At 40.5% G+C, this 72,089-nt stretch overlaps 2 protein-coding genes across 8 annotated transcripts; one reads left to right on the forward strand and one right to left on the reverse strand.

Moving 5' to 3' along the window:
* Window positions 1-3,058: 3,058 nt before the first annotated feature.
* Window positions 3,059-29,522, forward strand: LOC147903116 (uncharacterized). 6 transcript variants are annotated; one of them, XM_087374199.1, is made up of 10 exons: window positions 3,059-3,364; window positions 3,467-5,152; window positions 5,461-5,736; window positions 26,413-26,676; window positions 26,824-26,963; window positions 27,173-27,458; window positions 27,701-27,814; window positions 27,908-28,393; window positions 28,496-28,609; window positions 28,730-29,522. In XM_087374199.1, exons 1-10 carry the CDS (start codon window positions 3,266-3,268, stop codon window positions 29,435-29,437), a joined length of 4,173 nt encoding a protein of 1,390 aa, XP_087230325.1. In that variant the 5' UTR covers window positions 3,059-3,265; the 3' UTR covers window positions 29,438-29,522. The 6 variants fall into 6 exon arrangements, with proteins under 6 accessions (XP_087230325.1, XP_087230324.1, XP_087230329.1 ...); XM_087374200.1 differs by lacking the exon at window positions 3,059-3,364 and having other exon boundaries at window positions 3,476-3,676; window positions 3,760-5,152; XM_087374201.1 differs by lacking the exon at window positions 3,059-3,364 and having other exon boundaries at window positions 3,476-3,676; window positions 3,769-5,152.
* Window positions 29,523-62,662: 33,140 nt separating this feature from the next.
* Window positions 62,663-65,507, reverse strand: LOC147903117 (uncharacterized). Of its 2 annotated transcripts, XM_087373128.1 has the most exons (7): window positions 65,376-65,507; window positions 64,427-65,264; window positions 64,161-64,328; window positions 63,774-64,039; window positions 63,372-63,468; window positions 63,203-63,281; window positions 62,663-63,022 (listed from the first exon to the last, which is right to left on the reverse strand). In XM_087373128.1, the coding sequence occupies exons 1-7, from the start codon at window positions 65,475-65,477 to the stop codon at window positions 62,932-62,934; spliced, it is 1,641 nt and encodes a 546-aa protein (XP_087229254.1). In that variant the 5' UTR covers window positions 65,478-65,507; the 3' UTR covers window positions 62,663-62,931. The 2 variants fall into 2 exon arrangements, 1 of the variants encoding a protein (XP_087229254.1); XR_015540838.1 differs by lacking the exon at window positions 62,663-63,022 and having other exon boundaries at window positions 63,372-63,466.
* Between the last annotated feature and the right edge of the window lie 6,582 nt (window positions 65,508-72,089).

The following is a 72,089-nucleotide window of genomic DNA, read 5'->3' on the forward strand; positions in this document are numbered from 1 at the left end:
TGCATCCTTCTCATTGCATGCCTAGAACACATTTAGAGAGGTGGTCCTTTGTGTGGTATCCAACTCAACCGCAAACACATTATGGGTCATTGGGTGGGCCTTTCATGTTTGAATGTTGACCCTCATGATTTGTTCATTCTTGTGCAAATAGATTCTATTTGAGGATTAGCCATGACTAAACCTACAATGCACATAAATGCACATAAAGGGTCTTCCTAAAATGGCATCTTATCCATCTAGCTATCCATGGAAAGCCATTACAACAAACTAGACAGGGTAGCTCAGGCCAAAGGTTTGATCTTAATGTCCCTCAAAACTCCTACCAGTTGGGTTGTCGCTCCATTGGCTAGCTTGACAACCACATTGGTGCTTTCAATTTTAGGCCTTTCCCATTTGGCCCAGCACTATTTGGTGCTCCTCCATACAAGATGGTTGTGGCTTTCTGGTTTTGATAGGTTATTGGGAGTACGGCATTAGTGTCATCACTTTTAAAGTACTGACCCAATTTATTAACTGGTATCTTTAGTAAATTTGGCTCTTCTGCAGAGGCTTCAACTACCTTGGTGGCCACATCTTTAGGAGTGACCATATGTCCATTCATACAATTGGAGAGGTCTCGCAAAAGGACGGGGTTCCCTCTTAATGGGGCTACTATAGGCATTTTTAACCTCCATGGACAAGAATGCAAGTAGCCTTGCCACATCTCGAGGTTGGGTGATGGGTTCCCAACCTTTTGATTGTGGTTCTTCAAAACCATAAAAAGACATAGGGTCCTCTTCTGCAACCTGGTGCCACTTGGGGTCCTCTCCAAATATTTTGTGTCTTAAGAGCAACCGTCCCACCGATGTGCTGATCGATCCTTCTTCAACCACCTTTTCTACGGTGGGGGAGGCCTTAGGGGATATCTTTTGGGCTTGGTAGTTTGGATGTATGGTCTACATGCCCTTTCTAGTCCTGAGCCTTTCATCAAAATTTTCTTGGCATTCATAGACAAGCTATTGTGCCTCTATGAAGCATTGCTTCTCGATTGCAAGGTTGGGATATTCACTATGTCCTACTGAGTTTTAGTCATACTTGTGTGGCAATACCCCTCTTGCATTACCCTTTTCTATAGGACAAGGGTTGGTAGGGTCTAGTACCGACCAAGCATGCCCAAAAGTTGTGGAAGTAGATACATTGGCTATGTCTTCATCAAACCCGCTCTTTTATCTGATCCCCTCCCTACTTTAATTGCACCCGTATGGCCTTTGTCCTTAGACTGGGCCGAAGCTTCTTCATCCCTCTGAGCGTGCTTCCTGAGCTCCTTGATAGCCTAGCCTGGGCCCTAGTGATCACATTCAACGATACCGAAGAGACTTGGCCCCTATCAATGCTCAATAAGTTAATGCTAGTCATAGGATCTGGGATGTTCTTAGGGCTTGCCTCATGGGACAATCCTTGAAGAGGCGATCGACCCCACAACCCAAGCACAATGGGGCATTCGTGTTGGGAGTGGTTGCTGGGAGCAAGGGTTGGTCCTCCTTATAGGGGCAGCCCCTTAGGAAATGAGGCCTTTGACACTTAAAGCATGAAGTCTGATTATTCAAAAAACAATTGAATTCTCAAAAGGCATAGCCTTTTCATTATATGTGTCAATGTACCATCCCTACTTTGGATTTGTTGGCATTGTTTTTTAAAACCACTCTACTTTTATTTGTATCCTTATTTTGCTAAAAGTAACAAATTTTGGAAATCGAAGGCATTATTCAGTATTGTTTTATACTAGTTGTGTATGGAAAAATCATATGATGAGATTGTTTTTTAAAACCAAATCAAATTGGATAACAACAATTATGGTAACATACAGTTCATGGAATACAAATAGGGAGAAAGAAAAGCAAGAAAATATCCAACAATACCATTGATAGTAGATCAACATAAGGAACTCTAAGAAAATCAGAGTGATTGGGATGAAAAGAGGATGCATAATACTAAATCTCATGAGCTCCGATGTCAAAGACATCATGATCTCAATTATGAAACACAAGAAGCTAGTTGATTTCAATGCTAATCACTATGCAGGAGTATGATGGATGCAGAGGAGCAACGTATGTGGATGATTGAGTAAGAAAGAACAGAAGAACAAAGAACCGTCGTCAAAGGGAATGCAAAGTGTGGATGCTAGATGGATGCACAGGAGCAAGGTATGCAGATTAGTGAATCAATGAAGAATTTCGAGACACATATAGAGAACAAAAGCATAAGGAAGTCGACAGTGTAAAGAAGGTAGAGAAGAAAGGCAAGAGACCTCAGTAGACCTCCAAACTATGCGATCACATAGCGGCACAAGTACATGAACGTAGAAGTGAATCCACTTGGAAGGATTTGACTATATAGCGAAGGCAAGATCAACACAAATGTTGAATGAGCCTGTGAGCTGCATTGAATGAAACGACAAGAGATGAATGAAGAGCAAGTGCAACATGCATAACGGCGCGTATGCCATGAACAACCAATCAAATGTAAGGAATTTCCAATTTCTTCAAACAAGGGGTTTTCCCCCCTTTCAAACTACAACCTCCCCTTAAGCCTACCACGTCGGGGAGGCCAAAAACATTTGAAGACCTTTAGCAAGTTTAGAAATAAGTGAGTACAAGTACTCGTGAGCACCGCCCTTAGAGGGACGAGTTGATTTGGGAAGAGCAGGAGAGAGAGAGAGAGAGATCACGCACGAGATTAGAAAGGAGTATGAGTGACACGGTCCGGCAACAACTTGTCATAGAAGTACTACTCGAGGGGCACGTTTATGAAAAAGTGTAAGGAGAGTGAGCACTACATGCACAAAGTCCATTTGAAATTATCTATGTGGTATGGAAAGGAGGTTGAGAGGCGATGCAATCAAGGCTCCTCATGTATAGTCCCCCCCCCCCCCCAAAAAAAAAAAAAAGATGCCACTTGTCGGGTGCCACCCTAAGCTTGCATTTTTCCTCCACAAATAAACTAGCTTATAATAATATGCTTGCCGGTGACCAAGTAATAAATTATAAAAGAAGATAAAAGTAGCCTGCTTTCCGGGCCCAGAGGACTTCTTCAGTAAATCGGCTTTGAGCTCTTAAGACATCACCAGCACGACTTCTTTTTCTGGAAGGAAGAACGTCTCGGATTTCTAGTGGAGGAGGATGGTGTTTGTTAAAATCGCGTCAACGAAAGAACCACCGGACGATTTAGGAGAAATTGAGGCGAGGTGAACTGTGCAGCTGCTGCGCTAGGAGACCCTCACGGCGTGATGCCTTTCAAGAAAGACTTGGGTAGAGTGCTGCGAAGCGGCCACAAATCTCGGAATTTGAGTTCTACAGTGGAAGCTGCACGGAGGCGAAGGCACACGGTATGCACTCCTTTGGTTTCGCTAGGATTCAAAATAGTGACGCTGCGGCCAGAAAGGGGTTATGCAAAGAGTGACGAAGCTTTTAATGCTGGTCCTCCGCAGCCGGAGGACACCGCTAAAAGAAGGATGCTTTGTAAGCGTAGCGAAAGTAAGGCGGACAGTGGAAATTTCAGAAAGCGAACGGAAAGAGACATCGTTTGTAGACGGTTGACAAGGGCTATGGACGGAAATTCGACTAGTTTGACGAATGAAAAAACAACAGGAATACACAGTGGAGCGAAACGCAAAAGTCACCCCTTTGCTACACAACAGGTACACGCCCTTTGCTACAGAGCAGGGACAAATATTGACGTTTCCTCAGCTTCAATTGCGAATGATGGCTTGGCTAACTGCAGAGTAAACAGGTTGAAAATGGCGAAAAAGGTCATCAGGAGGACCTCTGCTGAGAAGTGGGTTCAAAATATTAAGCACGCAACGGAGAGGAACGTAGATAAAACTGTGGATTACTTGGGCAGGAGTGCCGCGAATAATCAAGAAATGGCAGTTGTAAGTGTAGAGCCGCATCTTGCGCAGTGTGCGGCGTCGGGCCCAATGACCAGGGCTCGACAAGTCGGAAATAAAATCCCACGTACAGTGGGTCAGGTGGGAGTTGTAAATTCAGAGCCTTCGCCTGTGCAGGCTGCGCAAGGCTCTTTATTAGTTCCACTTTCTAGGGGAACGAGGAAGGGGAAAGATTTATTGAATGCTTTAGATGACCCTGCTGAAAGCACAAAAGATGATCGTAAAGAAGCCCTTCTTGGATTGGGTCATAATACTAATAAAACAGAATGGCCCAACAATGCAGAGGTTACACCAACCCTGAGCAATGCTGAGGGGTGGCGGGATAAACTGGAAATAACTACACGTAGTGGAAAATCTCTGCAGTTAAAGGGCAAAAGGTCAAGTGAACTAGGCCCTGATCCAGATCACGTAAACGATGCCATGTCAAGCAAAGAATTGAAGAATATATTTGATTTTTCTACCGTGTCCTCAAATCGTACCAAAAAAAGGAAGCTGATTGTTGAAGTTTCACCAGTCGGCATCCCCCAAGGAGAAACGAAAGGTCCATTGACGAGGGGGAAAATCTCTAAAGGCTTCTTAGCAGAGGAACACGTTAGGTTAACTGGGAGTGTGGGCAAGGCTGAAACTTCTCATGCACGCACAGACCAGCGCTTTCATCAGGGCTCAGCTACAATTGAGTCGGCACAGACTATAGCACTTGGTGAAGATGTCGCTTGTACAGTCACCAGCAATAGAGGGGATAAGAAAGAAAAGGCGCACACAGAACTGGGGCAAGCTGTTGCCATGATGCTTCGAAGAAGTAAACGTAAGAAGATAACGAATAGTGCGGATGGTGCCGAGGGCTTTGGTGTTATCTCAACAGAGAATAGCACACCTGACCATCCTAAGGATGATAAAATGCCTATTGTGGATAAGGGAAAGCAGAATATACAAGAGAGAGTCCAAATTGGAGCGCCTTTACAAGAACAGGAGGCTCATGCCCTCAAAAGAAAAATTATTGATCTAGGCAGTGAGCATATGGTGAGTAATGCTGAGATAAAAGATTTTGCATCAGTAGCAGAAGCTCAGGATGGGTTGGGATCAAACGACGCACCTTGCAAGATTGATTCAAGGAGAAACTGCTTCTTGGTGGCAACAAATCCTACAGAAACAGGTGGAAGGCAGATGCGGCCTCGCCCCCTTGATCTGGAGCAACCTTTGCTCATTTTGATTGAGGGCCATCATCAGGTTTTTGACGTTCCATCACGGCATGCTGCTTTCTATCTTTTCTTTGTCTGATCTCCATGTTTTGGGATGTTCTGGACAATATTTATTCAGCGTAGAATTGATTTTTGGTCATCTGATCTGATTTGGAAAAATCGACCAATACTTTTTAGTTGCTCTGCTAGTCTTGGTAGAGAAATCATGTATCAACTGCAATTCTCCTTTCCATCTTGTCACAGTTTTGATGCTTTAACGGTCAGCGATGTGAAAACTGATTTCTGATGGAGGTCATTTCTATGATTCGTTGATTTTGTCTTTCATAACAATGATAGGATTATTACAATTTCGATGGAGGCTCCTTCTACCGGATGCTGCAGCAGCAGTTGGAAATTTTTAAAGTTTCATCTGATCGGATGGGTTCCACTAGTGTCTGTCGAGGGACCTCAGAAACCTTGGAAAAACAAGATGGAAGGAGGCAACAGATAGTTATTCCTTCTTTTCGGCTTTTACCAGACTTTTTTGAGAAACAGCGATTGAGGCCAACATACACTATGCCCCAATCATATATAAGAGCAGCTACAAGGACTGCTGATGGTTTCAGCGACCAGGTAAGCATGTGTGCTGCAGCCTTTGTATCTGAAATGAAGTTCAGAGCAGAAATTGGTGTGTGTTTTTGCACGAGTCAGGCAGAAAAAGTTGTATTCCACGATCCATATGTGTGTGTGTGTGTGTGTGCATAATTCCACAAAAAAAAAGTGTGCGCGCGCATGTACACGTACATGTATGTATATGTACACATACATTTGTATATGTATGTATACATACATACATATATGTATATGTGTGTGTGTGTATGTTGGATACATACATACGTACATATGTGTGTGTAAAAACATACATTATCCAACACACACACACACACATTTTTTGTGGGAAGAAATCTTTTATTGCTGGAAAATAATTACATTCATAGTTACTTCAAAAGCGAAGTAGCTACTACTCAACTAAAGATCTCATTATAAGCTGTATACACATCCTGATCAATCAAATGAAGACTCTATGATTTCTGTCCATCCATAAAGTCCATAGGGTCCAATAGTGCACCCAAACAAAAAATAAATCAAAACCTTGTCTCTATGGATGAAAACCAAACAACCAGAAAAATCTGCCAAAAATAACAGTAGGAAATTGCGCTCGAAGCCTCTGTCGGATGAGAGCAATGAGATCAGAAGTATGTGGACAGAACCAAAAAATGTGAAGCACCGATTCAGTAGAGTGCTGGCATCTGTGACAAACAGCTGAAGCAATATGTCTATGTGCCAGTAACTGTCCGAATGGAAAAATGCCAAGGAGAACTCGCCATAGGAAAAGCTGTTGTCGAAGAGGGATTTTGTAATGCCAAAGGAGACGCAGCCTTTTTCTCCACCACTTCATTGAACGATCCATATGCCAAACAGTATTTGCCCAGTGAGAAATCCAAGGTGGAGGTAATAACACTTTATACAGAGATGACACTGTGATATGTAAGAGCTTCAAAGGACGGGCGTATAAGGAAGGAGAGCGTAAAATCCAATCCTCAAGCCGATTCTGAAGTTCCAAATGAGGTACCGGCAAGTACGGTTGGAGCATTGCTGAAATTTTATGCCATAAAGGACGATAGTGAGCTCCCAAGCCATACTTGCGAGCAGCCATAGAAAAAGATAAAATTGTGCCATCATCCTGAAGTACATCCGCCACATATGAAATGCCTTTGAAGGAGAGAAAATAAGAACGTCTGGGTTCTTGTATGGCCAATGGAGGGTGGAATACTTTAGACAAAAAAATATTCTCTACCCTCAAACAGAGAGTCCCTGCCATGCCATTCCAAGTGGGATAAGATGTGTTTCCAATCAAGAAGCAGACGAGAGACAAAAGGGCAGCCTCTGATCTTGCCTTGGATAGAGCCAAATAAAAAATCCCACTGAGTAGGCTGCCAATTCCCAAAGGCAGATGTATGAAGATGCAATAAGAGAGAGCGGATGATGAAAGCCCAGGGCTGATCTCCTTGCATAAACTGTATCATCATTTTCCCTCTGTGAGCAAGTAAATGCATTTGAATATTGAGAATGTTCAGACCCCCGTGCATCTTTGGAGAACAGAGACGATGCATAGAGAGTAATCTGAGACTTTTCTTGCCATGTTTTGAACACGAGAAAATTTCCATGATAGCTGACATAAATGAAACCATAAATGAAACCAGATCTGTCTTAGTGAACATAGTGAGAGGCAGATAAAATTGTATGTAGGCTATCAAAATGGATTGTGTGATTCGCAAACGAACATGTAATGGCCAAGTTGCAAGCTTCCAATATTCAAGTTTTGCCCTTAACTTTACTAGCACCCAATCAGTTTGTTGTGAACGGGTGAGTCCCTAGCCTAGAGGATAACCGAGATGTCGAATGAATTGAGAAGCGGGGACAATTTTCCCAGGCCACAGAAGGTTGTGCCATTCCTGTGCATGTAACGGCAGCAATTTTGATTTCTAAAAATTTACCCGAAGGCCAGCAGCCAATCCATATGTAGAAAGAGCGTGCATAATCATGGACCGATCAACCCGAGTATTTTTTGGAGTAAAGCCAATCAACAAAGCTCCATATAGACTTTCTAGAGCTGAAAGGGAAGAGGTGGCAAGGCAAATAAAGGAACTTTTTGACAAGGAATTTATTACACATAGTCAGTCACCCTTTGCCTCTCATGTGTTATTGGTCAAGAAGAAGGATGGCTCATTTAGAATGTGTATTGATTACAACAAAATGACAGTTAAGAATAGGTTTCCTATCCCTAGAATTGATGATCTACTGGATGAGCTTAGAGGGGCAAAGTACTTCACAAAGATTGACTGAAGGTCAGGCTATCATCAAATAAGGATGAAGGAGGGAGATGAACGTAAAACTGCCTTCAGGACAGAACGTGGGCTTTATCAATTCAAAGTGATGGCATTTGGTCTAATTAATGCACTTGCAACTTTCCAGGCCCTAATGAACAAGGTATTGCAGCCTTTCCTCTATAAATTTGTGTTGGTATTCTTTGATGATATATTGATCTACAGCAAAATGAAAGCAGAGCATTTATTGCATGTCCAACAAGTATTGGAAGTATTGAGGACACACCAGTTGTATGCCAAATCAAGTAAATGCACTTTCATGGCTGAAGAAGTGGAATATTTGGGCCATATTGTCAGCAGTATTGGCATTAAGGTGAATCCCAGCAAGGTGAAGTGTGTAAAGGATTGGCCTATACCTCAGAATATCACCCAGCTGAGAGGGTTCCTTGGTCTAGCATCATTTTATAGAAGGTTTATAAGGCATTTTGCCAAATTGGCAGCTCCTCTCACTGATCTCCTAAAAAAGAATGCTTTCCAATGGTTTGACAGTGCAAATAAGAGCTTTGAAGCATTAAAGGAGGCATTAACTTCAGCGCCTATCTTGGTATGTCCTGATTTCTCTCAACCTTTTATAATTGAGGCTGATGCTAGTGGAAGGGGCATTGGAGCTGTCCTAAAGCAGAGTCATGGAGTTATTGCCTTTGAAAGTCGGAAATTGGATGACAAGGAGTCAAGTTTCCACATGTATGACCCAGAGATGTTGGCAATACTTCATGCAATAAAAAAGTGGCACCACTACATTTATGGTAGCCATTTCAAGGTCAAGACTGATCATAAGACTCTCAGATATTTTCTATCTCAGTCTTCTCTATCACCCAAGCAAAGGAGATGGCTATCCATTGTGCAAAACTATGACTTTGACATAGATTACAAGATGGGCAAAGAAAATATTGTGGCAGATTCTCTTTCCAGGATATGGGCTTGTACTTCATCATCTATTAGTGAGGTTTATAAAGATTGGATCCATGGCATTCAAGAAGAGTATCTCAATGATCCTCAAGCAGCTGCTATTTTCCAAGACTTGTAAGATCCTGACTGTCAGCAATATCCCAATTTCAAGTTGCACAATGGGCTCTTGTGGTATAATGATAGAATATTTCTTACTGAACATTCCTCCTATAAGCTGCTAATCTTACAGGAATTTCACTCATCTCCTATCGCTGGGCATATAGGCCTCAACAAGACGTATGATAAGGTAAAACAGAGTTTTTACTGGAAGGGACTTTGGAAGGATGTTCTTGCTTATGTTCAAAGCTGTAAGCCCTGTCAACAAAACAGGGAGTTGAATTTGAGGCCAGCTGGTCTACTACAACCTCTACCTATACCTCAAGGTAAATGGACACATATCAGCATGGACTTAATTACAGGTCTACCAGTGACCTCTAAGGGTTGGAACAGTATCTTTGTGGTTGTTGATAGACTTACCAAAGCTGCCCACTTCATTCCTACTAAGACCCAATTTACAGCTTCCAAGGTGGCTAAGCAATTCATGGAGAATGTGTTTAAATTACATGGACTCCCTCAGGAAATTGTGAGTGATCGTGATGCTAAGTTCATGGGGCATTTTTGGCAAGAGCTTTTCAGTTCTATGGGAACACTTCTTACCCCAAGTACAGCAGATCACCCTCAAACTGATGGGCAAACAGAGAGGGTTAACCGCTGGTTGGAAGAGTATCTAAGGCATTTTTGCTTTGATACCCAAGCATCGTGGGATCAATGGTTGCATCTAGCTGAATTTTGTTATAATACCACCAAGCATACTTCAATTGGTATGAGCCCTTTTGAAGCCATGTTTGGCTGTAAAGCTCATGTCCCATCAACCATTATTGATCAAGCATTGACAAGCCAGCAAGCCAAGGATGATTTGGCTCACATGACTGCTCTATTACAGCAATGTAAAGATAATATGGTAAGGGCCCAAGCAAGGATGAAGGATTATGCTGATGAGCATAGGAGAGAGCTTCATTTTAAAGAAGGGGATTATGTATTTCTTAGATTACATAAGTCTAGGCATGCTTTCTTGAAAGGTAATACCAATGTTAAACTTGCTTATAGGTATTATGGACCTTACAAGATTTTGAGGAAAGTTGGGGAAGCGGCTTATGAGTTGGACCTTCCACCATCCTCTAGAATACACAAAGTATTCCATGTATCACTACTCAAGAAGTATTTGGGACCCAAGGAGCAAGTTATGGAAGAGCTACCTCCTATAGATGAAGAGGGCCAAATTGAGTATATTCCTGAAAAGATCCTTGGATTTAGAGATCATGTGCTGAGGAACAAGTCCTACATGGAATATCTTATCAAATGGAGAGGTCTACCTGATGAGGAGTCTTCTTGGCAGCCATCTACAATTGTGGAGCAGTACCCTCAATTACTTAGCTGAATTCTATGGCCAAAATTGAGTCTTTATGAGCAGATTTGATTTTCTCTTGCTATATGGCGTATATGGACATGCTGCAGCCAGCATTCACTATCCTACAGATCAGCATGTCTCTCACTGGATCATATGATCAGATCTGTTATGTTGGACAGCATAACTCTTCCGCCCGATTGCTTGATTTTGATCCATTTACAGATCAACATGCCTACAAGAGGTATTTGACTAAGAAACTTCATTGTTCAGCTGATATGACCAGAATTGAGCTGTTCAGGTTTACAAGGAGCATTGTATGTCCAGGTTACATCCTTTTTAAATTTGAGGAGGAAGGATTGTAACAGATGGTTACTTTTTACTTAGGCTAAACTTAGGCTAAAAGTTAGTAGAAAGGCCTTTATTGGCTTGTAAGTGTTCTTTTCTTTTTTAGGGGATACCATAAGTTGCCACGTGGCATCCTAGGAGGTAATCCCATAAGCAATACTGCTTTGTGCTGCCTTGGGCCATACCTATATAAAGGCTCTAGTTGTACTTGGCAAGGCAATTCATGACTTGTACTTCATTACTGAAATAGAATACTCAGCAAGAGTTCCAACACTCAGCAGAATTCTAAAAGGATTGACTTTCTCCTGTCCTTGTGCAGCCCCTCACAAGTCTCTACTCTATTCTAACCTTCCTGCATATTCTACCAAATTTGGGTGTGTTTACTATCAGTTAGGAGCAGTCCTGTTGCATAGGGAGCCCCCTCCCCCCTCCCCTCCCAAAAAAACAAAAAAAAAGCAAGTCAAGAACTCAGAATTTTCCAGACTCTTTTAGGGGCTCTCCAGAGCCCTATTTTGGCTCATTCAAGTCTCTTTTCAAAGCTCTTCCGAGCCTCTCCATCGACATTTCTGTGTTTCCACGCACTATCTCAGGTGCTCATTACGCAGGGTTTTGCTATCCAGTTCTCCTTGCCTACATTCGAGCTCCTCTCTCCAGGGCCAGTCACCATGCCACCGAAGCGTGCCCCTCGTGATATATTGTATGACATTGATGAGGCTACTCAGTATGAGCAAGTGCCTGCCACAGTGGCTGCATCCACTGGTGGTACAAAGGGTCCTTCCACTTAGCCTCTCTCTCCTGCATCGCGGGAAGCACAGGCAGCGCAGAGACAGTTTCTGGATGCCCTTTCCTCTATGCTCCAGGGTGCTTTCTGCCAGATAGGACAGGAGTTCAGCCAACAGCTTACCACAACCATGGCTATGCAGGATACCGCTCTTGCCCAAATGGGACAGTAGATTGGTCAGAAGATCACATCTGCCATTGCTATGCAAGATAAGGATAAGCAGCCCGCACCCCAGCAAGGGGACCACTCAAACAATCAGGATGTTTTGTCTGCTACACGCAGGGGTTTTATGGCAGATGCCCATTGTGCCTATGAGCATCAGTCTTCTGGACCATTGCATGTATCCAACATGGGATTATCTAGACTTCGAGGATGCATTTTCTGTGCCATTGAGCACCTTCTTGTAGGATGTCGGGCCATCTTTTGGCTCACAGCTTTCTGCATCTATGCAGGCTGAGCCGTATCTTTTGGGCCGACCCGAGCGAGTATGCCTGGAGCTGGCTTTGTTTATATGGGCCCACACCCTGACAGAGAGGTGAGTCATCTTCTCAGCCCTTTGGAATGCCATCATTTCGGAGAGATGCATTTGGTAGAGAGTCCTAGCCCAGGGTTCATGCACCTATCGCTCCGCCAGCGAGCACATATAGCCAGACGCAGCCAGTGCATCAGATGGCAGCAACTACTAACGCAGCAGGGGGTTGGTGGTGGGCAGCATGACACTTTTGATGACATGTTGGTAGATTCTTTGCGTTCATATAAGGCCACCAAACTTGAGATGCCCTTCTCCGATTATGTGAACCTCAAGCGTGATAATGCCCGCACTTCTAGAGGTTACACACACAAGAATTATGCAGCCAAGGATATCAAGGACAAACTCACAGTGCATAAGTTTAAAGGGGACACTTGCACTCCCAATGAGTTGGAGGAGTGGCTCATGAAGCGGGAAGACTATTTCCGCTTCTGCCCCAAGTCTGAGGAGGAGCGCATCATTTTTGCAGGTATGCATATGCAGGATTATGCCCACACATGGAGGCGATACATGAGGGATACGCCTCAGAGACCAACCACTTGGAGGGGTTTCAAAGAATTATTCTAAATTTGTATGATTGGACTTATTCTAGTCTTACAAAGGTATATCAAAGAATTGATGGTCACTACATTTGTATCCCCATTTGTCTTGGATAACAGTGGTACTGCAAAAATCAGCATGATTATTGAGATATCGGATGATGAGGATTTGATGGATGCTTCTAAGACTTTGGATGCCACTCAGGATGATTCAGAGGGTGCACAAATCGTGGAAGAAGCTCTAGATGTTGGAGCCAAGAAGGGGGCTGATTTCCCCTTTGACCCCGGTGGTGCTAATGAACATAATATGCATGGTATACATTCCGATGACACTCAGCCCGTATGTAACATGCGAGGCCATTGGCCTAAAGTCTTTCATGTGGAGCATCAGGTTGCTATGCCTTTTCTTGTGCGAGAGGATGCAAATGGCAATGCTCCTATGGATGAAGAGGAGATCTATTGGGATGCGCAGCAAGCCATTTATGCTATCTCTTATCATGCCTCGATGGGTGCCAAAAGTGCTGAAACTATCAGATTGAAAGGACAAATTAATGGCAGGACTGCTCACATGCTTGTGGACAGCGGTAGCACTCTTAGTTTCATCAATTCTAAGGCCTTACAGAAGGTGGGACTGATTGCTGCTGAGATTGATCATGGGCTGAGAGTAGAAGTGGCAAATGGACAGCATTTGGTTAGTAAATTTTGTTGCCAAGATGCAAGGATCAAGCTCTTTGAGGATTATGAATTTGCTGGGGATCTCTTGGCACTGGATATGGGCCCAATAGATGCTGTCCTTGGCTGCAATTGGCTGAAATCTTTGGGTAAATTCAGCATAAATTTAAATGCACTATCACTCAGCTTTGTCCACAAGGGTAGTACGGTAACATTGCATGGCATTGCCACTCCTAAATTGCAGCTCATTTCAGCAAGGCAGTTAGTGAGAGAGCTCAGGAAGGAACATGCCCTCTACGCATAGAATGCGTCAGTATCTCAGGGGGGTAGCATTCCCCATGTTGAGGATTGTGATATGCAGCAATTGCTATCGGAGTTTGCTGATGTGTTTGCTGATATGCCATCCAAATTGCCTCCCAAGAGGGATGTGGATCATGCCATTGTTCTAGAGCCTGGCAGTAAGCCCATAAACAAAGCCCCATACCGTCTTTCTAAGGTTGAGCGGGAGGAAGTGGCAGGTAAGGTGCGGGAATTGCTTGAGAAGAACTTCATCTCTCGTAGTACTTCTCCTTTTGCCTCTCCTATGCATGTACCCTGTCGGTGTTTGAAAAGAGGCAATGTGACCGCTGCCTCCTCCCTCGTAGAGAGGATCCACGTTGCTTTCAGGAGGACAAATTTTCCTGAAGCATGCACTTGGGGCCACAAACGAGACATTCTATTCATAGCACGCAAGTCTTCTCGCACTCCGCTTAAGTCTTTGGAACCAACCAAGTGTGCCGAAATAGTAGCCCCCACATTCTTGAAGATATGCATGGGATCCAAGAGATGATTGATTTGTAAGTGACCCCAATAAGGAAGCTCGTGAAAGATCGATAGCCTCTTCATACCAGGAGGACGTTCCTCTCCATTCGCTCTCCAAGCTTGAATCTAGTCACTTGCCTTCAAATATGATGGTGGTGGATGAAGTTGACCTCCACGTGCGAGATGGTCTAGCGGAAGGTATCGAGCATGACCTTCATAAATATTTTTCCTCATATGTTTGGAGTAACATGCAAGTAATTTCAAACTCGGTCCACAAACAAGACAAGCATGGTATCCACTTGTAACAAGTCCTCCACGCCTGCATGAATGTGTTAGTGTAAGACATGCATGCAAAAGAGAGTCATAAAAGCATAATCCTATATTATACTTGTAGAGACACAACCACGTACCTGTGCACTCTCCATATCCTGGGTAGTCATGCATGGTCCACATCAAGATACCCCTAACCAAAATATCATTGGTATGTCTAGGAGCTCTGGAAATATCAAAGACATGCACTCCTCTCCATAATATCTGTAACTCCTCTATCAAAGGTGCCATGTACACGTCCATATTTTTTGCCTTGTACTTCCCTGGCACAAGTAGTGCAAGCATGAGGTGTCCCTTTTTTATTGTTAGCCATGGTGGGATATTGTAATTCACCATGACTATGGGCCATGTCGACCAAGATGTCGAGCGTAATCCGAAAGGATTCATGCCGTCCATGGGGAGCCCAAGATGTAAGTTGCGTGGCTCCCTCGCAAAGTCCGGCCACTGATTGTCTATGTGCTTTCAAGCTGCACAATCTGTGGGAATCCTCAATGTGTCATCAGTGGACCGATGAGATGCATGCCATGTCATCAACTCCACTATGGATTTGCATCGGAACATGTGTTGTATTCTTGCAATGATGGGAAAGTGTCTCAAGACCTTTACCGGTATCTGCTCACCCTACAAGTCATCTCTATCTCGTTGTTCCCCACACTTCGGACAACTAGCCAAATCTCCATGCTCACGATGAAAGATAATACAATCATTACGGCAAGCATGGATGGTATCATAATCCATACCCGCCATTGTTAGCATCTTGGTGAAGAAGAAGGATGGATCATACCGCATGTGCATTGATTACAGGGATCTAAATAAGGCCACTATCAAGAACATGTTTCCAATCCCCAGGATAGATGACCTGCTGGATGAACTCAAGGGTGCTCAGTTTTTCACGAAGATAGATTTGAGGTCTGGTTACCATCCAATCAGGGTGAAAGAAGGAGATGAGCACAAGACAGCCTTTTGCACAGAACGAGGCTTGTATGAATTCAAGGTGATGCCTTTTGGATTGACTAATGCACCGGCCACCTTTCAGGCATTGATGAACAAGATATTAACAGCCACTTCTTTTCAGATGCGTGTTGGTTTTCTTTGATGATATCCTCATTTACAGCAAGGATAGACAAGAGCACATTAAGCATGTGAAGCGAGTGCTGGAAATTTTGAGGATGCATCAGCTTTATGCAAAAGCCAGCAAATGCACTTTTATGGCAAAGGAGGTTGAGTACCTGGGGCATATTGTGAGTAGACGTGGCATTCGGGTGGATCTTGCAAAGGTGAAATGCATCAAAGATTGGCCACAGCCACAAAATCCCACCCAGTTGAGAGGATTTTTAGGTCTTGCTTCTTTCTATAGGCGCTTTATTCGCAAATTTGCCAAGAGGGCAGCTCCTCTTACTGACCTCTTGAAGAAGGATGCTTTTGGATGGTCAAGGGAAGCACAACGCAGCTTTGAAGACCTGAAATTTGCTCTCACTCATGCACTTGTCTTGGTATGCCCTGAATTTTCGCGTCCTTTCATTGTGGAGGCAGATGCCAGTGGCAAAGGCTTGGGGGCTGTTCTGAGGCAGGAACACAAGGTAATAGCCTTTGAAAGCAGGAAGTTTGATGCCAAAGAACTCAATTTCCATGTTTATGATGAAGAGATGCTGGCTATCTTGCATGCTTTCAAGAAATGGCACCACTATCTGTACGGAAGTAAAATTAAGGTGAAAACAGATCATAGGGCACTCAGATTCTTCCTCACCCAGGCAAATTTGTCATATAAGGAGAAGAGGTGGCTGGCTGCAGTCCAATCCTATGATTTTGACATTGAGTATAGGAAAGGAAAGGAAAATGTGGTTGCAGACGCCTTGTCCAGGATGTGGGCTTGCAATTTGTCTGCTATCTCTACCATATATCAGGAGTGGATTCATGGCATTCAGGAAGAGTATATGCAAAATTCTAAAGCAGCTCTCATATTTTCAGATTTATAGAAGCCTTCTAGTTTGTGTCATCCGGATTTCAAATTGCATAATGGGCTGTTGTGGTGCCAAGACACGATTTATTTAGTGCCAGACTCAAAATACCGCGCCAGCTGGTTTTGCAAGAAATGCACTCCTCTCCCATGGCTGGACATTCAGGTATCACTAAAACATATGAAAGAATCAAGCAGAGCTTTACCTAGGAAGGCATGTGGAGAGATGTGGTTAACTACATGGCTGAATGCTTGCCTTGCCAACAGAATAAAGTGGACAGCAAGTTACCCGCAAGACTCTTGCAGCCATTACCCATTACAGAGGGACAATGGACGCACATAGCAATGGATTTTATCACAGGATTGCCTTCTACAAAGAGGGGATGGGACAACATCTTTGTTGTGGTGGATAGAATGACAAAACAGGCCCATTTCATACCCACTAAGACCCGGTATTCAGCATTGCAGGTTGCTTGGCAATTCATTGAACATGCCTTTAAGCATCATGGTTTCCCTTAGGAAATTGTCAGTGACAGAGATGCAAAGTTTATGGGTCACTTTTGGCAGGAGATATTTACAGCAGTGGGTACTTTACTCACACCTAGCACTGCTTACCATCCTGAAACTGATGGGCAGTCAGAAAGGGTGAACAAATGGGTGGAGAAATATTTGAGGCATTTTTGTCATGATACTTAAAAGTCATGGGATAAATGGTTGTCACTTGCTGAATTTTGTTACAACACTACCAAGCATCTCTCCATTGGCATGAGCCCGTTTGAGGCAATGTACGGATGCAAGGTCAGGATGCTTTCTTCAATTGGTGACATGGGTGTGAAAAGTCAGCAAGCACGGAATGACTTAGAGAGGATGGATGCCCTTCTGCAGTTGGCAAAAAGGAATATGCAGGATGCCCAAGCCAAGTAGAAGAAATATGGGATGAACGCAGGAGATATTTGTCTTTCAATGAGGGAGATTATGTGCATATGCGTCTCCATAACCGTTATGCCTCGCTGAAAGGTAATACCAACACAAAGCTTGCTCATAGGTATTACGGTCCTTACAGGATCATCTGCAAGGTTGGAGAGTTAGCATAACAGTTGGAGCTACCCAGTACCTCCAAGATCCATGATGTTTTCCATGTATCTTTGCTGAAACCACATGTTGGACAGCATCTTCCAGAGTTGCCACCTATGGATGAAGAGGGCCACATCCTCTATGTCCTGGAGCGCATCGTGGGTTTCAGAGACCATGTACTCCGGAACAAGACCTACGTAGAGTATCTTATCAAGTGGCGGGGACTCCCTAAGGATGAAAATTCATGGCAGCCAGAGAGCATTGTCCAGGACCACCCCTATCTCCTACCGGATTGATTAGTAGTTGCTGTTTGCTGCACTTTTGGACAGCCATGCTGTGAAATTTTGAGTGCAAAATTCTATGGGAAGGGATGGCTGTAATGAAGGGGAAAAAGGGGCCAAGTTAGAGGTCCTTTAGGTGGAAAATGTGGAGGGACTATATAAGTCTCCATCCACTTCCTACTATGTACTTTTTAATGTGACATCTAATCCTATCTTCTCTCCCTTCCTCCTCGCCTACGCTCACTCACTCTCTCTCTCTCTCTCTCTTCCCTACTCCCTCTCATTCTCTCCCTCTCTTTCCTACCTCATTCTCTCTCTCCTACCCCTTCTCCTCCCTTCTTCTTCTATCTCTCTCCCCTTCTGCTAGTCTATCCCCCTTTTTCTAAATCTGCCCCTACCCCCTTTTCTACACTCTGTGTCTGGGTGACTGCCCACAGCCTGAATTGCCAAAAGAGAACAAACATCAAAAGAGCAAGGACAAGCTTGAAAAATGACAAATGGAAAACAAATGAAGGTCAGAATGACTGTATCCGCTGTCCTTGGAAGAGGTGCGAGCTTTGTCCTTGCACCTATCCCCAGCATCGCACAGTCAACCCTTAGTCACGAGCAAATGAAGAAATAGCAGCAAATGAGCTTGAACCTGCTCCGAATGGCATCCAAACTACTCCTAGGTCCTCTATTCCGGGTTAGAACATCCCTAGAGGGCAGTAGATCCATCAAGCAAGGCCTAGCAGGAGAATTTTGCAGCTTGGAGAGGGGGAGAGATAGAATGCTCTAGAATCAAAGTGAGCAGGAGAATTGTCATGTGCACGGATTGGTATCTGACGTGTACTAGGTACACAGAACTAGCTCAGGTTAGCCTGGGGAGGCTTAGAGCTAGGCAAGCTTGATTCTCGGGTTGAGTGGCAAGGGTACGAACTATTTATAGGTCTTCGCTATTTTTGGCGCCGAGGCCCGAGTCTATAAAAGAGGCCCAGGGGGTTCAGTTCTTTGTGTGCAGTTGGGAGCAAGACTCGTTCCCAGGTGCTAGGTCTGATCCTGGATTGTGTCGCGGACGCGCGCCTGCATCTTAGCGTAGCCCAAGGCCCAGTGACAGATCCAGGGCTTCACAGCGCCACCTGGTGGTATGGGACACCAGGCTGGTTTGGATCTGATTGGGAGTTCGTGCCAGTAGCTCAACTCGTGGCTCGGAGGGGACATCTTCTGATTCGGGATCACATCCCGTAGATGTCACGGTTGGGTGGTGAGCAGCCTGCTCAGTTCTGATGTTGTGTGTGGTTATTTTGCAGATCAGGGGTTTCAGGATTGCCGGGACGTGTCAGTTGGTATCAGAGCCAACTCTTGAAGTAGGAACTTCTGATGCGAGAATTTTGACGGATTTCTCTTCCAAGTATGCCCTAAAATTCGAAATTTCCTGCTGCGTTTTTGCTGGCTACCTGGGGTAGAAGGGGTGAACAGATATCTGGAAAAGCAAGAAGAAGAGGAGTAAGAGAGAATCGAAATCTCTGAAGGCTTCGGAGAGAAGTTTAGAGGGAGGAGAAATTGAGCAGAAAGGTAGGAGAGATGTGCAGGAAATAGACAGCAAGGGAGGAAGAGATGCAGAGCCTAGGAAGGGGCGGAGTAGACGAGGCAATAGAGGCTGGACAGCCTGTGTAATAGGCTGTCCACAGCCAGCGCAATAGGCTGTCCACAGCCTGCGCAACAGGCTGCGAACAGCCTGCGTCTAGGGCTGCGTGCAGCCTGCGCAGGAGGAGGGTGCTTTTTTCGAAAAAGCACCCCTCCAAAGCTGGAGGGGCTCAGCCTTTTTTGGAAGCCCAGCTTCCAAATAAGGCAGCCCTGCACCCTATATAGGTGGGGGCTGGGTGCTAGGCTACCCACAAGCAGCCTTGAGTATCGAGACCTCACCTCGAGTTTCGTGCCCAGCCAGCCTCGTCCGTACAGCCTGCGCCCTGTTTCGATCAGCTCCCCTGCATTTGCCCTTGCCTGCGTCAGCCCTGCACAGCTCCCGAAGCTTCTGTAACAGTCCGTACAGCTTCTGCAACAGCCGTACAGCCTGTACGGACTGTTCCGCCTGCTCCTGTACCTGCTGCTGCATCGAACAGCGACTGCGACTGTACTTGCAGCCACAGTACGGCCTGCGTCAGCAGCCGTACAGGCCACGTCAGCAGCCGTACCAGCCACGCCCGCAACAGTTTGGCCTGCGTCAGCAGACCGTACAGCTTCTACTGCAGCCTGCGCATCCGGTTTGCGGGTTCGGGGAGGCTCCAGGACTCGTGGTCTTCCGATTCGCCAGATTTCAGCATCTTCTTCCGTCAGCTTCATTCGGGACGGTTTTCTTCTGCTCCATCCGCCTCTGTGCTTCGTTTCAGTCAGTTATTTCTCTCCGTTTGTAATCAAAACAGATTTCAGCCATGTCTGATGCTCAAAATCCCGAGTTCACCATGGGAGAGCAGGACTTAGATTACACTCCAGTGGGAGAGGATGATCAGGGTCTCTACGACGACCTGATAACTAAGAAAGCCTTCAGTGAGTTTACGACTGCTCTTGATGGTAAATTTGAGCAGGTCAATGCTAATCAATCGGGGTTGACACAGCAACTCCAGGGGATACAAGCAACTTTGACTCTTCTGGCTAGTACGGTTCAGGCACTCACGCATGTGGATGCCATGGCTTCCGTGCTAGGCCCAAATATCACTCCGGATCCTTTTCCAGGTGACCAAAAATCAAGAACAAAGGAGGTAGTTGACACTTGGTTGCACAAGTGGCAAGTACACTTCCAATTTCACCCCTATCCAGATGAGAAAAAGATTCAGCTTGCAGCAGGGTTTATGTCAGGAAAAGCCTTGCTTTGGTGGAAAGAGCTCCAACCTAAGCCTGATACTTGGACAGATTTTGAGGGCATCTTCAGGAAGGAGTTCCTGAAGAAGGAAGATGACTACGATATCGTCGGCAAGCTCAAGGCCCTCGATATGTCAAAATTGAATTTGACCTTTGAAGTTTATCTTCAAAGATTTAGGGATCTGCAAACCAGGGCCACTAAAATGGATCCTGTAACCTTGTTAGGTTTTTTCGTGGATGGTTTGCCAGACTCCTATAAGTTACAGATTAAGAATAACAAGTGCACAACATTGCAGGAGGCCATGACATATGCGCGCATATATGATGATACCATGGCCGGTACCAAGGCAACCACAGTTACCGAGACGAGCGGAAAGAATAAACGCAAGTTCTTTCAGCATGCAACTGGTATTGGGGAGACGAAGTCTACGGACAACGCCTCCAGGAAAAGCTTAACTCCAGCTAAGAATGGTAAGGCCCGTTTCCTTCGCACTCTCAGGCTCAAGAAAGAAGGCCGATGTTTCTATTGCGAGGAGCGGGGCCACACAAAGAATGAGTGTCCTAAGCGGAAGAACCAAAAGTTGGTGCTAGGACCGAAGCTCCAGGCGGGTCCACGTAGCGCAGCCAAGGGAGCCAACCAAGTCACGATGACAGGTATTTCAGTAAATGTCATTACTTGCCCCCTTTCTTGTAATTGTACCTATAATACTTCGTTGTTTGGTTCCCATGATCTTTTCCGAGTTTATGGAGAAGCTAGGGACCAACAGGTTCACATTCTCTTTGATCCGGGCAGCTCTCACAATTTTGTTAATTACAAATTTGTGCAGAAGATGGGGCTGTCCACAGTATCTAGCGACCACACCTACGAGGTGCAGCTTCCAGCTGGAAAGCAGTTTTGGGATCGCAAGGTTGAAGCGCTTCCCATCCGGATTCAAGCCTACACAGGAGCTCTCACATGTTATGTTATGCATCTAGAGCATGTAGACTTGCTGATCGGGATAGAGTAGTTTAAAACCCACAATATCCAGATCGGATGAACGGAGCATACACTTTCTTTTGTAGACAAGGACACCCAATTTTGTATTCAGTGTGATAAGATTCCCCCTTCTCAGGGGCCTATTGTATCTGCGATGCAGCTTCGGAATATATTAAACAATTCTCATTATGATGTCTATCAGTGTGTTTTGATTCCACTTTCTTCATTTGTTGTTTCGGTCATTAACAAAAATGAATTAAGTGTGTTTGAACACCGAGAATTGAGAATGTTGTTAGATAATTTTAAAGACGTATTCCCAGCTCAACTGCCAGAAGGTTTACCTCCAGAACGGGCAGTAGATCATCGCATAGACTTAGTCCCAGGGGCTCAACCTATCAGTGTACCACCTTATAGGATGAGCCAGGTAGAGGAGGATGAGTTAGCTATCCAGCTTCAGGATTACCTGAATATGGGCTATATCCGCCTAAGTAAATCACCTTGGGGTGCACCTGTCCTCTTAAGAAAGAAGAAAGATTCTTCCTGGAGAATGTGTATAGATTATAAACGATTAAATAGAGTTACAATTAAGAACCGCTATCCTTTACCTCGTTCTGATGATTTGATAGACCGTTTGGCCGGAGCGAAGTATTTCACTAAGATTGATTTGCGTACGGGTTATCACCAAATCCGTATCTATGCTAAACACATAGATAGGACCGCATTCCGGACTAGGTATGGTCATTACGAGTTCCTCGTATTACCTTTTGGTTTGACCAATGCTCCTGCTACTTTTCAGCAGATGATGAACGATTTGTTCAGAGATTATCTGGGCAAATTTGTTGTCGTGTTCTTAGATGATATCTTGGTATATAGTAAAACGCTTGAGGATCATATAGGACACCTCCGGGTTGTCTTACTTGTTCTAAGACAGCATAAGCTTTATGCCAAGAATGTGACTTCTTTATGAAGGAGATCATTTACTTAGGACACCAGATTTCTTCTGAAGGTATTAGCATTGATCTGGATCGTATCCAGAAGGTTTTAGAATGGCCTATTCCTCAGACTGTGAAACAACTTCGTTCTTTCCTAGGATTTACGGTATTTCTTCGGAAGTCAGTGCGTGATTATTCACATATCACGGCACCCTTGACCAACATATTGAAAGGTCGTGGATGCAGGTCTACCCAGCTGATCTCTTGGAATGATGCAATGAACAAGGCTTTTGAAACCTTGAAGTTTTCTATCAAGGAAGCACCCGTTCTTGCATTACCCGATCCTACCCGGCCTTATGTTTTAGAGGCCGATGCGAGTGATTATGCGATTGGGGCAGCTCTATTCCAAGAGGGCAGACCTGTAGCTTTTGAGAGTAAGAAGCTAGACGACACCCAGTATCGTTGGCCCACACTCGAGAAGGAACTTTATGCTGTAGTGTATGCTCTCAAGGTTTGGAGACACTACTTGTATGGTTCAAAGTTCCTTGTATTGACTGATCACCAGTCAATTAAGTATGTGTGTGATGGATCAGAATTGAGAGGAAGGAAAGCTAGATGGGCAGAGCTAATGAAGGATTTTGATTTCGAAATACGTTATCGTAAGGGTTCGTTGAATAGTGTGGCGGATGCCTTAAGTCGAGTTAAGTTTGTAAATGCTTTGTCATTTACGGAAATATCCTCAGACCTATTTCAATCCTTGAGAGGGCTATACGCAACTGATAGTCACTTCAGTTCTTATTGGCAGAGAGTCCAGGATGGGAGCTCCATGGTTGACCAGGACTCAGGGATTGTGCCACCTAGGATACAGGCGGCGGGAGGTCAGTGTATGATTAGGAACGGCTTGCTGTTCCGAAATGAAAAAATTTGTGTGCCTGATGTTCTGGACCTTAAATCCAAGATTCTCTGGGAGTGTCATGATGCTCCTAGTGCGGGACATCCAGGTATACATAGGACTCTGTCTCTTGTGAAGCATACCTTTTATTGGCCTAAGATGCGTGCATTTATAGAGAACTATGTAAAAGGTTGCCGGGTTTGTCAGGTTACTAAGGCTGAACGCCTTAGAAGCGCGGGCTTATTACAGCCATTACAGATTCCAGGTAATAAATGGGAAAGTATTTCCATGGATTTTATTACTGGTTTACCTCGAACGCGCAAGGGTCATGACTCTATTTGGGTCATAGTCGACCGTTTGACAAAAATGGCTAGATTCTTACCTACAAGAACAACTATTTCCGCTGTTCAGTTGGCTCACGAGTTTGTGGACCACTTGTTCAAGCTGTATGGTTTGCCATCTGACATAGTCAGTGACAGGGGCTCAAAGTTTACAAGTAACTTTTGGACACTTGTATTTGAGAAGTTAGAAACTACTCTAAGTATGAGTTCCTCGGATCATGCACAATCTGATGGCAGTACAGAAAAGGTCAACGAGTTGGTTGAAGACATGCTTCGGGCATATGTATCTAAGAGACAGTCTTCATGGGAAGATTATCTACCCATGATTGAATTTGCTTACAACAGTGCAAAGCATTCTAGTACAGGTTATAGTCCTTTTATGCTTATGTACGGGTTTCAACCTAAGTCACCACTTACGGTAGGATTAAAAGGGATTCAAAATGATGCTGCTAAGAACTTCTTGCAAGACATGCAGGAGATGTTGCAGTTTGCCAAGGAGTCTATTAGAAGTGCCCAAGATCGGGACAGATTTTATGCTAATAGACATCGTTCACCCAGAGAGTTCTCTGAAGGAACGATGGTATATTTGAGAATTCCTAAGGAATCCAAGAGCCTAAGTACTGGTTTGGTTCCGAAATTATCCCCCAGATACTGTGGCCCATTCAAGGTCATTAAAAGAATTGGATCAGTTGCATATCGACTAGAATTGCCTCCTGATGTTAAAGTACATCCAGTCTTTCATGTCAGTAGACTGAAAGAAGTCTTGGGTGCAGATGATCAACTTGTTTCTCCTCATGAGATTATAGAAGTTACAGATTTGACTTTTATTCCTCACGAACCTGAATCTATTCTTGAATTTCGTGAAAGACAGATTCGAAATCGTACTATCACGGAATACAAGATTAAGTGGAAGGATCGTGTTGAGGAGGATGCAACATGGGAGACATTGCAAAACCTCCAAAGAACATTTCCGGATTTCTTAACGAACTCAGGAGTGAGTTCTTAGAGGAGGGGGAGTATGTCATGTGCACGGATTGATATCTGACGTGTACTAGGTACACAGAACTAGCTCAGGTTAGCCTGGGGAGGCTTAGAGCTAGGCAGGCTTGATTCTCGGGTTGAGTGGCAAGGGTACGAACTATTTATAGGTCTTCGCTATTTTTGGCGCCGGGGCCCGAGTCTATAAAAGAGGCCCAGGGGGTTCAGTTCTCAGTGTGCAGTTGGGTGTGCAGTTGGAAGTAAGACTCGTTCCCAGGTGCTAGGTCTGATCTTGGATTGTGTCGCGGACGCGCGCCTGCATCTTAGCGTAGCCCAAGGCCCAGTGACAGATCCAGGGCTTCACAGCGCCACCTGGTGGTATGGGACACCAGGCTGGTTTGGATCTGATTGGGAGTTCGTGCCAGTAGCTCAGCTCGTGGCTCGGAGGGGACATCTTCTGATTCGGGATCACATCCCGTAGATGTCACGGTTGGGTGGTGAGCAGCTTGCTCAGTTCTGATGTTGTGTGTGGTTATTTTGCAGATCAGGGGTTTTAGGAGTGCTGGGACGTGTCAAGAATCACGGGCAGAAGAGAGAGTGGCAAATGATCACGGGCAGGGGAGAGAGAGTGAAGAATGGTCACAGGTGACCGTACAGCCAGCAAGTAACATTGGAGAGCATGCAAATGAGTTGTGCAGCCAGTAAATAACGGGTTTTCTTGCGCATAGAAAATCACATCCCCATGACACTTTTTCATAATCAATACGGATACTATCCACAAAAATGATGTGTCCAAGGTATGCGAGTTCTTGTTTCTAGAATCCACATTTGTTCTCTTATGCAAAACATTGCGTTTTTAAAAGTATCGACAACACTATCTGTAGATGGCATCCATGCTCTAAAGGAGTCTTACCATCAAGATGTTGTCCAAAAAGACCTACAAATCATCATTTCTAGTGAAGTGAGTCCAAATGAAAGCACCAAGAACTCAGAATGGCTGAATCAGCACGAAATGTGGTCTTACAAAAATCTTTTTCAAACATTCCTGAAATCAATCTTCATAAAATACTTGGCTCTGCAGAGCTGATGAATGAGATCGTCCATCCTTTGGTAAATGATAAGTTTGTTCAATTTCTTATATTCTACGCGTAAGCATATAGAAGTGTCTCTCTTCTTGACCAGATCTTGGAAGTATAGGGTCAATGCCCCACCTGTAATCCCTCAAATGAGGAGAGCTCAGAGGCTTGCAATTGTTTATTACTCTCCCTTTCTTTTTCACACCTTGTGAGTACACCATTTATATTAGTGGGGGACGTGTCCTTCAGGGCAATTCAACTTTAATCCCAGCCACTGAATAATACAAATATGCATACTTGATGCATTAATTAATCTACATTCCATAGAAATGAGATCATTCATGCAATATTGTGCTGTGTTTATAGCACCGATGAAACAAGTGAAGCATTTTCATGAATTAGAAAATGCTCTTATAAATGCTCAGCAATGTGCGTGAATTCTCTCTTAAGGTTCTTTAGTTAGTCATAATGTTTTCTCAACGAATAGCTATTGTTTTTGTGATTTGGGATCAGCTATACTCAGACGCATTCAGCCCAGTGGTTGGTCTCTTTAGCATTATTTGTGAGACACTTTTAGGTACCATTGGCAAAGATTTTTTGCAAAGTGCTACTATAATTGTATTGTATTGAGATTTATCTTGTTGTTTATTGTTGGACTCTCAGGCTGAGTATGATATGGATGAGGAGGACGAAGAGTGGCTAAATAATTTCAATCAAGCCATGTCTCATTTGGGTATGACATCAATATTATCTGAAGAGCAGTTTGAACAAATAATGGACATTCTGGAGAACAAGGCTGCTGACTTGGAGAACTTAAAGGCGTTACAAGGTGCACTTGGTCAAGATTCTGCACTTCAGGGCAGACTGCAGCAGACATCCGAGGATTGCTGCATTTGCAATGGGGGAGAAAATTCTTCACATAATATGGTTAGAATTTGAATTGGTTTTCTGCTTTGAGGCAATCAAGGATAAGGAATGAACTGCTAGTTAGTTTCTAAAGTTTGGTAAAGTTTGGTTAACTTTTCATGATTTTGCCATCTTCATTTTTACTGATGTATGTGTAAATATCTGCAGGTTTTTAAATGTGCTAGTTGTTACATTTATGTGCATCAGTCCTGTTATGGTGTTCAGGAACCAGAACAGTTTAAGAGCAAAATTTGGTATTGTAGAAAGTGTGAGGCTGTTGCAGCAGGCAAAGCGAATTTCGGAGTGAGGTATGAGGATGGCTGAGGTTTTTGTTTTAACCGGGCTCTTACGGAGTGGTTTGCTGTAGCTGGCTTAGAGTTCTTAGAGGTTATTAGTCTCTAAATCTAAGTGCTTAGCTTGAATGTATTTAGGTTTGATTTCACTTTGAAACACGCCTTTTTTTCTTCATAGAAGATTTCAATTATCATTTTGGTAATACACTTCACTTGCTCCATAGTTGCGCTCTCTGCTGTCAACAAGGTGGTGCCCTCAAGCTTGCCACAGAGCCCTTCAAATGGGTGCATGTTGTATGTGCATTGTATACAAATGAAACATTTTTTGTCAACACAGACACCATGGAACCCATAGATGGTCTCAGTGCTGCGGATGCACGTGCAAGAAAGCAACGGCGACGATGCTGGCTTTGTGGTTTGAGAGAAGGGTCTGTAGAAAGATGTTCAGTGACAACGTGCAAAGCAGTTTTTCATGTGTCATGTGGTGTCATGCAAGGAGCATCCTTTGAGGTAGACTTTCAAAGAAATTGATATACTTTTAAAAAAAATGTAAATTATGAGTATGATGTTCATACTTCATAGCTTTGTGTATATGCATCGATTGCCGTATTGCATGTTTGCTTGCTTGTAAGTTATCTGCAGAGGATGAATTGCTAAGGAAATTGTCAGTGACATTTCTTAGTAGTGTTGGATTTCAGAAAATTGTAGTTTAGAGAAGTTGTAATGAGCGGAGTATATCTACAACTGTGCAGTTACAACATTCCAATCAGCAAGTCGTGCATGTACGATCATATTGTGCGAAACATGCAAATGTTGCTCCTGTGTCAAGTGCAATAAAACAAAAGGGGTTCACAAGTATGAATGAGGTGAGATTTTTCAACAGTACAGAGTGTTTACTTGTGTTCTGCCTCCCTTTAATCATCTGACATGAGGTGGCAATGTTGGTAACATTAAATTAGGACGAGAAAGAGTACAGATATGAAGCTCGTCGGGAACTCTCCGATAAGTCTGCTGAGTTTGAAGAAAGATTTTCTCGCACAACAGGAGAGGGCGAAAAAAGAGGCGAGAGAAAATCAGGGAGAAAGATCAGAGCCCCCAGAAAAGACAGTTTGGTACATGAAAGATGCCACAGTGCCAAGAACATAACTGGATTCCTAGGTGATGATTGCAAATGCATTGCCTTAAGGCACAGAATGGTTGCTCCAGATTGTGCCAAGCAGAGATATCTAGATGGAAAATCACAAGAGTCAAATTTCGTGTCAGAGGTCTGCCTTGAAAACGAGTTGGCAGATGTGAAAACAAAAGAGGAACCAGGCCCAGTTTTGAACCTTGACGATGCACTGAAAATTGGCATTGCAGCTCCACAGCTTGTGGAGGCAGTGTACTTGTATTGGGTCTCTAAGCGAGCCAAGTCAGGAGGGACACTGCTACAGCGAATCCAGCAGGTTCAGTTTCATGTTACAAAAGTTAAGAGTGTTGCATGCTTTGTGCTTTTGTTTTCTCAAATATTTAGAGTGACTGATTTGTTTGTTGACTGAAACTGGCAGGAGCAAGCAGTAAAGAAATTTGACATTTTTAATCCAAATGCCACCGATGGTATTTCTTCTTCGTCTTCAATCCAGGGAAGCGCATTGGGGCATTGTGGGATGGATTTTGAAATGGTGAGTGTTGCATACCTTTGTATGACATTTTACTGTCGTCCCTTAAGTAAGATTTTATAACTTGTTTTTGCTCGTTTACTCAAAGCTATTTTTGGGTTTAATGTGCATGGGGGAGCACAGAAGGAAAAGTTAGTGGCTGCACGGCAACACCTAGAAAAATTGCTGGAGCTCACCAATTTAATTGTTCAACGAGAAAAGCTCAAACTTGACATTTTCTCTCTTTACCAAGATGTTAAAAAACTTAACCTTCATGCTCTTGGAACCAGAGCTACAGGTCATGCTTGTTTTTTCTGTAATGGAACCTGCCTTTTGCAACACTGTACCATGTGCAATAGGGATTTTTGTTTCCAGTGCTTCAAGAGTAAGAAAGGGTACGAAATTAGGAGCTGGTTGGCTGCTTTGGAGCTTCCACAGTTTGTCTGTGATGACTGTCAAAAGGAACAACACCGAGAGGAGATTGTCTCACATCTTATGGATAGAGATTGTAGAAACTGCCAGTCGGGACACAAACAGAAGTCATTGCGTAATAAGCACCCTGATTGTGAGGGTGGTTGTGTGGCTGGCTGTGATTTAAAGGGCATAGTAAGGCAGGAGGCACCTTTTCAGGGCAATCATGAAAAAGTTGTCAGCACTACTGGCTGTTCTACGACACATTCACCAAAGAAACCGAATATTATTTTTCCACCCTTGTATTTAAATTGTCTGGATAATTCAGCTACCGAGGCCTTCTGGGAGAGTGTTCACCACCAAAAGACGATGTTAGTTTCTGAGTTGCTCAAGAATATGCCAAAGATGTCTTTTCATGCTATAGGCTGCAACCAAGCATAGGAACTTTCTTGTAACCTAGACAACACCAGAGACTTTGTAAATTGTACAAGTTTTCTTTGAGATATAGAAATCTCATTTTTTTCCTGATGATTCCGAGAGACCCTTCAAGATGCTGAAGGTGATCTTAGTTTTTATGAAAGATTTCCTTGGGCCAAGACAAGGAAGCTTGTCTTTAAAGAACTTTTCGGCATTCTTATAATTATGTACATGCTTATAGCATTGGATAATCAATCCATTCTTCTAGTTTAAAGAGTAAATTAAAATTTTATGTATAGTTTGTTGAATAAATTTCAGGGAGTGCCTGTTTGCAAGAGACTGCAACTTAGATTGTCCACTAACTGTACTTGAAGACTCTCCTATTCTATAATTGTAAAAATTAAATGTGGCATGTTCAGTCGGTGTTCTTTTTGTTATTCTCGGGGCAAATGCTGAGTTTGTTTCTCAAGGGGGATAAGCCATGTAAGCTACTGTCTTTTTGGTAATAGAGCTCCGTGCAAGGGCTGTTTTGTACAAATTAGTAGTAGTCATCAATAGTTAGAATTCTTCCCTTAGATGTTTCATCAACGAATGACATAGCCTAATTTGTTCCATCAAGAAACCAAAAGCCACCACGCTGGGATAAACAGAGAGACCCTCACCAAAGTCTCCAAGGAACCTTAGTAACCAAGGCCTTTTGTTATCTTTGTGGTGATAGCTCCTTCCTTCATTTGTAGCAGGGCTTTCCTCTCAGCCTTTCAATTGTTCTATATGCCATGTTGGTTTACGTATGTATATTGATGGGAAAGAAATTACATTCCTGAGTACTTTGACAAGGGGGGAGGACTTCGACGAGCAACGGGACTGTGAGTGGCTGGAGATGGGACTGATAGTGGCAGAGAGAGAGACTTTGGGAGCTCGTCGACTGACGCGGCAGGCACTTCAGAGAGAAGATTTGGCCCACAGCAAGGAAATCGAGGCAGGGAACCAGCCTGTGTGCGACATACAGAGAAGACCCTCTTATGCCTGGGCAGTTCAAGGGGCCACGAGGAGCTTCTTCAGAGTGCCCTCGCAGCAAAAGACCTCAGCCAGAGAAGCCCTTGTCCCCGGAGCTAGAAAGCTCCGCCTAAAAGAGAGTTTTCTTTTGGGAGAACGTTAGAGAAAGAGAAGGATTACCAAGTAAGATCCCTTCGGTGAAAGTTTTCATGGGGTTATTGAACGATAGGAGGATATGCCCACGGTCTTAGGCCCCTCTTAGAGCGCGGCCACATGGGCCGCTAAACGCAGAGAAATTAGATCTACAGCGGGCAATTCCTGGCCACATGCAAACGAATGCTCTTCGATGTGCAGATCTTCAAACGGAGGTAAGTGCCAAAAAGCCCCCTCCATTCACCAGCGAAAGCTCTGATGAGACGACTTGGTGGACTCCAACGCTGCTGCTCAACGACTGTGCCTGCGCAGATGCTCAGAAGGTCTTCTTAGACACTAAGCGGCAAGTAGCTACACTAGCACGTGGACACAGTCCCACAGATCTGATTTCAGCGCATTCTGGAGCTTTGGAGGCAGGGCAGTGAATTTTAGATCTTTGGAGGGAGGCATGTGGCCGCGCTCTTACGGTTAGGAATTTGTGTGGGTTTTGCTTGTGTTGAACATTCAGTTTGTCCTCAATGGGTATCTCACAAAATGACTATTCCAATTGTCAAGAACGGTACATAGCCTCATACAAATGTCAACCTTTATATTGGTATAATCACAATATAGAGTATGGGTCCAAGATGAAGTCGCAAAGCAGGCTAGTCTCCATGACAGAGACTTGGCGGCTTCCCTATCAGCCACTAGAGTTGCCTACAAATATAGTTTTCGACTTTAAGTAGTTCGTGTACCAACCATAGTCTTATTATTTATGGGAGTCTTCAGTTAAACAAGCATAAAATTTAGTCCTGAAATACAATACATCAACATCCAATTAGTTGTACTTCCTATTTTTTGCAATGCCATGGTTATGTGAAGACAAAACAGCAAACTGTTCAGTGTCCAATTTTGGGATTTCCATCAAAGGCGGTGTGTCCTCTTTCTGTAGATTGAGATGTTGTGTGTGCCTTTAGGACAACAAGAGGCGATTCACAAGCATGTGTCTTGATGGACTTAGCGATTGACCCTGTGAATGTAGAGGATGGGGCAAGGAGGGACCTCATTCAAAATTTTTTCTTCAAGAATATTAAATTTTATGTGGCATGGGAGGTCACTTTATTAAATACTACGTAGAAGGGGCTAGTTATAGAAACTTTGGAAAGAAGAATGAGGAAAACCAATGGACAAAGGAATTGAAGGAACAAGGACAAGAAGGGAATGCCCCAACAAAGTGGAAGAAGATACTAGAGATTAAAGAGAAAAGTGGAAAAAAGGGGGCTCAAGCCCAACAAGAGGCAATGATTGAGAGTACAAATGGGTTTGAAGTTTTGAGGGATGAGGACATGGAGACAAATGAAGAAGAGGAGGAAGAGATTGTCCCCAACACACAAAGCTTCGAAGCACAGTTGCTAAGAGTAGACAAGGCTAATGTGGCCAAAGAGCATAGTTATTTAACCGGATAGGAGAGCATCTCAGATGGATAGGATGGGCTTAAAAGAGGTGACAAACCTAGAAGAAAGGGAGAAAAGAAGGCTTTTGAGGGGTTTGTTATGTCACCCGTGCAAATTCTAGTGGAACAAAAACATACTAAATCCATGACAGGTAACACTCAAGCCAATGTTTCCTTTTAAGGTTTAACAAATGATTTGAAAGCCATTGTTGTTAAAGAGACGACTAAGTTGAATGGATTTTTACACCATACTTTTTCTACAGGAATTGAAAGTAGAGGAAAGTTGAAGCAATAACTTTAGTCGATAGATAAAAATAGGAAATGGTTCTACACCATGATAGAGGGGGTGTGACGATTGAAATAGCCCCAAATCTTGAAAAGTGCATCGGTTGTAGTATCTCAATCTGACTTCTTCTAGGTTTCTTATGTCCAGGATAAGATCAATAAGATGTGGGCAATGCTTTTGGAGGTACATCCTCTGTTTATTGATAAGTGGATCGAGGCCATAGATAGGACCAAGATTTTCTTGTAAGCAATAAGAAAAAGAGCGGTTATGGCCAAAACCATGTGTTTTGTTAGAGCTATATTTAGCTTGCCCTAACTCCGCCTAGTCCTCAACTATATATATGCCTATATATGCCTATGATGAATAGAATCACTTCCTTGGGAGCAACTCTTGTGTCCGTCTCTCTCGTCTTTCTCTTGCTCTCAACACAAGAGTTGCTCCCAAGGAAGTGATTCTATTCATAGATCATAGGCATATATATAGTTGAGGACTAGGCTGAGTTAGGGCAAGCTAAATATAGCTCTAAACTTTTAGAAGAATAAATGCTCACACTCATTGGATTTTTAGAAGAGGGCTAGATTCAATTGAAAGGACTCAAAGAGCAATTGAAAGCAGAAGAACTCATGGCATCTCAATTACAACAGATTTCCACTAGGAATGGTGGGCAGGTAAAGTTGATAGAGCAAATGAGTATGTGTTTAGAAGAATCCGTAAGAACCATGCCCAAGAATTAATCACATGCCTTAGAGAAAAGGAATTGCGTGGTGATAGATAATCTAGAAATTTCACAAGTGGTGACATCCCATTATGAACGTTGATTTGGTGAGCCATAAATCATTTGATTGAGAAGCTAGTGGCAAGAGCTAAATGTAGTTAGGTTAGACCGAGAAGCTAGTGGCAAGAGCTAAGTGTAGTCAGATTAGACTGAGAGTCGTGAATTAGGGTTCTTAGAAAAATTTAGAAGAGTTCAAGGGAGCAGTTGAATGCATGGCTAAATGAAAGACCTCACGACAGGATTGACTCCTAGTGAAGTTCTATGTGGTGCTCTAGGACTAGATTGGGCCTCGTCTAATCAACTTGTGGAATGGATTGGTGGAGAGAGTTTCCTTGGACAGAAGGATCAATAGAGAGATGGTATAGTTGAACTGTTGTGTGTTCTTTTGTTTGAGGGGGATAAGAGGAGGAGAGAGAGAGAGAGAAAGAGAGAGGTAAGCTATGAATTTGTAGATAGAGGGAGAGATATCATATCATGATATGTGTATTTTATTTGTTTTTGTGAGGGGTAGGGAAAAGAGAGTAAGGAATAGATACATAAGGGGTTTTGTAATTCAAAAAGTGAAAATTTTCATACATAATGGATACTTTAATCATCTCAAAATTTACAGAAGGGGTGTATATAGGTTATAAAAATCCACAAGTAGGGTTTTTTTTAAAATACCCCGGTCCCAAGGAAGAGCTTTTGAATGGAGACTGCTAGCAATGTGCAACACTTGTTATAAGATTTTTGCCAAAGCACTAGCACTTCGATTTAAGGGACAAGGTTCATGTTTGGGTAAGAGAAGAGCAAAAGGGATTCATAAAAGGTCGAACTGTACTAACATTATGGGAAGGGTCAAAGTTGGCTGATGAGCAGGAGCAATATCGAAGGATGATTTTGACAAGGCATATGATAGGAGGGAGTGGGGGTTCATCATTGGATCACTAGAGGATATGGATATTGGCCCCAAACTTCTTTGCCATTTCCTGGCAAAGAGATCTATCCGCCAAGGGTGTCCCCTTTCCTGTTTACTTTTTGCTATAGTTGTAGATGCTTTGGGATGGCTCATTCAAGACAAAGTAGAACCAAATTTGATAAAAGGCATTTAGTAAGAGGATGTGAGACAGCTTATGAGTCAACAATTTGTAGATGACACAAACCTTACACCCCAACATGATTCAACGTCCGTATGAAACACAATGCGAGTGTTCTGTTTAGCCTTAGGATCTAGAGTCAATTACAACAAAACGCGATTTCAGGACAAAAAAGGATCCTCTGAAATATTGGTGATCAAGGAATGCCAGGTAATCAAAGATGGGGAAATTTTAAGGTTATTGGAAATACCCATGGGATTCCATTATACCATGAAGGCATGAAAGGAGTGGGCACTGCAAAGAATCAGCCAAAATTTTTCAAAATGGCAAGCCCTTCAACCCTCACTTGCTAGAAGGAAATTTGTTCTCAATCACTTCATTTTACCCATCAATCATTTACATCATTTCTTGCTATTATCCTTCCAACAAGAGAGTGGGAGAGAATAATTCACTTTTCAAAACATTTTTGTGGAGGGAAGGATGCAACAAAGGAAAGTTGCAATGGTAAGATGGGATTTCTGCACATTTCCAAAGAAAAGAGAGAGAGGATCAAGAATTGTAAACATGGAAAGATCCTTAACTAGGTTTATGGCTCAATGGATGCTTAAGCCTTACAATTTGCTACTAGGAGATAATGTAGGAAGATTGGGTGGTGCTCAAAAGTTATATCATTTGGAATATATGGTTGTAGAGAAATGCTAGCTTGTTTAAATATGACTTTTTGGACTCACTCTTTCATGGTGATTGAATACATGCATAAGGTGACAATCTGCTACAGCAACGTGATGCTCTTATCCAATAGCTTCAAGATAATCTCAGGAAGGACATACGATTTGCTACAAAGCATCTCGAGATGTCCAAAAATATTTGGAACCTTCTGGTTGATGTGGTCAATGCAACCAAAGTACCTCATGGAGACAAATTTACTTGGATACCATCTATTGTCTATACTTGGATACCAACTAATAAATTACTATACTTGTCTATGGTCAAGAATGCTTCCACCTGAATTTGTTTTGTACTTGGATACCGTTTGCTACATATACTTGGATACCGACTATTAAATCAATCATTGTAAAATTCTTACATATTTGTCTCTAGATATTGCCTCTATGCCTTGAATGATAGGACTAAGTAGGTCGTACTCAATAATCTTCATGGCTTTTATCACATGAAGAGGATATAGAAAGCATGTGAACTATATCTCTTGTAAACTTTGCAAGTGAACTATAGGTGGTGCACGATTGCTCCTTTGTTGCCATTCAAAGGTATTTTTCAACCTAGAGAAAACAATAATATATTGGCACACATTATTATCATAGTTTTTAAAGAGTGAAGAGTCTTTCCACCTTCTTGGAGAGATCAAACTTTAGCTTGATGTGGGTCTTGAAGAATTTGCATCAAAGGGTGGATTGAGAGCTCAAGTGATTGTTTTGCTAGACTTTTTGTTTTTGTACTTGTTAGAAGTTGCATTCTCCAAAGAAGTTCTAGACTTGAGATTTAAGAAACCACAAGTTAATCTATAAGGTCAATAGATTGGTTTTTAATGTTCTTGTTTTGAAATCAACAAGTGAATGACACAGAATAGCAAAAAGAAAAAAAGGAAAAAAAAGAGAGAAGTGCATACACATTTTAGTAGGCAACAATGAAACAATTTTTGGTTTGTTGTAATGTGTTAGATAAAAGACATGGATAGTAACAACATTCACATGAGCAACTTTGCATTATTGCAAGTATGCATATTCTTCCTTGTATATAACTGGAAGCTTGTGTGCTAAAGTAAAGTTTGTGTTAAAGTAAAGGTTTTCTTTGGTATTGGAAGGTGGATAAGAGAGATGCAATATACATATTTGATCTTGAACATTGAAGGAAACTGTTATGATCATATAAGCTCTTCTAAATTTTATGTGGGATAAAGTTGAAAGAGCCTTTTTTGTGGCACATGTTTGAAACTTTAAAGGATCCCTTCTTACTCCTATATTTCTTTTTTTAATATCCTTAAAGCAATTGCTTATCAGAAAGGCATGAGGCAATAGTATAGAGGGGATTTTTTCATGGTTGACATCTACCTAGGTCTACTAATGTTTCAAAGCAATTAATATGCCTTTGTTTATCCTTTATCTAGGATATACTTTGTCGTTGAATAGAGATTTGTGTGGGAAATTAGTAGAATAGATGCAATGTACTTGTTCCCTTAAAGGATCAAAAGCTGAACACTAGTATGATAAAGGAATTTTCTTAACTAGTATAGCTTGTTGAAATTTTGTTCCATGTATGGCAGCTTGGATTTCCAAATAGGAATTTATATGGCCATATATGTACGTCATAAGAATTTATTTAACTTTGAGTAAAAAGAAAAACCATGGGAATTTCGTTATATCCATATTAGGAAGATCTTGTGGCTATTTTCCATTGATTTTTTAAAAATTATTCTATAATTAGAATGGTCTTGAACAATCTCTAGAATATTATTACATAAAAGAAGAAGGACTTACTTTGCTTTGAAGTAATTTCTTGACAAGGAAGTAAGCCTTGCAATTTAGGGATTACTCCACAAAAGGGTCAAATGATTTAGTGCATTAATGAAAATGTTGTTTTGGTAGGAATTAAAAAAGGATTAATTCATTATTTCCATAGACCTTTAGTTAATTTAGAAAACTATAAGGACTAACTTTTGAATACTTATGGAATGTAAGAATGCCAAGCCTTTATTAATGCTAATCTAGATAGAGTGGCAAGGATAACAATTGTGTGCTAGCGTTGAACCCTGACTTCCACAACTTAAATGATTTATTCCAACATTCATTTGATTGTGATGGTGCCTAGTGAGTCAGCATATCTCTCCATCGAATTTGCATTATAGAATCTTTGGCATAATTTTTTGAATTGAAGTAAGGCATTGCCAACTTTGAGGATCATTGTTTGATGGATTATGTCCACAGTATATGATTGGAATGAGCCACTTACTGTAGACTAGTCTCTTTGTATTTGTTACGATTTACTAATATGAGCGTCATTATTTAGTTGACTCCCACCTTTTCACTGCTCAAAAAGAGGCTTAATAATAATGGATTAAGTACTTGTGATTACCATAAAGGGTAAGATTATGTGGTTGCATCTAGCTTACTTACATATTTTGTTTGAAATAAAAATTGATCCCTTATGAAAGTAGGCTAGATTCTTTGATAGATAAAAACACACACATGCAAGTGTATGCACAAATATATACATTGTCTCATGTGTAGATAATTGTGTGTGCATGCAAAACACACACACACACACATAGAGGTGCATTATGCACACATGGACATGCATATACACATGTGGACACAAATACATGTACATACATACATACACACTAGACACATACACATATACAAACATAGACACAACACACATACATGTGTATGCACACAACAACACACGCCTTCAATGATATAATGCTACAATAGCATGTAAGTTCTTCACTTGTATTATAGTATGGTATGTTTTACTTGTAACAATGCTCAAAGCATAGGTAAAAGGTGACCACAAGGTTTAGTCCTAGAAATTTTCTCTTAACTAAATAAGAACCATGAAAGATTCAAGGTTTTTGTCTTCTTGAAGAAACATTATAGGGCCAAACCCGATGGTTGCATTCTAGCCCATGCCCTGGGTGTAAGTTCTGGTAAATCATACTTATTGTCTTTCAAAGTAAATTAGGGAAGAATAACTTTGCAAAAATACTATTATAAGAAATGTTTTACCTGAATCAAAGCCAAGGACATCCATGCCACATGGGCTAGAAGGCACCGCTAGGTTCAGTGCTATAGAATTTCTCTCAAGAAAACAAAAAACCTGAAAGATGCAGCAATACTAGATTCAAGGTTTTTATTTTATTGAGAGAAACATTCTTTGTGCAAAGCCTAGTGTGTGCATTCTAGCTCACACACTAGGCTTTGGTTCAGATTATACATACTTATAGCTTTTCAAGGAAAAACTAGGCCAAAAAGACATTCTATGTGCAAAGCCTAGTGGATGCATTCTAGCTCACACACTAGGCTTTGGTTTAGATTATACATACTTGTAGCTTTTCAAGGAAAAACTAGGCCGAAAAAACCTTTTCAAAATCTCGTTACCTTACCATATTCTCTATCACATTCATTGGCTTGCAGTTGTGGTTGGCCCTTATCCCAATATGCTATAATCTCTATTACAGTCATTGGCCCTATAATCTCTATTACGTTCATTGGCTTGCAGTTATGGTTAGCCCTTACCCCAATATGCTAGATATTGGAGCAATTGACCACTTCCACACCAAAAATCAACACTCTCTCCCTCACCCTCTTCCTCTCATGACTTGATTAAGGTCCACCTTACCCACCAGGCTAGGTACAGGAGCTATGGACCACAATCTTATTGAAAGAAGAGCACTTGGAGCTTGCAAAAAAAAAATGAAAACCTAGTAAGTGTTATTGTCGATAAATGCAATTATACCACCACTACTAATAACACTAGAGGTATTTGTATATTACTAAATGACTCGATAATGTTAGTTTCACACTATTTTGGACCAAAAATGGCAATTGTGAATGACACATTAATGCGAAACATGAAAACATCAACAAAATCCATGATGGTATCATGAAATTATGGCATTACCATGTGGGATTTGATGTTCTAGCCTACTTTGAGGTGTACTAGAAATACCCAATGAATAGTGTAGTTTGTTGTCGTTTCGGTGGTATTGCATCTAGTGTCTCCTTTGTGGGGGTTTTGAAACCTTGTCAAGATTATTCTTCGAGTAAGTCAAGGGAGTAAATGCACTTCCTCCTTAATGAGAAGCACAAGGCAAATGCAATTCCAACCCCCTCTATGTTTAAAGGGGCCAAACAATATGCAACTAGAAAATTGTGTAGCAATAGTCATACAAAATTTCCCATTTGTTTGTCGAAATGACTAGCCTGGTCAGCATAAATGGCTGTTCATGCAACCTACCCTAAAGCTATGGTAACAACTCAACACCATGTCAATATGGCTCCACCCATTTCCTAGAAAAGAGATGGAATCAAGGAAGCTAATATGGGAACGACACCCCTATCAAAGCAGACATTACAACCTTCAACACTAACACTAGAAGAGGCTTTAGGTATTGGACCTTCGATTATACACTAAAGTGCTAATTCATTGCCACACCATTGTAATCATCTTATTTTGCCAATGTGAATTGGGTGCCTAACGTTGCCTATATGATCTATTTCATTGTTGTTTATTATGATTTGTACAGGCTAAGCTCCATTGCACATAAGGGTTCCAAAGACATTTGGATACCACTAGTCAATCTTATTGTTAATTCTTTCAGCTTATTGTTCATATAGTTCATTAGGGCACTTGGCTCTCTCTTATAGCTAAAATTCATAGACTTTCCCATCCTCGGCCAAAAACATTTGTGGTAGGTGCTTTTCTTGCAGTGAATATCAGCATAAAATATTTAGGTGTTCAATGAACTTATATTGGACAAGCAAAAATTATTCTTACGCTTCTATATGCTTGCAAGCATAATCCATTGGTAGGGTGTATACCAATGATCATGTAACAGTTTGCTTTAATGTTTAAGATCAAATATGTATATAGCTTGCTTCCATAGCTTGTTGAGTATGACCCACTCTTACAGTTCTACATGCTTGCAAGCATAATCCATTTGGCAGAGTGTATAAGCATATGATCCACTATTTTTGCTATTCTTGAAGTCATTCTCATTTTTAATTTTTCAATGCCATACAATTCACTGGCCAGTTCACTGGAAATTCTGTTCTCTATTCAAGGTTAAAAATATGACACCATCCTTTAACCTCGTCTAGTTTAAGTGCAATTTTGTTCAGCTATACCGTACCTAGTGATTCTACAGCTATGACCAATGAAAATATTTGATGCATTTGATGTATCCCAATACAAAGTGCCCCTTTACAAAGGTGTTTAGCCAAAAAATATTTTACTAGCAATAGCAAACTCTGTGAGGCCAAATGGAATACGTCCTTGGTGATAAACTATGACTAAAAAATGTATGTATTAACTACAAAATGATCTCAGAGTAAAATATCTTTGTGTGTCTAAGTAAAGGCCTAAGCCTTCGACCCTTCCAATGTAGACAACTTCTTGGGGTTCATAGATCAAGTTGATATATCAAGCACTGGAAGCCAAGACCATCATAGTACAGAGAGCTTAAGAAGCCAGCCTTTCATAGTTTTGGCTCTCTATGCTTGAATGCCGACAAACATTGTCAAAATAATAGAAATAGTAGGCATACTCTCCTCTATACAGCTCTATACAATGCCAAATGTGACAAATTCATAAAAAGAACCATAAATCATCCTATCAAGGAAACTCCGAGCTCCCAAGCATTCACAGATGTAAGAGGTACGTAAGTAATAATCTAAGAGCCCAATGGTATGTAGGTCAAGGAAAGTCTCTCAACTAATCCTACTTCCTTCCAAGGCTGGCCGAAAAATGAGTTTTCTTCTCAACAAATTGTTCAAAACGAACCCAGAGCGTCCGAACATAAGGTTGTTTGAGGAGCATTAGTTATGATTTTTCTTATCTCTAGAGTACTTCAACTCAAATTTTCTGGTAGGCAATACTACAAGAGGCAGTGTTCCTCATTCGATGGGACTGAAGACTTTGAGCCAAAGTGTAGAAATTATGTGGGAACAAAGCATTAAGGTCCTTCGTTATCTTGTACTCCATAGATCCAAAACTATAGTGCAAAGACACTATCAACTGAGGATAAAAAGCTCGAACTCATTAACAAAATATAGTAATGCAACTTGAATTTATCAACGGGCAGTAACCTAGAATGGCCTGGTGAGGAAGTTTTGCTTCCTGTGGGAAAAGTGGGACGTCTTGCGACTTGTCAACAACAAAGCCTGGTGCAAATCCACCTTTGTAATCAAACATGAGACATAACAAAAAGAGTTGGAGGTAGCTACAGAATTCTAGCAAACCAACATAGCCAACCCTTCCAACAAATAAGAGGGATATTACCAAGAAGAATAGATGGCTAATTGATTCAAAAGGATCTTCTATGCAAATGTAATGTAGACTCCTTTTATATCTATGCTTCATGTATATGAACTATTACATAGGAATCAATGTTTTTGGAGAATGTACTAAGAGATCGCTCATACAAAATAGAGAACCAACTCCTTTTACCAAGAGAAAAGGGAGAGCTATGTAGCTACGACCCTCCTGTAGAGTCTTGAATACTTACTCGCTCCTCGGTCGTGCAACGGCTTGGGAATGTAGTGCTTGGTTTGAAGGGACTCGATAGTGTTCTTTGGAGCTTGTCTCAACTTGTGTGAGTTGAGTCCTTAGTATCATCCAATGGCCAGCAAGGAAGAAGAACCTTGCTAAATGAGTTTGTCTCATGATCCGCTTTGGTGTGTCAGTGTGAAACTTGGAAACGAGTGAACTTTAAATTAACATGAAGTAAGTATGTGTAGAATATTTGAATTGTTATTATACTGATAATTTTAATGCTAGAGAATATGTCTCCCCATACATTGAAAAATGGAAATTTCCCATTAATTAGTTGTTGGGAAGAGAAGAGGGGTGAAAAGGAAGAGGGAAAGGGCATGATTAACTAAGGGATAAAGGGGAGAGGGAGGAGTTTCAATTAAGAGGGACCACTTAAGAAGGGGGCATTAAAAAAGTAGGCACATGCAAAAGGGGGAGGGGGAATAGGGACCATTTGAAGGGGGCTTTAAAGAAGAAGGAACTTACTAAAGGGGGAGGGGGAAGAGGGTCCATTTATAGTATTTTAGTTAGCACTAGGTATGCTCTTCCACTCTATAGCTTAGTGATAGGGCTCACATGTGGGAAAGACAACATTGTGGGTTCGAATCCTACCCTACCCTCTTTAATAATGTGAGCTCTTCTTAGAGATAACTTAAAATAAATTAATTAACCCAAATAAATCGATTGATCCATGGACAAACGTAAGTTAATTAACCTCTATGGTCCAAAACAAATAGGAATATAATAAAGTTGAGCGAGAATGTCCCCCCATACATTGATAAATGTATATATATATATACATTCATAAATGAAAACACTATAACAGAATTAGAAATTGCATTTTTAGTAAGATGCTATTTAACACATCATGTACATGATTGCACAAAGAAATTAGAAGAATGAATAATAAACGATATGAATTGTATTTTGAATATTTCAAAATGAATTTAGATAAATAGTAGTGTTATTTAAATCAAGTTGTTCCGCTTCAAGTAGTAATACTTTTTCGAGCTCACAGGGTTTCCTTTTATGTTATTGTACTCCTTTGAGCTCGATGTTGTGTCAATTTGTGCAATGTAGTGACGTTCTAATTTATTCACTTCCATTTTATTTAGAGTTGATGCTAGGATCTCTGTCTTGAAAAGATTGTCAAATGGTGTGTACCTATGGACATCATGAAGCATTTTAGATGGTGGGTTAGTTTTGTTTCTTTCAGACATCTTTTAATGTCTATAGTTTGGCCAATATCGATCTTGTCAATGGTTATTGGCCATTGGCCCTGCTATAGAGTGTATGCATCTCTGAATTTTTGTAATATGCTGTCAGCTGCTCATTTGTCAAGATCTGCAAGCTCTTCAAGCTCGATGTTGAACCCAAAGTGCAGAATTGTCATGGAAAAGATCTATAACCCCTTGGTATATTTATCAAGTAATACTTGCACTTTTCTGTGGGGCAACAACTCATCCATGAGCTCCTGTCCATTCGATAGCTTTTGTATAATGTGCTTTATTAATCCATCTATGAGTTCATTGCTTCCTCTTGGTTTATCTTGTAAAATTTGCATTACTTTAGCCATCAATGGATGATATTGGTCGTACAAATCAAATCTAAAGATATATTCTTGTGGTTGTATTCTTGCTATGTTTGCACTTCTCATCTGTTTATCATTGAAAAAAATCTACTCCCTTTTTTCTATTTCTTTAGGGCACGCTCTTCCTCGTCGCATTTTTGTGTAGCTTTATGTTTGAATTATTGGAAGAGTTGGAAATGAACATGAATGTATGAATAAAATTGTAGAATGAAGTGAAATAGACTAAGTCTCTAAGAAAGAAATAATAACACATGGATACATACCTCTTTCGTGCTAGCCACTTCGTAAAAAGAGGCACGTTCTTCCTATGGTCTCAAAAAGGAAACAGTGATCGAGTTATACAATGAAGAAATCTAGTATTTTTAGTTTACTTTAGAGCCTAGGTTTGAGAGTAGTTTTTTGGACCATATAATTAGCCGTACAATTATTAGTATTATCGTATCGAGTAATGGATGGCATATGGATATTACTTTTTTAAATTACATTATGGGTATAGTATATGAGGCATGGGCACGAAGTCAGCTAGTTTTATGGAGGTTTTATGCTACGCAAGATACGAAGATGTCATCGACTCGTTACTTGTGAGAGAGTATGAGGTACGTCAATCTTAGAGCAAACGATTCACGTATTACGATTAATGTCTTTCTTGTAGTGTCAGACCTTGTGACTTGTGTTTGGTTATTGCATATGCAAGCATGATTGGAAATGTTGTCTTGTGGTATCACATCGCATTCAAAACCTTGCATGTATGCTTCGAGCATCCGAGTGTAATAGGCTCGCCTGTGGAAGAGATGATGGCATGAATCTTTATTAATATGCATGTTGTTTTGTGCCACTCCAAGCTACGAATAGTTGCTACTGCTCCGTTGTTGTTTTGTGCCACTCCAAGCTACGAATAGTTGCTACTGCTCCGTTGGCATCTCCTATTGTCAAATTGCTATTTTTTGTTAGCATGATTCTAGCACCAATTGCAATGTGCTAAAGCTCATGAAAATTTAGGTTGATTATCCAATCTTGTAATTCTCGAATGTTATCTGCATTTGATATGGATTGTACTAGCATGATGTCAGAGGCTAGAAACTGTGATCTTAGTAGATTCTCGTTATATTGATGCATGTCCTCCTTGTGTGTGCACAAAACAATGGTCTCTTTATCAATGCAATTTTGTACTTCCTGATGATCATTCCACCAAGATATTGATGGACCTGGTCTTCTATTGGTATTGTAGTGTTGTTGGCTCTTTCCCACGACTTCCGCAAGAAGAACATGGTATTCTCAATATGCAGGGTTTCGAGGCTTTTTGTCACCTACAGATATATCAGTGTGGTCATTTGTAGTATAAGTGTAGCTTAGGACCTTGGGTCATATTCCGGTGAGAGACGTAGGCTTACGTGTGGTAAGCAAACATAGTGCAAGCATGTGTGAAAGGAACGTGCATCATCATGATTGGGGTAATGAAGGCTTTCACCTTCATTGGGGGTTTAAGGGTTGGAGGGAGGTTCAGGGTTCAGGAGGTTCCAAGGTTTAGAAGAAGATTCTAGGGTTTAGAAGAGATTCAGGGTTTAAAAGGAGGATCCAAGGATCAAGGTAGAGTACATGGCAGAGAACTTCTCTTCCTCAAAGATCATGGAGGTCAAGGGTTGAGGGACTAAGGGTTTAGGGAGAGCATACGAGTGGGAGAGGAAGGTGTAAGAGCAGAGAGGAGGAGGAGAGGGTGGACAAGGGAGTAGGAGGAGAGAGAAGAAGGGGGGAGGAGGAGAAAGGAGGAGGAGGAGGAGAAGGGACGAGGAGGAGGAAGGAGAAGGCAAGATGAGGAGGGAGGAGAAGGGAGGAGGAGAGGGAGAAGAGGGGTTGCAAGGTTGGACGGCAGGAGGGGAGCAAGAGTTGCAAGATTAGGACATGCTTTTGGATGTGGAATGCAAGGAAGCATGGACACTTGGAAACAATTGCTTGGAATACCAAAGTAGAACTCAACACAATGCCCCAAAGAGTCTAGGCTTCATTCCATTATGGGGTATTTATACAAGTTAGAGTGCTTCTCTCTCTGCATGTAGGAATTGTAAGACATTCTCTCTCTAGAACTTCCATCTAGAAGTTGCATGTACAAGTTGCAAGTTGCAAGTAGGAGTTGCATGTAGAACTCGCATGTAGGAGTTGCATGTAGAACTCGCATGTAGAACATGCATGTAGGAGTTGCATGTAGAACTAGCATGTAGGAGTTGCATGTAGAAATTACATGTAGGAATCGTATGTAGAACTTGCATGTAGAACATCCATGTAAGATTCCTAAGAGGGATTATTCCTAGCCTTATGTAAGTACAAGTGGAGCTTTGTAGCTGCTCTACACACACATTATGTGCTACCTAAGTCCATGTTGGCATAGAGACAACATATCCCCAGATCCATTTTTTGATTATTGTGATCACGGAGTTCGAATGCCATGCGCATAACCTAGTGGTTGTGGAATTTGTGGCATGCCAGTCGATCATGCTGCAAAGGCTTGGCACCATATAATTTTTTCTCTATTTCCAGAAAGCATGTATCCACCATTTGTTCGGGTCATCTTTGTGCCATAATGAGATAGCTCCCAACATACCCATTTTTCTAAACTCTTTATGGGGCTATAGATAGCTATAAAAAAGCTAAGCTAGAGCTCAAGATAGCTCTACATGTGGCCATTGCATTATAAGCCACAAGAACAAGTGTAGTGGTTGATTTGTGCTAGCAAGCTAGTCTTACACTAAAATAGCTATAAAATTGCTAAATAACTCTCTTGTAAGATAGGAGCTCAAGAGTTCCATGTGTGAGGTGAACCAGTGCGATGGTAGCTATAAAAATGCTAAATGACTCTCTTTTAAGATACGAGCTCAAGAGTTCCATGTGTCCAGTGCGGTGGTTGTATTGTGAGGTGAACCACAGCCATGGTTATATTGTGAGGTTAATCGCAATGTATACCTATCCAATAAAGGTGTGAATTGCCACATGGCAAGCTTTACATGACGTTCAGAAATAATTATATTCCTATGGAGTAAATGCATGGAGTGACATGTGGTGTCAAGCTTGGCATGGTGGTCAGAATGATTGTGCCACCACGTTACATCTCATAACTACACCAATTTGGCAATCATGAAGGAAAAAAAAAGCATGGCAAGAGAATGAGCTTGCTTTCAAATTTGAAATTTCACCCCCACCCACTAGTAGGACATGGTGTGACCTCAAAATGGTTTTGTGATCGGCTAGACACAATCATGCTTCCACCACTATCTACCCTTCTACCCATTTTCCTACCCTTTATATTTAGCCATATACCCTTATCTACCCTTCTACCCATCCCCTACCCTTAAAATTTAGTCATATACCCCTATCGGCCTATCTACCATTCTACCTATCCATCTACCTACCCATCTCCTCATATTCCCTATCTCCCATGTATCCATCCCATCTACCCACCTATCCTACATTAAACCCTCTTAATTGATGGTAATGTTGCTTACAACTATGGTATATCCCTCTTGATATTTTAGCATCATTGTGGATCACTCAATCTAGAGTCCCCAAGATGAAACCTAAGTAGTGTTTGTGTACTGTCAACATCATAGTTCTCACCCAAAGCACTATGCCATTATAAGGGATTCCATGCATGCACAAGGCATGAGTACTTCTCAATCTTACAGGACACCCTCATAGCATATCCTATCTATTTAATAGGATGTTTGCTAGCAAGGCATCATTAACCAATCATCATTTTAGAAGGGGTTAGGACAAAGGAAGTGGTTGTATGGCTTGTTTTTCTGAGTTGCATACAGAGTCACCTGATCACCCTATTGCCACACACATGCATGATCGTGGATGGATCCCTTCCTATGCCACACTAGTAGTTCAGATGGGATGGTCCACACATGAACCCACAACGGAGTTTACACATATGCATGGATGGGGCTCTTCTCATGCCCACACCACTAGTTGAGACATGATCATCCATGTATGATCCAACACTTTAAATTATCATGTGCACAAGCATGGATGGGACTATTTTAGTGCCACACCAATAGTTCAGATGGGATGGGCCATACAGGAGGCTATACCTAAGAACACCATATTAGAGAATTTGAGGAAATCCCAATACTTTGGGACTTTTATTTTCAATCTAGTTTCCATGGTATTTTGAGTATCAAAAATTTATAGTTGGCAGGGTACAAGCCTTTGGAATCTACTCTTCAAGATCTTTCCAATGATATGTCACAAGTGGGGTTTTAACAAAAGTTTGAAAGGGTCCACCATGCCTCCATTTGAAGATCTTTGCAAAATGGGACTTAGGATTTTCCCGAATTGCCTAATATGATGTTTAAGGTAGGTAATCCATAATCACTTACTCCTATGACTCCAGCATTCAAGAAACCTAGGAGTGATTGTTTGGCATATAGTATAGATGAGATAAACACATCATTGAGGATGGTAGAGGATCTGTTGAGATTATTTGCATGTATCAACTCTTATGGCTACATTTGACAAGGGTATCATTACAAACTGTCATAAACAACTAGATCACAAGAAGGAGTATGTCCTTAGCACACTATACACCAAGTTCCCAATGCTCAATGACAAAAGGTTCAGTTGGTTAGTATATGCTTAACCACATGAAATTTTTCATGAGCCACCACAAATTGGAGGTCCGAGATGCGTTAAGCTAAGGGAGGTATAGACCCCTGCATGTTTAAGGGGTTTGGAGGCTCACAAAGAAGGAGAAGCAAGAAAAGCCAAAGAACTTCAAGCAAAGAAGGGATGTTGGTAGCAAACTCTCAAATTTCTAGGTGGCTATTACAAGGCTTGTTTTAGAGCCCAATTTGTATGTTTATTTGTTTTTGTCATTGCTCATTATTACTATTTTGAAAGTCATTTTTTTGGCCACTAACACCACTTCCTTTTTTGGCAAAAACTTTAGTTTGTCATTTTCCTACTGCTTAAGAGTACCACTATGCTTATCAAACTAGTGCAAATAGTTTGTACGATAAACTAAATGATGAAGGCAATGTACCTCTAATAGTACATAAGTATTTTTGACATTTTACCATTGTTTATTCTCTGATTTAAAACATCTACTATATTGTCCACTACAAATTTTCAAATAACAGCATATATACCATCACTTATTATAGTGTAAATATCATCACAGTCATTCCATCACTCATCCAGATGTGTTTATCATCAAAATTATAGGCCAACTTTAATTTAGTTTAATCTTATTTTTGTTAGTATGTACAAAAAAAAAACTATCCATATATAGTAATGAAAGGGATTGGGATGAGTAAGGAGATGAACACACACACATGCACACAAGCACACGTGCGCTCGTGCACATGCACACGCGTGCACACACACACACACACACACATAGTTAGTCAATAGAAATGAGTTGAGAGTGACACAAACATGTTAATGGAAAAATAATTTCCCTTTGTTTCCCTTAGTGCAAGATTAATGTAACCTTAGCCATGCATACAAGATCAGAGTTTTGTACATTAACAACTCATTCTTCACAATCATGCTTGCAAGTATCATGTCCATATCATGAAGTCAAACTAAGTACTTGCATGGAAACGGTGGTCAAAAGCTCAATTGGAAAGGGAGATGACAAGACAAGAGGAATGGATAATAGGAGAGATGAGGGAAGAGTGTAGACGTTACCAAGAGTGAAGCAATGGCCTCATGGCTATATTAGAAGGGAGATGACAAGATAAAGGGAAAACAGATGAGTAGGGAGAGATGAGGGAAGAAAAAAGAGATCATGAGGGCCTCATAACAGATGAGGGAGGGATGAGGGAAGAAAAAATACATCATCAGGGCCTCATAATAGATGAGGGAGAGATGAGGGAAGAAAAAATACCTCATAACAAGAATTTAATGAGTGGACTCCAACACAGGTAAAAATAAGAGGGGAACATAGTTATGGATGTGTAGGCCACTAGATAAATATTTCAAGAACACATCTATGGAAGTGTTTGTCAATGGGAAAATATAGAGGTATAAATTTTAGCCCATGCTACCCTTTTCAAGGCTTCACTGGGTTTAAGCATACTTAAAGTTCATATATGGGTCTTTTATAAGCTAGAATTTAAAAATCCTAATCTTATAGTTGGTCAAATGACTTGTGTTGATTGATTTCAATACTTGGAGAGCTAAATTTGGAGCTTTTGTGAGAAAATTATGTTAACTTTTGGGATTATTTATCAAATTTCAAGATGTAAATATTATACACCAAGCAATTCAAAGAAAGCTCTAAATTTGCCATTGGGCTAATATTCACCCCTTGTTTTTTCCTTGGAATGGAGTGTAGGGAGGGAAGTAAAATGTGTCTTCTTCTAAATCCAAATTCTCTCTATTAATGCCTAATGTGAGTTGGGGTACCTTCCTTGTGATTTCGGTGTGGTTTAAGAGACATGCAGTGAATGGTTGAGAGGAGTTTGCATGTAATTCATTAAAGGTGTTGCTTCTATGCCCATCTCCCTAGGATCTTTGGATTTAGTGAAATCTGTCATCTACTCTTCAAAATATTATTGCCTTTTTCTTTTCATCCATCACATGCAAGAGCTTGGCTTTTTTCCACACCGATTCTCTTTCTGGCCAAATTCTTCTTTTTTGACTGACATTCTAATCCATTGTAGGTCTTGTTGAAACCAATTCTAGGTAGTTGTCTCTTCTGGCCTCCTCTAATCCCTATTATCTCTAAGTAGTTGCTTCATTTGGTCTCCACTCCTTGTCTGATAATTTTAGTTTGGCCTTGTTGAATTGTGTTAGGGAATTTAGCATACACATGTGATACAATTGGAAATGGCAATCTACCCAAATCTTTGTGTGATAGATGGGAATTTGATCATATTTCAAGAGTATAATTTACATGTTGTAGGATGTAGATTGAGGGTTCATCACAAGAACATACTAAAAATGTGTGCAGTACACTTTCCACAAGCTCTTTCTTGCCTGCCCACTTCTTTGACCCATTGTGAATACACTTCAAGCTATCCATGTGATTATGCACATGTGTCAAATAATACATATACTAAGGCACCTTTTCCAACCCATTACTGCCAAAATAGAATTATATAAAAGGACTTCATGGTTTGGTGCTTTAGCAAAGCATAGTTGCTCTATCACTTTAGTAGATTAGTTGCTCTATCACTTTGCTTTAGTAGGCATCTATATGGCCAAATTTGAAGTATCTAGCCAGTCAATGGACACCGAGCACTTCATTTTCTTGAAACTCATTTTCTTTGTAATTCTAAACTTGTACATATTTATGTGAAGCAAAAATTGCAACAGCTTATGGGGCAAGGGCATTGATCCAAATGTGATTGAGGGAAAATCTCTTGGGAATGGTAGGAAGAAAAATCTAGTTCTGTGTGATTTTCAAATTTATGGACTTGTGCATCACTCAAAATGCTGATAAACACGTGAGAAAAAAAGCAAAAAATAGACCAATTATAGTGACAAAAAAATAGACTAGTTATTTTGTAAATATTTTGGTTTGATATTTTCATCGATAACATGGGAAAAAGAGTAAAAATAATACCAAGTCTAGCAATAGAAATATCAATAATTTTGGGTTTAAAACCTCAAGAAAACTCTTTTACACAATCAAGTTACCTTGTTTAAGAAACAAAAGATACCAAAGCATTAAAGGTAGCTAGACATATATTCTTACCATGGTCTATATTGTTTTGAGTTATATAAGTTCATCCTCTAATTAAATTTAGTAATAGTAGAGCATATAATTCGTTTGGTGTCCTAGACAATTGTCTATGGTAATGAGCTAGGGTTGTTCATTGCAGGTTTATTGGCTTGTTCAACCTCATCACCTTTCAAAAAGGAGTCACTTCCAAGTGCTAGACTCTAAACTATTTTTAGAAGCCCACCTTGGTTATCCATGATGCCTCTCCTAGTTACAGTTTTTGCTAAAACAAACAAAGATGCGCATTTTCTTTTAGTAAAAGGAGACCAAATAAGTCATTGTAAATTGAAGTTGCTGCAAAGCTAGTGTAGAAAAAGGTAATACCTATGTATTTTGTAATTTCCTTATTTGTCCTTCTTCTTGGAAAATTCAATTTACAAACAATGATTTTATAATGGCTTTCATAGTGGTTGTATAATCTAGGAATCATGTGAGACTTACTATGAGATTCATAGAGATAAAGAAATCTTATGTGCATGTTGCCATTACCTTCTCTCCAACTCTTCTCCACGCACATCTCCTTATTGCTTTTTCTACTCCTATTCTATAAATATATCTATAGATTTTTCCAATGAAGGCATAATCTTGTGATAGTTTTGCATATCTATAGTTCCTACGATTTTGCTCCTTCCCACTAAGAGAAGCACCTCGAAGTTATGTAACCATTGGTCATTCCATCAAACAAATGTTAAGTATGGTATAGGTTAGTTTACTTTGCCCTTCTATCCTATCATTTATAAGTCACATTTTCTTATATGCATGCAAGGCACACATATTTGGACATTCTTGATTCTATTGTAGGAGACCGCATGTATTCCCTTCTTTTCTCGCATGGTTTGATAGAGGTTTGATGGCATCCATTCATTTCTCTACTTATGAAATCTTGTTTATGCAAGCAGTCGACGACATGCACACTGATCTCTAAACCAAGGGAATGGTTGTGATCATGATCCTACCTTTTCTAAACTAATTCCTAACCTAAGCTTGTGGGACTATGAAATAAGGCCCCTCTATTCACGTTTTCATCTTTCTATTTTTTGTTTTTTTGGCACACACACTCAATGACAGACTCTCAAAATCTTTCATTTGTTAGCATGACTTGGTCACCCTTGGATGCAATATTTAGTCATTAATTTTGTTTTTGGAAGTTGGAAAAGTTTAGAGAGAAAATAGAGAGAGAAAGGAGAAAGATAGAGAGAGACAAATACATCATACATGCGTCGAATATGCTACTTAAATTCTCAATGTTTCTGAACATTCATGTATTGCACTTGACTTATTTGAATGTGTTAAGCCACCTTTTTTGTTACTATTATTATATTTGTAGAAAGATGATTTAGTTTTTTTTAAAAAGATAAGTTTAGAAATACGTTAATATGAGGGTGAGACAGAGATAATGACATGTGATTAAATGCAAATGTATTATTGTTCATTGGCCTTTTCTTACAACAACACAATTCATGATTGCAATTCACAAATAAGTTAATCCATAGTAATTACATTTGACTTTCCCATTGCATGTGTTATGTCACATTGCAACAACAAGCAAGAATTCAACCATTAAAAGAGAAGGTGGCCAAAAAAAAAATTGTCATTGCAATACATGAAAGGAGTGGCCACTACAAAGTCCTAATTGCAAGCTAAAAGCAAGAGTGCCTGCTGGTGTGATAGATTTATCGGTGGGGCAAATACTCTCCACTTACTACATATAAGTGAGTTGTCCAAATTTGTTCAACGTTGCATCATGTTTGATGGTAAGTTGTTGGCAAAATATGGAACCTATAAGGCTCACAATCCTAGCTACCCCACATCTATTAGACCTAATCTTACTACAAATGAGGATTGCTATGATACAATCAGCTTAGTTGTCCCTCATGGTTACATGCAATGATTTAAGAATACTTTGGAAGTTGACTCTTACTATAGAGAAGAGGGTGTGATAGTCATCAAAAAAGTTCAAGGTGAATGTGGCACTTCAAAACTATCATGGCACATGGACGTAACCACCACTATTATTAAGGAAGTGCTATTTGAAAACACCATTTTCTTTCTCTCAAAGAGTGCAATTCGATGCTACATCCCATGGGCATCATCCCCCCTCGAGTACAATGAGAATTTATGTTATTGAGGATGTTTCATACATGCGAGCTATGAACACTCTAGGCGTGTTCCACTTTACCATCATTGTGGACATTTCAAAGGGGAAGATGAGGGATGGCTGGAAGGAGGTGTTCATCAGCCAAGTATCTAGATTTAGCTATGGGGATAAGGTGTTTTCTTCTCCTTCTTTTTATTCAATCTTTTATACGTGAAATTACTAATTTTGAGGTTAGTTCTTGCTTGTAGGTCTCAGGTGTCTTGCATTTTATAAGCTTTAATATGTAGTAGGGGATGGAACATCAATGTGATTTCCATGGTGGATCTCATGTTAGTTGTGATCCAACATGTCCAATATGTTATTCGTGCAATGCTAAACATATTGTGTAGGTACCTTCATTGAAAGGGTGCATATTATTACATGAGGGGATAGAGGTCTCCATGCAAATTTGGGAAACCCACCTTGACAATCTCCTTGGCCTTGATTCTCCATTTCTCCATCTCCATGCTTCTAGACATGAAGTGAGGTGGAATCATCACAGTACAAATTTTTGGCTTTGTCTTTGCACTCGAGCATGACATTTGATGTAAAATATTTCTTTTGGTAGTAATGTTTTTTTGACCTCATACGAAAGAAAGTGTTCTTGCCTTGCGTATGTTATATGTACTTTCCTTCTTTCATATTATTTGGCTTTAACCACTTCAAATAGCTTGGCTCCCTCATATGGAGTGTTTCTTATAGCTCTCAGCATGGTATATTTGGAGATCAAGATACACAAGGATTTTGATGGCTCCCAGATCCACCCTTCACGCACATTGGCTAGTGTTTGGGAAGATACTATACACACTTTGATGGCCATTTGGGTGAGCATGCAAGCGTATTCCTAGGTAGCTTCAAAAATGCAAGATAATGTCTTGTATGTATTCCCTAGCTGTAGAAGAACATACATGCAAGATCATTACTAGATGCAAAGACATTAAATAGATTAGAAAATGATGTACATATAATTTTCTATTAACCATATATTAATATATATCAATTATTGTTGCTCACATTATAAGGGTAATATTTAAATAATTGTGTTTTGTCTTTGTTACTTTTCTCAATGTCCTACTAATGTGGGATGGTCAAGAGGTTGAGAAAATTGATAATAACAATGCTTGGACCTATCAAATTTAACAAGATCAATGAATCAGTGTCATATAATAATTCCTACTAGCATAGGATAATGAAACTACTGATAATTTAGAGACCTTTTAGAATTAAAAATTTGGATAATCGACCATGGCATGAATGATGAAATTTTGAAGCTCTCTTGAAGATCCTTTTTTATCATCTTAGCAATGATATTCATTGTATATCTAAGCGGGTATTCACATCTCATATTCCACTCATTCACTCATAAAATCAAGCACACAACCAAGGTCATTACAATCTATGCAAGATAGATGTTAAGGAAATTAATTTCTATTATCATCTTCTTGTTGAGGGTAATTTCAAAGTAAACCATAGGACTACACTACACCTATCAAAAGGGCTTTGGAGATGGATTTTGCAAGGTTTAATTGGGAACATGTAATTAAGCCTATGTTTTGCCAAGCTAGATGGTTGATATTCTGGGTGATTCCATATTAACACGAAGCTCACTAGAGTGACGTGTGTTATTGCAAGAAGATGCATATGATAGTTGTGTGTTTTGATATGGGTATATCAAGCATAATTGTGTTGGTATTGATTGGTACAATGATTCATTAATTTATTATTACTAATACAATTGGTGACTTGACTATAGATGATGAGTTTGACATTGAAGAATGGAGATGATAAAGATGCTACCGACTAATGTGCCGATCAAGTTGAATGGCCATGGGAAAATATTTGTAAAGAGTATGAGGATACCATTTGATGTGTTGCATGGAATATCTTGGCACCATGCTATATTTTCTGTATTTGTATCACAATTCTAAGTCATGGGCAAAAGGATTGATAAAGGCATATAAAAGCCTTAAGTCTTTGAGCTTGTGGATCTATGATGAGAAATCCTTTCAATTGTGGACAAGTGATGCTTTTGAAAGTACTATTACTGGCTCTTTTTGCTTTTCAATGAAAGATTATAAATATTCTTGATGGGAAGAAAGAGCCACCACCATCCCCCTCCCTCATCCCCCTCCCCCTTTGGGATGTCCTTTCCTCTTTAATGCCATACATAAATGGTCCCCCCCTCCCCCCTTTATGCTTAAATATTTTCCATCATATACCACTCCCCCCTCCCTCAACTAATTAATTAATATGATTATTTAAATGTTGGGGGAACCTATAGGGGCAAGATTGGACCCAATGTTGCATCTCTCTTTAAATACATTTGCTATTTTCTTTTGTAAATAATTTTTGGCTGCTTAAATTATGGAAAAATTATCAAGATAGGAATGATTGAGAAAGAATGGACTAAAGAGAGGAAGGATGATTGTGAGAATGCAGGGAGGTAATGAGAGAATGGATTGAGGTAGTTTTCTTAAAAGAGAGGATCAAGAAAAAGTGACAACAAAGGGAGCATGAGTGAAAGCAAGAGGTGAGCAAAGAAAGGCAATATGAGAAAAGAAGAAAGGAAAGGACACACAAGAAGGAAAAGATCAAACTGAAGAAAGGACTCAACGAAAAGACTAAGAGACAATTAAAATGAAGGAAGGACAATTTGAGAAAAGGAGAAATAAAAAGATGAATCTTGGAAAGAATAGTAACTGACACAAAATGAAAACATCAAAATGAACAATGGACTCAACAAAAAGACTCACCGGACAATTTAAAATAGTTAAAAAAGTTTTGAAAGGTTGATTGAGGGAGTGACTTACAAAAAATGTATTAGCCTTTTTTTCCTTTGGAAATGTGTGATGGCCAAACAAGATAACGTGATATGTTTTGAATTTAAATAGCAAAGATTTGTAAATGTTAAAAAATTTTAATCTTTCTGCATTCTTTTAAAATTTTAACTTTTTTTGAAATTCGAATTCAAATTTTATTTTGAGTTCTATTTGTGAATTTATGATCAAAATTTTTAAGTTGGGGATTTTGAGTTTCAAGTCTTGAATTTTTTAACATGTGGTAAGGATTTCACTTGTGTAGGGTCCTTGTACAAGCAAGTTTAGCTAACATGAAGTGGAGATATGATTTTTCTTGACCCATTAACATATGATAAGGATCTTGCTCATGTAGGGTCCTTATAAAAGTAGCTTTAGCTAATATGAAGTTGGGAATTTGATTTCTCTTGACCTTTTAACATGTAATAAGCCTCAGGCCTACTTGTGTGGGTCTTGAACAAGTAGGTTTAGCAAATATGAATTTTGGGATTTGATTTTTTTGCTTGTGTGGGTCTATACAAGTAGGTTGTAAGACTCATGCTTCTGTAGGGTCCCTATACTAGAAGGTTCTAAGTAGGGTTCTATGTAAAATATGTTTGAGGTAGAAGTAGGGTTCTATGTAAATGTGTTTGAGGTAGAAGTGGTGTATTGTAATATTATAATATTTGGACTTATCTTTTCATTAAATGAATCCTTAATATAATGAAATTAGAATTCTATATTAGAAACAACATAATTTGTTATTATCTAATAAACTATGTATTCACATTATATTTATAAAAGTGAGATATTTTATTATTTCTTTATACAATAACTTTACAATCTATATATTTATGTTACCTACTTATTTATTCAATAGAGTTATTATTTGATTTCTTTTATTGAATGTGACGTATTTAATCTATAAAAATAAATATTATATTACTTTTAATATATTAATGATTAAAATAATATATTTTTATAAGTATAGATTAAATAAAGATTATATGATTTGTAATATATGAGGAATTAAAATAATATAGTATCACTATTTTTAATACTTGTACAATGATGTATTCATTAAGGAAAATATGTATGTATATATATATATATATAATTTTCAAGTGCTTTCCTATCCAGAACACTCAAGTACTCAACATGAGATTCCAAAACTTCCTATCTATAAGAAAGTCTTCACTTCAAATTTCAAATGTGATTATTGTTATTGTCAAAGGTCCTTATTTTTGGAATTTTGATATCCACCGTGGATGCCATCTTATCAAATATTTCACGTTTGGAACAATCAATTACTTCTTACTAGGGTCAACTAAACTCTTATCAAAGATTAGCTGAAACGATTAGGTTGGACCAATTATGGCCACAAAATGCTAAAAAGTGACCCTTGTGCTCTAGTGATTAATGGGTTTTTAAAGTCCTAAAAATACTCTAAAGACTTTTGCAATGAATTCTCGATAATTCTTGAACTTTTAATGATGGTGGAATTCAAATCAAATTTCAAATTCTTTAACTTATAGTATACATACAACTTTTGTTGCACAAATTCTTGAACTTTCAATAAACTTGGAATTGAAATCATATTTTAAATTGGAGAGATGCTCCTTAGAACCTCACTTTACATATGGTCAAATTTAAAATGACATGGAGATTACCTAATTGACATCCTTGGATGTGGTTAGGTTGCATTGTTTTGCTTTCTTAGACGAAATAAACCTACAAGGGATTTGATTAGAGTTTGTATTATTCATGGTTAGTTTACAATAACTCTCATTCAATGGATTGTTCAAGCCACTCACATATTAGTGTTGATTTTTATTAACCTTGTGAGTCTTCAGGGCCACCTTCTTGTGAGTGTATGATGGAATCGCTGATTGTATGTGTTGGGTATTGTTGGTCTTTTGAGTGTTCTTACAATTCTTCCACTTATGGCTTGGCTCTGGTGGTTGATATTTACATGTATTTTTTTGACCACTAGAATGATGCTAGAATTCCAAAGACGATACCTCTAATCTATCTGGAAATTATATGTGAGACACCTAGTTGGCTAACATTGCATACTATAAGCTTGTCCAATAGGAATTAGCTCTAATTTATAGTTCAATAATCACTAGTCCTCCCTTTATAATGAGGTAGAGTCATTGCCAAGCCACCTAGCCCTAATATCGTGTGTGCCATTAGATCCTACATAAATAAAGCTACACAATAGTATTTGCTTAAACTCACCCATGTCTCATGTATGAAAACACTCACAAGACGTAATGTACAACATTATGATAAGAAAAAACTAGTTGACAACCAATGCTTGACCTATAAGGAACAACTAAGTGAGCTCTAATATAAAGGGTTCTAGTGGACATTCTCCGCGTTTGGGGAAATTTTAAGGCTATGTCTTGCTCCATAAATATGTCAATCCCAAACTTAATAATCAATAGATCATGTGATTTCACCTATGGTGATCCCATGGCAACCAAGGGCCTCCCATGCCAAGAGCCTTCTATGCTTTTGGGAAATACAATTGACCTTAGCACCCAAAAGGCTATACATATAGGATTACCAAACTCTCTAGACTAGGATGTGATGGGCTCTATCTCGCCCTTGGAGAGGTTAGCAACTTTCATATTGGTGATATCCAAAGGAGTATTGCATGTTGACATGTAATCCTCTCAAATATTATTTGCCTTTGAAGGCAAAGATAAGCTATTCCAAGGGGCCCTTCTCCTCTAAATGAATCTATATAAACGAGGCACTTCCTAACTTGCCTTAAAGAAACTCTAGGTTGTTGAAGTCACCCCTAACAACGTAGAAAGTTTACATCTAGCAACCAACTAGTAAACTATTGCCATAAGACTCCTATATATTGTTTATAAGCAAGATCCTAAACATTCAAGATCCCAAACTTGAGGTCTCCTACCCCCAAGTCCATTCCAAATATTTGGTTTGCCAATTTGCCCTCCTTAGGAAAACACCTATGCTATGAGGGATGGACTAATTGGAATACACTATGCTATTGCCTCCCACTATCAAGATCAAATCTTTGAGCCTCCTTGTGGGAGAAGGAACACAATCCTAAAAACATGTATATGAGAAAACATGTGCTTCTACAGATGCTCTCTATAGCACTTGTCAAAGAATTAAATGCTACAATACTACCTCACATAATCATCAAATCCATCCATGTTCAAGCTCACCATGGTCCATCTCATGAGGATAATGTGAGGGTGCTGAAAAAGGGCTTGTGATGAGTCAAGGGCTAAGTAATAACCTTCAAATGGGGGGACTTAACAAAAGGTTTGAAGGGTCAGTAATCTAGATCACTGAAATAGTGTGCAAGTGGCATCACTAGCTCAAAATCTGGCTTGTGAACCTAGGCCATCAAGGTCAGAGAAGATACTCCCGCTCTATTAAATAATGTACCCATGGGGATGTGTGGGCTGCCTTGGAAAGCCCACATAAAGGCTAGTTGAGAGGAGGAAAAACCTTTAGCTAAGGCTATGTCCACTCTAAGAGGCCAAGAAGTATGAAATAGCTTTTGCCCAAAGCTTGTACAAGGTAGCAACCAACCTCATTTACCCCCAATAGTGTAAAGATAAGCCAAGGCCTCTAAAGCCCCAAAGGTGCATAGAGAAGGCAAGGCCCTTTTGGGGCCTTCAAAAATCCTTTAACATGCCACCAACACTAGCCTAATGGCAGGGAGAATCATGGGATGGTGGGTCCCTCCACTACAAATGGTGGGCAAAAAGAGAATGGGAAAGGAGGGATTTGGCCTAGGTGGAGGAAGGGCAAAGTATTATAGGCCTAGTTAAAGTCCGAGTGCGTAGCATATATGACAAAAGAAGGGGGAACAATTAGAGGAAGGAGGAGAAGGCCAGTTGAGGATGCTGGAGGTAAGTTAGCAAAACTAAAGGTAGAGAGATGGTGAGTAGAGGGTGATGGAGCTAGCATGAGCATAGTTGAAAATACCATTTAGAAGATGTTGCTTGCTTATTTCAATAGTGACAATATCACCCAAGCTATTGTTTGTGACCAAATGATTACATAATTATATGTTATAAGAAAAAATGTTTGTTAATGCCATATTATTTTTTCAACTACTGTAGAACTTGAATACCTAGATGATAAAAGTCTAAAACTTCAAGCATTATATCTTTAGGTTTCCTTCATGACACGTGCCCTTATGTCCATTGTCCTTATTTCCCATTAATACCACTTTGGGAAAACTTTTTCTCTCATTAAATGTTTGATTCCATCATTCTCTAGTTTCTCACCATCCTTCATATAGGCTACATCCCTCTCGATGTAATCAATATATAGCACTCCCACTCGTATTGTCAATTATTTCATCACAATATTTTGTGTGCCACAACCATATCGATTTCTATCATAAATTTGTGGTCACATTGGTTGTTTAGGGAGTGAGATGGCTACTTTTACCTTGTGGCTTCAACAAATGAACGTGAGAACATTTGTATTTAATTCAAAATGTTAATGAATGCTGCTCATTTTATCTTAATGCTATGCTCACTTCATATCTCCTTGGATTTGTTTGCCAAAATCTCTCTATATAAGATGCCAAAATTATCTTCCGATACTAAGCAGATATCCATCAAGCAAGGGGATTACATGATTTTGCAAATACAATAATGTCTATATTGCCAAAATACTTGATGTGCTCATATTGTACATACCTTAAAGAAAGGTATGCAAAGGTGAGGAGACTCAACCCTACAAGGGATATCTCATCCATAAATGCAATTCAAGTTTCCCTCTTTGAAGATTGTATGCCAAATGGTTGGTAGATGAGTTAAACATGGTATATGAAGATTAATTAATGTTATAAATGTACTGGTAAATTGAGCATATGTTGCATAGTTGTTCCATTAGTTAGACTTTGGAAATTTATATTATGTTTATATAATTTGTGAGCAATGTAATTCTAGGCCTTTTACCATTGCATTTGGATACTTCTCTAAGTTAAAATTTGGGTAAGGAATCTACATTCATGTTGTGAACAACAGCTACTACACAAAACATTCTTGCACATAGCATACTTTTTTAAGTCAACCCAAGTAAACTCAATGATTTTATATTTTAGAGAAAGACACTTTTAAATCTTAAGAAAAGGACATGTGGCATAAGCAAACTAAAAAGACCAAGTGATGATGGTGAAAAGCGCGGCTTATCAAACATTTTGTCAATTTGCCTACAAATGACATCTTTAGCACACAATGCGCAGAGGTTATCAAGATACTCTACTAAGAACAAGACAAATCCACACAGCACAAATACTATAGTTATCATATTGCAATAACTTACTCATTTTTTAACATACTCTAGTTATCATACTGCAAGAACGTACTCATTTTTTTACTTTTTCAAATCCAAATATGCACACAAATCTCTCTAGAGAAAAAAGTTGCACACAAATCTTTGAAAATCTTTAAGTTTAATTTTGGGCAACGATTCTACATTCATGTTTTGAACAACATATATTGCACAAAACATTCTTCCACATAGCATCTTTTTCAAGTCACCTGAAGTAAATGATAATGCTTTAGAATCAATGTTTTATGTTTTGAAAAATGGTTTTTAAATGTTTAAAGAAAAAGACATACAAACTTAAAAGCCCAAGTGATGGTGGAAATCGTGGCTTGTCAGCACACCATGTGCAGAGGTTATAAGAGTTAACAGAATCCACACCCCATCTATAATTGCCAAGATGACACCTTGGTAAATTGAGACATTTAAAAAATGCAAATATTAATTCTCCCACTTGAATGCATAGAGCTAGCTACCTTAGGCCCAATCATACACTATTGCTTGATGTAAGAGCGTTATAACCTTGCGCCATACCACACAGCCACTATGACACTTGATGGAATCAAAGTTGATGTATAAATTGAACTTGAAGACTTCATGTTAACTAAACACAAAGATCATCAAAGACTTTCATGGGGGGAGGTTAATTAGCACTGCCTTCCAAGCAGGACTCTACTTACATTTTCTTTGAAAAAGTGTCCCCCGTAATCTTTTGCCACATGGATTCTTTCTATTTTTGTGCTCTCTCTGCCTCTGTCTCTCTCTCTCTCTCCCCCCCCCCTCGCAAGTAGTCCTTCTCTATCTTCCTCCCTGCCTCCCCGTCCCCCCCCCCTCCCTCCCATAGTAAATGCAGTGCTCACGAGTACTTGTACTCGCTTGTTTGCTCTCTCGCTCTCTCCCTATATTCCTCCAACTTTATTGTTAAGTTTTCTCCCTATAACGAGATTTCCAGCCAAAATTCAAAATGGTTTTTGAAGTTGTAACTGCTCAAATTTGCTGTGAATTGAATATTGAGGCTGTGTTTCAGTTTCAAAGGCCTCTACATAACTTATCTTATTGACATATGGAATATAAAATCTTGGAGCAATCTTGGGAACTACATTTATCCATACAATTGGAAGGAATTGTTAAGTTTGTGACCATGGATCTAGTCTGTAACTAAAGGCCTCTGCATAGTTTATATATGGGCATACAAACTATAAAGTCTGAACACCTATATTTTATTTCTTCCCGACCTATAAATATTTTCATTTATATTTTAATGATACTGCAGAATTTATTAGTTAATTGAGATTCATGAAGGGATGAATCCTTTTTTATTTTCCGCAAGGGCAGTTGCTCATGTTTATAATTCGATGTTTTTATTGAATATGATGTATTTTAATAATACATCAGAATTTATTAGCTAATCGAGATTTATGAAGGGATGAACCCTTTTTTTTTCTGTAAGGGCGGTTGCTCATGTTTATAATTAAATGCTTTTATGACATATGATGAATTACAGCAAACTTTGTTTGCAACAAGGATGGTAGTAGTGTAATGGATTAGGACGAACACACACGCACACACACACACACACACACACATGCACGCAAATGATCAAAAAAAATGTTCTACTAATGTTTTTGAAAGACCCCAACGCCAATCTACAAGGCAACTGGCATATTTCAATCATCATTGTCTTATTGCAGATGTATTGCAGATCTAAAATATGACACTGCACAAGAACTCTGTACAAAAGCTAGCATCCCAATGCAATTCTTCCAAAAGAAAGTTTAGGGCTGCAAGCATTCTAAAGAAGACTTGTTCTCGTAAAGATGTGTGGAGCAACACAGAAAACAACTCCACCTTCTATGAAGGTCAATGCCCTTTAGCAAAATGATCTTGAGGTAGAAATACAGGCCAACTGGCAGCATCACAATCACTTGTGCATAATATATATCCATCACAATGTTTTGACAATTTTTCGTCTTTTCAAGAAATGCAGGAGTTTATGGCGGTCTGTTATGCCGTTCAATTCTTGCCACAACACGTCTCTGCACAAAACACCACCTATGTTATTATCAAAGAAGAAAACAATGAACCCTAACCATCCTTCAGTCCTTGCTGGTGCCCTGGAATTGGCAGCAGAAAGTTAAAATCCTTTGAGAAAAGGTTTGTTCTTAGCCTACAATTTGTGAATGCCCACTTAAAAATAAAGTACAAGAATCTCCTACCTGGTTTGGGCCCAGAGAAGTTCCCGAGAAATTACGCTTGCAGCTGCGGCAAAGCCCACTACTTGCAGGCCTCCAGTGACTGTACTTCACCCAGAAGAAAGAAAACATGCAATAGCCATCTCAAAGAAAAAGCTTTGTTTTTCAAAATATGAAGGTACCGAGTATGTACCTCCGAGAAGAGTTCCTATGGTACCAACTCCAATGGTTATGGCTGGAAGGGCTGCTTCAAATGCTTTATTGAAACTCTCTCGATTCCATTCTGACCTCTACAAGTTATACACGTTCCAAAAAAGTCACAAAGTCCCCTTTCATGAAACCAAAAGACATTTAGTGGTAGAACTGCACCTTATTCATTATAAGAACAAAACCCTGTCATTGAGAGATCACAGTTTACTTGTAGAAATGCATCTAACCTTAACACAACTACCAATTTCTCTAAATGCGTGAGACCATTCGACTGTACCCTATATAGGTGTGCAAACAAGATATGAACACTATCAGCAGCACATACAAAGAGCCATGACAGCAATGAATTGAGGAAGACAATTTAATCAACTTCTGAAGCTTGTACCTTTTTACTAACTTCCTCTACCAATTCATATTCAGGAATTTCTGAGTTGTGCATTGTCGGAAGCATGCAGATAGCAGGACCAGGCTGAAAAGCGGTACTCTGCTGATCAGATGAGCTCAAAGAATAGGTAATAGGCTCTATTGTGCTTTTTGCAGTGTTATCCAAATCAGGAGAGCTTAGAGAATAGGTGGCAGGATCCCTTGGAGTTAGTTCAAGAAGCGCTTTTCCGGCTGTCACCTTTGCTTGCCCTTGTATAGAACTTTGACCTGATTTTTAGATGGACTAGTTAAACCAAATTTGCAGAACAATAAAGGACACAGCCCAAAACTGAGCATATATCCACAACATGTCAGTGCAGAAGGGTTGCTTGAAATCTTCTATACGTACCAGATTCCACCTGATCGGTCTCAGCGATGCTGAAGTTTTGGTCCCTAGTGTCAGGAAAAACCGCATCCTGAGGAGTCACTTCGACAGGTTCTGCCTGTTCTTGTTCTTGCATATGATCAACAGCATACATTCTACCATCGTGTCCTTGGCGTTCTTCTATGTTCTCAACTGAAATGGCATAAAAGTTATGGAACAAGTCATTATGAATAGATCAGGCTGCCTGTGGTTATAAGTGGATCTCTACTTGAAAGGTTCTAGTGGAAGACCTGAATCTGCCTGATCAGTCTGGCTGTTGCTGAGGTTTTTATCCATAGATAGCCCAAATCCGATGCTGTCAACCAAACCTCCATCAAATCGTGATCTCTCTATGGCTTTCACCTCATTCCTCTGGCCCTTGTGGGAAGTTTGATATGTCAAACGCCTGCTATCAGGCCCCTCCATCAGTTTCTGTCCAAGACTCGGGTTATCTATAATGATCTTCTCAGTTTGGATATTGCTCGCGAAACAGTCAACAAGGTTCTGTTGTTCGCGCAGCAGCTCAATATTTGCTTTCATAGCTGCTGTTACTGTTACGAAAGCATCGGATGCTTTTATTGCTTTTTTAATTACTTTGCTTTTCACAAAAGATGGCTCTCCAGCATTTATTAATAAAACATCACTGCGATCCCCATCAGGTCTTCCGAACCTGCACAATTGTAACATTGCTGCCACTACCAGCAGAATCAGAACACTTAGTGAAGCAAGCGTTAGGTTATTGGGACGTTTGGTGTTCTGACTGAGTGGAGTCGAGCTGATCTGCAGTGCAATGGATTTTTCTAAGAGCCGAGACTGTCGCTGTAACAGTATTTGGTGAGAGATCGTGACAGGGTCTACCTCCACCATGGGGTCAAGTACCGTGCTGTTCACCCAATCCACAGTTTCTGGATCAGTCTCTTCATGATGGTTAAATTGCTCGGGTTGAGCATCCTTTACCCATCTCAACAATGAAACGTCTGCTCCCTTCCCTGTTGCCTCTTGTTGCAGACATTGAAGACTTGACCTCGAACGGAGAGATTGGGCAGAGCTTAACTTTTCGTCATGCGGATATACTAGATAACGAGATCTCTGCATCCGTTCAAGGTTCAAGTCAGTAAACTCTAATTTAGACATGGAAGAATATACAAACAATTGAATAAGGGGAACTAAGAACTCGACGCTTCCCGGGGCCCAACGAACCACGGCAGAAGAAATGATGAGCTGGCGATGGCGATGGCGACGGCGATGGTGTCGCAGTGGCAGGGAGAGAGAGTGAGAGAGGGAGATGGGCAGAGCTGCCATGGAGGAGGATGCATTCGAGAGTGTGCGCAAAACCCATTGCCAAACAAACGGACTTCTTTTTTTTTGACTTTTTTGTTGCCCGCTCGTGATATATATTTACATTTATCAAATTAATCGATTGTTCCCTTCGAGTCGTGAGGGAGCGAGAATCTTGCATCGAGCTTAGAACCTATGGAAGATTATGCAGAGGACCTTCTCATGATTCGAAAGCTTGCATGCTAGGAATGCCGAGGTGAGCTTTGCAAGCACTTATGGGCAACTAAAATATGGGTGGACATCAACAATATTACCTATTATGGAGATGAGATTTGTGAATCTTTGAGCTATAATGTTTTCTATATACTGTGGAGTCGAGGAACGATCTGCATTGATTCTGTAGTGTTGCTTTCTACTAATCTTTGCCTTTCAAGCGTGACAGCAGCAAATCGAGAGGGTTTCCTTGATTCTATGGACACTGAAAGCACGAATTTCCAATGAGGTTGCTTCAAACGGTTTTGTCTCTTCATTTCATCCTTCCTTCTTTCAAAATTGTTTTCTTCATACTTTCCAGATTTTATTCTTGGAACCAATTATCTAAACGTGAGAAATCACAAAATAGGCTAGTCGTTCTTGGTGTTTCTAACAAGACTTTCTTGTGCAAATATGGACAAGGTTTGTTCAAGGACACTACTAGATATTTCAATCTAGCAAATTCAGTCCATGGTATATGCAAGTTCCTCAATTCCAAGATATGTGATTGTTTGGTTCAGTCGTCTAAGTTGTATGCTTTTTTGCAAGCACTTCAGCTTGGACACCCCCTCCCGTGAAGGATAAAGGAGTTCACAATGGAAAATGCAGCTCGTAATTTCAGGTTACATGCAATGTTTATAGTGTTTTGTAGTTTGATGTGTGATCTCCTTGCTAGATACTTTCACTTGGATGACTTCTCACGCAAAGAATAAGGTCTTTTCCAGCAGCCCTATGCTTGTGGCTAGTTCAGTGGAAATTGTCGAAGACAAGAACTTACTCAAAAACTCTCCAATCAAGAATATTCCAGGCATTTCAAGTTGAAACTTAAGAAGCTTACGTAGAAGGTATGTACCTTTGTATGCTTGTTTGATTCCACAATTGGATTGGAAGAATTCATGTTATTTGTGCATGGAGTCTTGCATTTGCTACTAGTGTAAACAAATACTAAGTGTTGAAAAGTGGAGCACAACTCAAATTTTTGATTAAGCTACTTCAAAGACACGTTGCAACAACCATATTGATTTTCTAGGATTGAGGGTGCGACTACTGCAGAGCAAGCACTCGATAGAGGGTGGCACATTCAAGTGCTCCTTGCATGTTAATGCTACAACTATCATTTCTAAGTCCAAACCTTGTGAGCAAAACAGAAGTTTCCTTCCCAAAACAACAATCGCCTCCTATGTGCCTTGGGTGTCATCACTTGATCTAAGAGGGGGACAATCTCTACTATTGTTGGCACTATTGCCTTTGTAGTGATTAAAATAGGCACATACATCTTTCCTTTTTAACAAAATATTAGTGCGCCAAGTGCTCTCATCAACTTAGGTTCAGATGAGGAAAGGACAACTAAGCAGACAAACGTTGCAAGCCAAATATGCTTTGACTAACACAAATGTTGACAGACTCTTGCAATCCAACTTGGGGCTTCCTACTATCTTTGTTATCTTCTCAATAGCAAAGAGGCTATGGGAGCCTCTTTTGAAATGCTTGTAAATGCTTCAACATAATGAGGTTCTACAAGAGCCAACAAAGTCTTCCTTACACACAAATAACTTGATTTGTTCGGACCCTATGTCCATGGCACAATACAACCTCCATAGATTCCAATCCATGAAGCATCTTCTCAAGCAAGATGTCTTTCCATTGCCAAACAAACGGACTTCATTTTTTCGGCCCTGCAAGGGTCTTAGGGAAGGGTGGGTTCTTTGGCTTGGGTTGGGAAACTAGATCCGGGCAGGCAACTGTTATGTAGAGCAAGTAAATGACAAGTGGATGCTTGACAGTGTTGTGTAGCAGTACGATGTTTCAAAATGCATGATAAATCTTTGTTTTATTGTTATATATAATTACGTAGCATTGTTCAAATCTTGCAAATAACCACACATTGATGTGGATAGAAAGTTTGCAGTGTATATACCATATGATCATGTGAAAGCATGATCATCTCGACACAAATTTCATAATACATATAACCACATGTTCGTGTAACTACACGTTCATGTGGGGGGAGAGTTGGCACAGTTTCTCTCCAAAAATTATAAGACCAAGGGATGGCACGGGATCCTGCATTCTGCATTTTGTAAATCGCATAATGTATTTTGCATATTACATTATGTATCTTTCTTTAAAGAAAATTTTGGTTTTTTTTATTTTGATAAAGAATGATAAGAAATAGTGAATGTACCTGTTTAATGAATGCCCTTGTATGGAATAATTTTTATCAATCAGTCGCAATATCTGCAATGTAAATTTCTAGAAATGTTACGGATTTATAATATGTACCAAAATTGCTAAGAAATCTCCTTGCCGAAATAATGTATCAATCTCAAAGTTGAACTGACAAGTTAAATGCCAAAGCAATCGAGATCTTTGTAAGGATTTTAACGATCAAATATTGGAATAAAATGGGAGCGGCCTAGCCTACTATAATCGATCGATACATAGGACTACTATGAAATCTAGATTGAAGTTTGAGAGAAGATAGGATGAGAAGGAGGCGAAGGAGGCACGCATGGATCAATCACGCGGGCTAATGAATGGTACATTGCTTCTAAGAAGCTATAACGATGCATAGACTACATGCAATTGTACCCAGCTTGCATGCATGTGAACTTTGAAAACCAACTTTAGATACTGGAAGCCTACAGGTAGTGAAGCAAATTTATGGTCATTCTTTGATCTAGTGGCCTTTCACCTTCAAGAGATACTGTAATTGAGATGACTGCTACTGATGTCTCTACTGGAGACTCATGGGCTCGATAGAATTTTGAGTAGAGAAGCCTTAGCGTCTTGGATACCTTTGAGCCTTTGAAGCTTCATTAGATGAGGGACATGAGGGTGACGTTCTAGGTGATGCATTTCCTAGTGTATCAGCTATAGTATTTCATCCCCATCATTTGGCACCAAGGGCTCGAACATATGTGCCAATGTTCGCACGATACGTCCAAAATATATGGTGTTGGGGCACTCTGAACTGTTGAGCTGCTCATAGAAGAAAATAGAGTAGTTGTTCTACGAATAACTGGCAGATATATGGACGGAGAACGTGCAAATTCGCTTCGGTTTGTTACCTCAAATAGTAACTCATGTGGGGTTCTAGCAAATCGATCCATTGTGAGACGTCTATCTATGCTGCTTTACTTTGTTGCTTTGAAACCACCACCACAATGCTTTGCTGCATAAAAATCGTTGCAAACATCACGGGTTGCTCCACAACACAACTAGGCACGCAGGTCTGCAAAATCATGATGGGCAAGGACCTCCAGGGTCAAGGTGCTATAGGCCTCTGACCCTGCTCTTGTGAGCTGCACAGCCTGATCGGCTGCCACTCAATGGCTAGGGAGAAGAAATTGGCAACCGGCTGAACTACAAAAATATGGCCTTGATATGGACTGCCTGCTTCCCACTCTATGCGCATCAGATTCTCCTCAAATCCCCTGGGTTGTTGCCTTAGAATGAATTCTCTAACGCGTCAGGCTTTTGGCTGTCATCAAGCTTTGAATTAAGCTCGGGGATACAGGCAGTTGCTCAGCAGGCTTTCCTCCTCCTCATCTGCAGCAGCCAGATTACCTGGTCGCCGTATTTCTTGCTATCTAGCTTCAAAACATTCTGAGAAATGTTGCAGAATTTATCGTGGGTAAAGAAAGGAATTGAAGAGCTCTTGCTGGCTTCAAAGGACGAATGCAGGCAAGCGGAAGGGCTTGTGAGGCTGAAAGTTGTGGGCGGAGTAGGAGGCTAATTGTGTGGAGGCCAGGTCGCATCCCGAATTTGAAGCAATTAAAGAAGCACCATTTGTGTGCGTGTCTGCAATCAGGTCGAACTCACTCTGCTGCACAGCGTTGGTAAACAAAGTTGCTCCTTTAACTTTGGACCTGCGAACCCGTTTTGTGTCAGACACATTGGAAAAGAAGCAAAGGGACTCCTGTCTTGTGACATCAGAAAACAAAACACTGCTCTCTCTCTCTCTCTCTGCACTCTGCAAATTTGATTGACTAGAATACGATCCCCTTTCGTGACTCCTCCTCCTTCATCTCTTCTATCCTCTAACGACGGTCAGTTTGTTTGCATCTGCAGACCTGTTTTCCCCTTTGAGTTTCGGGACGTCACTCTTGCAAAGCACACCGTGGGATGTCATGGAAGTTTCCAGTTGCGGATGGATGTGCCTGGTCTAAGCAAGGAGGAAGTCAAGGTCGATGTCGAGGATGGCAATCTAATGATAAAAGGCGAGCGCAAAGCAGATGATAAAGAAGACGACTGCGATTGCACTGAATCTAGAATCTGTCTTGATTCAGAGCGAGAGGGGCCCAGCAGCATAGTAGCAGAAGAAGGTCGAGAAAGAAGGATTGATGGCGTGAAAAAGAGAAACTAGTAGAGAGGATGAAGACACGCCCCTGTAGCACACTACCATGCCTTGGAGCTGAAGTTAACAAACTAACTAACGAAAGACGTCGAGCACAGTTCCTTCTCTGCACAGCTCCGTCGTCCTTTTCTCTCTGTGCACAGTTCGGTCTTCTCTGTGCGCACAGTTCGCTCGCTGACGCCCTTTTGTGGAGAGCTCCTTCGCTGCCTCGTTTGGGCTCTTCTTTGCACAGCTCCTACTCAATCTTATGCTCGTGTTGCGGCTCTTCTGTGGAGTGCTTTTCCTTCATGTCCTTCTCGTGCTCGCGCTCTTCTTTGCAGCATACTTGCTCCGGCGTTGTTCCTTCTGTTCTGTAAAGCTATTCGTGGAGCACAGCTCTCTACTGCTATGGAAAAGCTATCAATCAGGCTCGTGCTCGGCTTTTTTTTGGGAGAAGGATTTCATTGCTGCAGTAGTTGTCCAGTTCGTCCGCCTACAGATGCAGGTTGAAAGGGCCAAAGCACACATATTCACACCCTATGGAACCGGTCATGCAACACGTTGTTGTTGCATGATGGTTATGAAGGGTATATTGAAAGGGCCTTCCAGCGTTGGCGTCGGTTGCATGGGTGTGGAGTTGGTTGCATGAGAGTGGGTCGGTTGTAGAAGATTTTCAAACGTCGATTGCATTAGTAGATGTAGTTTTGGGAATTTGCTCGTGAAAGGCTGCCTATAAAACAATGCACAGTGGTAGTGTAATAGTATAACTACTGTTCGTATCACTACGCTTCTGAGCCCGAAGTTTGTAGTGTTCTGCGTAGTCTGTTAGGATTTGAAACATCTGAAGGTTGAAAGCAAAGTGTTTGCTTGCGATGGCAAGTCTTTCCGAAGTTGATATGTCTGACTGCGTCCAAGGTATTTCGTCTTCTTGTTCGTGACCTTGTTAGCTTCCAAAATCTTTTTCACTTTACTGTTCGCGTTCTATTCCCATTTGGCTATTCATCTTTGGTTCGTTATTCTGGTTTCTGTTGCATATTTCATTCAAACGCATCACCTCTGTCTGAATGTCGGTGCTAAATAAAGCACGAGATTGTCTTCTGTTTTTTCCCCGCGGCTTCCGTTTACACTCGTAATTACCTCACAGTTATTGTGCGGCTGTTGAGCCTTTTGTTTTTAGAGGCTTAGATTTTGTTGTTCGCCGTTTTTCCGAGACAACTAAAGCTGTCAATGGTTACCTAGGTCTGTTTGCAACTAGTTGCATCTATTTTTGGAGGTTTCGTGTTAGTTTTCAAGTGTATTTCGGCTCTCCTTGCCATTCAGAGTGGCTGAAGCCTGTTGGCCCTGCAAGGAAGCGAGATGGATATGGCGGAAAGTGTAGGAGGTGACTTTGTCTTTCATGTGTTATATTTCATTTTAAAGCTTCGGAATTGAGATGGGTATTTCGTTTACTATTCTTTGTGAACGGAGGTGTGAATTTCGAATCCGACTTTTTGAATGAAGCTTTTATCATTACGTTTTGATTGTTCTAAGTGGCGCAGTATATGCGTGTGTGGAGAGGCAGAAGCTGAGCTTTGAATTTCTATTTTCAGGTAGCAAACGGGCTGTGAATGCGAATGTTTTTGTTTTTGCGATGGTCACTGGCTTTTGAAATCTGATTTTTAACGGGGATGTTACAACTTCAAACTCAACATGGCTACAGCGTTTAGTCCTTTTCCTTAAGGGATTTGTTGTTATTAGATTTTTGAGTGTGTACGTGTTGCAGGACATCGTCTATGTAAACAGACGTAGAAGCTGAGGTCCGAAATTCTTTTTTGGGTAGAAGGGTGCTGTGAACAGGACTGTTAAAGGGTTTTCTTATGTTTAGTGGATCCCGAACTTCCATTTTGTCGTAGTAACTTCATTTAGGCAGTGTGTGTGTTGGTGAATTTGATGTTTTGTTTTCAAACCTGTGACCTGCTGACTGTTTTATTTTGTCTACCTAATTGTGATTGCTTGTTAGTGGAAATCAGTCCAATTAGTTTATGTCGTCAATGCATGTTTGCTTG

This window comes from Dipteris shenzhenensis, chromosome 4, assembly GCF_047967505.1.
Source record: "Dipteris shenzhenensis isolate YYH24624 ecotype China chromosome 4, Dip_SZ_1.0, whole genome shotgun sequence".
In the NCBI taxonomy this organism is placed as follows: Eukaryota; Viridiplantae; Streptophyta; class Polypodiopsida; order Gleicheniales; family Dipteridaceae; genus Dipteris; species Dipteris shenzhenensis.

Coding starts and splice junctions, on each gene's coding strand:
- LOC147903116 (XM_087374198.1), top strand. CDS start 3,266: ATGCCTTTCAAGAAAGACTTGGGTAGAGTGCTGCGAAGCGGCCACAAA. Junction 28,394..28,495: donor TGCTACAGCGAATCCAGCAG/GTTCAGTTTCAT, acceptor TGAAACTGGCAG/GAGCAAGCAGTAAAGAAATT. Junction 28,610..28,729: donor GTGGGATGGATTTTGAAATG/GTGAGTGTTGCA, acceptor GGGGGAGCACAG/AAGGAAAAGTTAGTGGCTGC.
- LOC147903117 (XM_087373128.1), bottom strand. CDS start 65,477: ATGGCAGCTCTGCCCATCTCCCTCTCTCACTCTCTCTCCCTGCCACTG. Junction 65,265..65,375: donor TCATCATTTCTTCTGCCGTG/GTTCGTTGGGCC, acceptor GAACGGATGCAG/AGATCTCGTTATCTAGTATA. Junction 64,040..64,160: donor GACCGATCAGGTGGAATCTG/GTACGTATAGAA, acceptor TCTAAAAATCAG/GTCAAAGTTCTATACAAGGG.